At 48.7% G+C, this 71258-nt stretch overlaps 1 protein-coding gene and 1 pseudogene across 1 annotated transcript; one reads left to right on the top strand and one right to left on the bottom strand.

Moving 5' to 3' along the window:
• Positions 1-11076: 11076 nt before the first annotated feature.
• On the top strand, positions 11077-23941 carry LOC147349457 (POU domain, class 5, transcription factor 1 pseudogene; annotated as a pseudogene).
• A 9681-nt stretch (positions 23942-33622) lies between these two features.
• Positions 33623-40660, bottom strand: CRABP1 (cellular retinoic acid binding protein 1). The gene is made up of 4 exons (XM_086365321.1): positions 40456-40660; positions 39736-39914; positions 37583-37696; positions 33623-33909 (listed from the first exon to the last, which is right to left on the bottom strand). Exons 1-4 carry the CDS (start codon positions 40523-40525, stop codon positions 33859-33861), a joined length of 414 nt encoding a protein of 137 aa, XP_086221447.1. The 5' UTR covers positions 40526-40660; the 3' UTR covers positions 33623-33858.
• Between the last annotated feature and the right edge of the window lie 30598 nt (positions 40661-71258).

A 71258-nucleotide genomic window follows, 5' to 3' on the forward strand; every position in this document is an offset into this window, starting at 1 on the left:
AGCAGGTCCGCAATAAATAATTGTTGAATGAATGGACTATCTCTTCACCAACAAGTGAAAGAAAGTCAGAGTTCAGTCGCTTAGTCGCATCCAACACTTTGTGACCCCGGGCTCCTCTGTCCGTGGGATTTTCCAAGCAAGAATATTGGAATGGGTTGTCATTTCCTTCTCCGGGGAATCTTCCCAGCCCAAGGATCGAACGCAGGTCTCCTGCATTGCAGACAGATGCTTTACCATCTGAGACACCAGGGAAGCCCCTCACCAACAAGGAGAGATGCCAAAACACTGGCCACGTTTGTTAAAAGGAGCATGTATTACGCTTACCATCAGAAGATAATGGAGGGTTTTTTAAAACGGTGGGGGCCCTTGGCATTCTCAGTCCTCTATTCTCATTACAAGGTTCCCTTCCTGTGCTGAGCCCTTCGGACCTGGGTTTCCACTCGTACCTGCCTGCTATCAGCACCATGTAACTCAGCCAGGTCTCTGCTCTTGAAATCTCATGTTCCCAGGCTCCATGTTTGAAACATACCCATCATCTCCATCCCTTCCACCCCACCCCCACCTGCTCCTTTTCCTCTTCTCCGCCTCAGTGACTATTCTCACCCTCCACCCTGTGGTCGAACCTGGAATACTCCTGGACTCCTCCCAGCGCATCCAACACACCACCATGCCCTGACATCCACCTCACACCCGCCCTCCCCTCCCCACTGCCACCCTTGGTCTAGGGCACCCTCTCCTCCCCACCGTCTCATTCCTTCTCCTGGTGTCTGCCTCAGCTGCCTCTGCATATACTCCTGCCTTAGCCAACCCCTCCTCCACACTTCAGCCAGAGTGATAAGCCCAACGTGTAAATGTGGCCACCTGACACCCCTTCTTCAATTTCTCTGATCCTCACAGCCCACAGGATAAAGTCCAAATTTCACCCCAGGGCTATTCAGGGTTCTCCACCTCCATCTCCTCTCTAGTTCAGTCCAGTTCAGTCTCTCAGTCATGTCTGACTCTTTGCGACCCCTTGGACTACAGCATGCCAGTCTTCCCTGTCCATCACCAACTCCTGGAGCTTACTCAAACTCATGTCCATTAAGTTGGTGATGCCATCCAACCATCTCATCCTCTTTCGTCCCCTTCTCTTCCCACCTTTAATCTTTCCCAGCATCAGGGTCTTTTCCAATGAGTCAGTTCTTTGCATCAGATGGCCAAAGTATTGGAGTCTCAGCTTCAGCATCAGTCCTTCCAATGAATATTCAGGACTGACTTCCTTTAGGATAGACTGATTGTATTTCCTTGCAGTCCAAGGGACTCTCAAGAGTCTTCACCAACACCAAAGTTCAAAAGCATCAATTCTTTGGCACTCAGCCTTCTTTATAGTCCAACTCTCACATCCATACATGCTGCTGCTGCTGCTGCTGCTGCTAAGTCGCTTCAGTCGTGTCTGACTCTGTGCGACCCCATAGATGGCAGCCCACCAGGCTTCCCCGTCCCTGGGATTCTCCAGGCAAGAACACTGGAGTGGGTTGCCATTTCCTTCTCCAATGCATGAAAGTAAAAATTTAAAGTGAAGTCACTCAGTCATGTCCGACTTTAGCGACCCCATGGACTGCAGCCTACCAGGCTCCTCCGTCCATGGGATCCATACATGACTACTGGAAAAACCATAGCTTTGACTAGATGGACCTTTGTTGGCAAAGTAATGTCTCTGCTTTTTAATAGGCTGTCTAGATTGGTCATAACTTTTCTTTCAAGGAGCAATTTTAATTTCATGGCTACAGTCACCATCTGCTGAGATTTTATTTACCGCTCTCCAGATCCTCCCCTGTGAGGAACGCCTCCAAGCCTTTGTGTCCTGTCTGCCTGGAACTCCCTTTCCCTGTCCAACTGGGAAACCCCCAGCCTTCAGGGGCTCAGCTCTGTGAACCTTCCACAGCCCATTTGCATGGAAGCCCGATGCTCTCCTCTGGGTTCCCTATCACCGTGCAGCCTTGTATATGTGTCCCTACCCCAGCCTCAGCTGTGAGCCATCTCAAGGACAGGGGCCCTGCCTCCTACCTGAGCAGCCTAAACACCTGGTACTGGGCCTGGCCCAGACCTGAATCCCGACTTCCTGGGAACCTGCGTTAGCTGCCCACAGCCAGGCTGCCCAGTGACTCTGGGAAGAAGAGAGTATTAGCACCTTGGAGGGGGCCTCGGGTCTGCACCCTATAGGTAGATCACACCCGCCTTGTTGTCTGCCACATCCCATTGCCCAGTACAGGGCCTGACCATAGCTGTTGTTCAGTCACTAAGTCACGTCCTGCTCTTTGCAACCCCATGGACTGCAGCACGCCAGGCTCCTCTGTCCTTCACTACCTCCCAGAGTCTGCTCAAATTCATGTCCATTGAGTCACTGATGCTATCTAATCATCTCAGCCTCTGCCACCCCCTTCTCCTTTTGCCTTCAATCTTTCCCAGCGTCAGGATCTTTTCCAATGAGTCAGCTCTTCACATCTGGTAGCCAAAGTATTAAACTTCAGCTTCAGCAACAATCCTTCCAGTGAATTAGGGTTGATCTTCTTTAGGATAGACTGGTTTGATCTCCTTGCTGTCCAAGGGACTCTCAAGAGTCTTCTCCAGCACCATAATTTGAAAGCATCAATTCTTCGGCGCTCAGTCTTCTTTACGCACCAGCTCTTACATCCATACATGACCATTGGAAAAACCATGACTCTGACTGTACAGACCATCATCAGCAAAGTGATGTATGTTTTTTAATACACTGTCTAGGTTTGTCATGGGCTTTCCAGGTGGCTCAGTGGTAAAGAATCCATCTGCCAATGCAGGAGCCACAGGAGATGTGAGTTTGATCCCTGGGTCAGGAAGATCCTTGGGAGGAAGCAATGGCAACCCACTTTAGTATTCTTGCCTAGAGAATCCCATGGACAGAAGAGCCTGGCAGTCTACAGTCCATAGACTGTAGAGAGTTGGACATGACTGAGCATGCACACACATCTAGGTTTGTCATAGCTTTCTTTCCAAGGAGCAAGTGTCTTTTAATTTCATGGCTGCAGTCACCATCTGCAGTGATTTTGGAGCTCAGGGAAAGAAAATCTGTCACTGCTTCCACTTTTTCCCCTTCTATTTGCCATGAAGTGATGTGACCAGATGCCATGATCTTAGTGTTTTTTTATGTTGAATTTCAAGTCAGCTTTTTCACTCTCCTCTTTCACCTTCATCAAGAGGCTCTTTAGTCCCTCTTCACTTTCTGCCATTAGAGTGGTATCATCTATGTATCTGAGGTTATTGCTATTTCTCCTGGCAATCTTGATTCCAGCTTGTGATTCATCCAGCCTGGCATTTTGCATGATGTACTCTGCATAGAAGTTAAATAAGCAAGGTGACAATATACAGCCTTGTTGTACTCCTTTCCTAATTTTGAACTAGTCCATTGTTTCGTGTCCAGTTCTAATTGTTGCTTCTTGACCTGCATATAGGTTTCCCATGGTAAAGTGGCCTGATACGCCCATCTCTTTAAGAATTTTCCAGTTGGTTGTGATCCAAAACATTCAAAGGCTTTAGCATAGTCAATGAGGCAGAGGTAGATTTTTTTTCTGGAATTCTCTTGCTTTTTCCATGATCTGATGAATGTTGGCAATTTGATCTGTGGTTCCTCTGCCTCTTTGAAACCCAGCTTGTGCATCTGGAAATTCTCAGTTCATGTACTGCTGAACCACTTGTACTGCTCAATAACCACTTGTCAAAGGGACAGAGGTTTACAGGCATGAATGAAACAAACCCTCATGCCTGGAAAGACCCAGGGGTCATTTGGCCTGACCTGTACCACCCACATGTGTCCCAAACAAAGAAGCTGAAGTCCCCCATGGAGCAGAGGCTTGCTCAAGGAGAAGTAGTGGCCTCTCCCCACCAAAAGACTAAAACCCAGATATCCTTTCCTTCAAACGCAAGATGGTTTCCTCTCCAAACTCTATAAAGGAGAAGGCTTCAGGAGCAGGTGGGGTCTGCTACTAATGCTGCCCACCATGTCTGAGCACATGCTGCGTGCCAGCTTGGTGCTGGGTGTCTTCATATATCTACTCACATAATCCCACGTGAGCCCAGAGGGAGGCACTTTTGTTACCATTTTACAGCTGAGGAACTGGAGACTCAGACAACCGAAGCTGGTGAGAGAGAGCTAAAGAGAGAATTTGAATCCCTATTTATCTGCCCCGACGATTGATATTCTCAGAAACTAAGTCCTGCACCAGGATGGTTTGGAAAGGAGTGCATGAGGGGTGGAGTTGGCTGAGCAGTGTGTCCTATGTGAGGCAAAAAAGCCCAGCAGGGTGATGGCCCCTTGAGGACATGGCCCCTGGCCCCTGACCCCTGGCCCTTGGGGGCAGAGTTGGGAGGAGGTAACACTTAGAACCCAGGAGACAAGGCCTCCCTTTCTGAAATACTAACTGCACAGGTGCAGGCCTTTCTTCACTCTGGCCTCTGATGGTCTTAAAACTGGAGTGGATTTTTAGGGGGTTATCCTAAAGGACTTCATTTGGGTGCAGAAAAGATAGATTCTAAAGGAGAAGTCAGGTCATGGCCTGAGCTGACACCCCAAAACCATGACATTTGAGACCTTTGTCAGGGGCTATGGGGGCTCTTCTTCTATGCGCTTTGCTTCCATCCAATTCCTTCTTAACAAGCTAAACAGGCCCACTTCTGGCCCCAAACTAGCAATGGTTGTTGGCTGTCAACTAGCCCAGATATCTTACTCTGGCATTTACGGTGCTTTTTGGCCCCATCCTTGACTATCTGTCCTACCTCATTTCTCTCCCCAGTCTCTTAAACAAGCTCTTTGCAAAATTACACTGCTTACTATGCCTCTGAACCTTCCCGCTGCCTTCCTATCTTTGTCCACACTATTCCCTCTGCCTGGAATGCCCTCCATTCCCATCTTCTCCTATGGAAATCTTACCCTCTTTTCAAAGTCCAGTTTTATTGGCACCACCTCCTTTCATGGATTTTTCCTTCAGCTCTCAAACCTGTTGTTGTTATTGTTTAGTTGCTCGGTTTATCCGACTCTTTGTGACCCCATGGAGCCTGCCAGGCTCCTCTGTCCATGGGATTTTCCAGGCAAGAATGCTGGAGTGGGTTGCCATTTCCTTCTCCAGGGGATCTTGAAGGGCTATTTTTCTCTGACTTTCTTAGGACCCTTAACTCACTGCCTCAAGTGTAGATTATCTCTGTGTGTGGCCTTCTCTTTCTGGACAGTGTATGTGCAAGGGTCTTATCCATCTCCCTACCCTCGAGGGCCATGCACACAGCAAGTGCTCGATGAATGCATACTGGCCAAATAAAGGCATGAATGGTCTTCTAAAATCAGTCAGAAGTATTTCTGGTCCAGGGGTATTTGCATCTTAATAGAGATCACCACTTATCCTAAATTAGAGAAATTATCCAAAACCTAGAATTAAGACAAAAATGTGCCCTTTAAAAATCCTCCTAGATCTAGAAACAGAGAAGGCAATGGCACCCCACTCCAATACTCTTGCCTGGAAAATCCCATGGATGGAGGAGCCTGGTAGGCTGCAGTCCATGGGGTCGCTAAGAGTCGGACACGACTGAGCAACTTCACTTTCACTTTTCACTTTCATGCATTGGAGAAGGAAATGGCAACCCACTCTAGTGTTCTTGCCTGGAGAATCTCAGGGACGGGGGAGCCTGGTGGGCTGCCGTCTATGGGGTCGCACAGAGTGGGACACAACTGAAGCGACTTAGCTGCAGCAGCAGCAGGTCTAGAAAGATGGTACTGATGAACCCATTTGCAAAGCAGCGATGGAGACACAGACACAGAGAACAGACTTATGGACTTGGGGGGGGAGGGGGAGGGGGTAGGAAGGAGAGGGTGGGGTGAATGGAGAGGTTAGTATGGAAACATATACACTACCACATGTAAAGTAGACAGCCAGTGGGAATTTGCTGTATGACTCAGGGGACTCAAACTGGGCTCTGTGACAACCTACAGGGGTGGGATGGGGTGGGAGGTGGGAGGTAGGAGGGAAGCTCAAGAGGGAGGGGACATATATAGACCTATGGCCGATGCATGTTGATATAGGACAGAAACCAACACAATATTGTAATTGTCCTTCAATTAAAAAAAAATAAGGGAAAAAAGCATTTTCTAAGGATTGCCTAAGGGTTACTGACTCTAGGGATGTAACCTCATTTGAATTACTATTTATCATTAGTCAGGGCCCAGATTTTGTAAACATTGATGTTAACTATAGAAAATTGATAAGCTACAAAGGATTTCCAGACATTCAGAAAAAAAAAAAAAAAAACAGCCCTACAGGCTATGGTTTGACTGTCCTGTGGGACATGAAGTGGTTTTGTATCTAATTTAGCCATCTTATTGCAGCTTTCTTTCTTTCGATAACTATATATACCCTGTGCCTTCCTTTGAACCAGCTTTGCCATTCTGCTGGGTTCAATTCTTCCCCCATTGCCCTCTTTCATGAGTTCAACAAATCTTTGACATATGTCCATTACATGTTTGTATGAAAGCTCTGTGTTATAGATTTTTGTTATAAGTTTTGTGTACATTGACTCAACCTTTGGAGCATATTAGAATGATCTGTGGGGGCAATTAAAACTTTTAGATACCCAGGCTGCACCTCTGTATTCCGATTCAGAAAGTCTTGGGTGAGGTGCTCATGTCTATCTATTCTTTTGACACTGTAAGGGACTTCTAGTTAATATTCAGAGTTGAGGACCTCTCTGCCAAAGGGTGTTGACCAGATGGTCAACACCGAAATCAGATTGATTATATTCTGTGCAGCCAAAGATGGAGAACCTCTATACAGTCAGCAAAAACAAGACTGGGAGCAGACTGTGGCTCAGATCATGAACTCCTTATTGCCAAATTCAGACTTAAATTGAAGAAACTAGGGAAAACCACTAGACCATTCAGGTATGCTGCTGCTGCTGCTAAGTCACTTCAGTCGTGTCCAACTCTGTGCGACCCCATAGACGGCAGCCCACCGGGCTTCCCCGTCCCCAGGATTCTCCAGGCAAGAACACTGGAGTGGGTTGCCATTTCCTTCTCCAATGCATGAAAGTGAAAAGTGAAAGTGAAGTTGCTCAGTCGTGTCCGACTCTAGCGACCCCATGGACTACAGCCTACCAGGCTCCTCCGTCCATAGGATTTTCTAGGCAAAAGTACTGGAGTGGGGTGCCATTGCCTTCTCCCATTCAGGTATGACCTAAATCAAATCCCTTATGACTATACAGTGGAAGTAAGAAATAGATTTAAGGGACTAGATCTGATAGTGTGCCTGATGAACTATGGATGGAGGTTCATGACATTGTGCAGGAGACAGGGAGCAAGACCATCCACAAGAAAAATACATGCAAAAAAGCAAAATGGCTGTCTGAGGAGGCCTCAGCTATTTAACAAATAGCTATGAAAAGAAGAGAAGCGAAAAGCAAAGGAGAAAAGGAAAGATATACTCATTTGAATGCAGGGTTCCAAAGAATAGCAAGGAGAGATAAGAAAGCCTTCCTCAGCGATCAATGCAAAGAAATAGAGGAAAACAACAGAATGGGAAAGACTAGAGATCTCGTCAAGAAAATTAGAGATACCAAGGGAACATTTCATGCAAAGATGGGCTCAATAAAGGACAGAAATGGTATGGACCTAACAGAAGCAGAAGATATTAAGAAGAGGTGGCAAGAATACACAGAAGAACTGTACAAAAAAGATCTTCACAACCCAGATAATCATGAAGGTGTGATCACTCACACTCACCTAGAGCCGGACATCCTGGAATGTGAAGTCAGGTGGGCCTTAGGAAGCATCACTACAAACAAAGCTAGTGCAGGTGATGGAATTCCAGTTGAGCTATTTCAAATCCTGAAAGATGATGCTGTGAAAGTGCTGCACTCAATACACCAGCAAATTTGGAAAACTCAGCAGTGGCCACAGGACTGGAAAAGGTCAGTTTTCATTCCAATCCCAAAGAAAGGCAATGCCAAAGAATGCTCAAACTACTGCACAATTGCACTCATCTCACACACTAGTAAAGTAATGCTCAAAATTCTCCAAGCCAGGCTTCAGCAATATGTGAACTGTGAACTTCCAGAAGTTCAAGCTGGTTTTAGAAAAGGCAGAGGAACCAGAGATCAAATTGCCAACATCTGCTGGATCATCAAAAAAGCAAGAAAGTTCCAGAAACACATCTATTTCTGCTTTATTGACTATGCCAAAATCTTTGACTATGTGGATCACAATAAACTGTGGAAAATTCTGAAAGAGATGGGAATACCAGACCACCTGATCTGCCTCTTGAGAAACTTATATGCAGGTCAGGAAGCAACAGAACTGGACATGGAACAACAAACTGGTTCCAAATAGGAAAAGGAGTAAGTCAAGGCTGTATATTGTCACCCTGCTTACTTAACTTATATGCAGAGTACATCATGAGAAACGCTGGGCTGGAGGAAGCACAAGCTGGAATCAAGATTGCTGGGAGAAATATCAATAACCTCAGATATGCAGATGACACCACCCTTATGGCAGAAAGTGAAGAAGAACTAGAGCCTCTTGATGAAAATGAAAGAGGAGAGTGAAAAAGTCGGCTTAAAGCTCAACATTCAGAAAACTAAGATCATAGCATCTGGTCTCATCTCTTCATGACAAATAGATGGGGAAACAGTGGAAACAGTGGCTGACTTTATTTTTCTGGGCTCCAAAATCACTGTGGATGGGATTGCAGCCATGAAATTTAAAGACGCTTCCTCCTTGGAAGGAAAGTTATGACCAACCTAGACAGTATATTAAAAAGCAGAGACATTACTTTGCCAACAAAGGTCCATCTAGTCAAGGCTATGGTTTTTCCAGTGGTCATGTATGGATGGAGAGTTGGACTGTGAAGAAGGCTGAGCGCCGAAGAATTGATGCTTTTGAACTGTGGTGTTGGAGAAGACTCTTGAGAGTCCCTTGGACAGCAAGGAGATCCAACCAGTCCATCCTAAAGGAGACCAATCCCGGGTGTTCATTGGAGGGACTGATGTTGAAGCTTATACTCCAATACTTTGGCCATCTGATGTGGAGAGCTGACTCATTTGAAAAGACCCTGATGCTGGGAAAGATTGAGAGGAGGAGAAGAGGACGACAGAGGATGAGATGGCTGGATGACATCACCGACTCGATGGATGTGAGTTTGAGTGAACTCTGGGAGTTGATGATGGACAGGGAGGCCTGGCGTGCTGCAGTTCGTGGTGTCGCAAAGAGTCGGATGTGACTGAGCGACTGAACTGAACTGAACTACCAAAGGGAGACAGGCTTTAAATTAAAGCACTTAACCACAAGCCTGGCACATAGTAAGTGCTTATTAAAGTTAGCTATTATTTCTGGTAGCCTTAACAATAGACATTGAGAGTGAAGGTTTGCCATAGGGCCACCATCGGTGTTCCTGAAGTCATACTACCTCCGACCTCTTAGATTATGATGTGCAGCCAGGTTTATCACTGTGTTTTTGTTTCTTATTGCAGCTGTAACGAATTATCACAAACTTAGTGGCTTAAAACAGCACAGATGTATTCTCTTACAGTTCTGAAGTTAAGACGTCTAGAATGAGCCTTGTTCAGTTGCTAAGTCTTGAGTCCAAGTGTTTGCAACCCCATGGACTGCAGCACATCAGGCTTACTTGTCCTTCACCGTCTCCCAGAGTTTGTTCAAACTCATGTCCATAGAGTAGGAGATGCCATCTCATCCTCTGTCACCCCCTTCTCCTCCTGCCCTTAATCCTTCCCAGCATCAGGGTCTTTTCCAGTGAGTCAGCTTTTTGCATCTGGTCAAAGTATTGGAGCTTCAGCATCAGACCTTCCAATGAATATTCAGGATTGGTTTCCTTTAGGATTAACTGGTTTGATCTCCTTGCAGTCCAAGGGACTCTCAAGAGTTTTTTGCAGCACCACAATTCAAAACCATCAATTCTTTGGCAGTCAGCCTTCCTTATGGTCCAACTCTCACATCCGTACACGACTACTGGAAAATCTAAAGCTTGGACTATACGGATCTTTGTCGGCAAAGTGATGTCTTTGCTTTTAAACACATTGTCTAGGTTTGTCATAGCTTTCCTTCCAAGAAGCAAGCATCTTTTAATTCCATGGCTAAAATCACCAGGGCCATTTCTTCCTGCAGACCAGGGGAGAATACATTCCTTGTCTCTTCCCATTCCGGTGGCTTCCAGCACTACTTTGTTCAAGGCCTCATCCCTCCCATCTCTGCTTCCACGTTTATATGACCTTTTCCTTTTACCTACTCATTCTGATCTCCTGCCTCTTCCTCCTATAGGATTACATCAGGCCCATCTGAATAAACTGGATAATTTTCCCATCTTAAAATCCTTAATGTAATCACATCTTCCAATTCCTTTTGCCATAAAAGGTAACATTCACAGGTTCCAGGGATTAGGATATGGATATCTGGGGGGAACGTCATTCAATCTACTGTAGTTCCCAACCCCCTGAGCCCCTGGGACCCAAGGAATCACCACTTGCTGAGCACCAGCTGCTGTTTCCCCCAACCACCACAACCCCTATAACCATAGGGGACTGAGTCTGTTCTGTGTTGGGGGTCAGAGAAAGCAAGTGGAAGCTGTGCAAACCTCCCAAACTAGGATTTTTATACTGAAAACTGTAATATATTTGGGACTCAGGAAGTCAGGAGGGAGAAGTTAAGGCAGCTCTGATGCTCAAGTAGCCTGTGGGTTGTCCACAAAGCAAGTGTGACATCTCCCTGCCACACAGCCAGGTCAGGGCCACCTCTCTTCAGTACTGGACGCTCTGCTGCCTGGACTGCAGCTGCGTTTACTGTGTATTAAGCTGTTAAAACCTATCTACTGTTTTTTTTTTAAATTATCTCTGTAGATAATAATAGACACAAGTTGAGATTGTTGCTGTTATGTGTCCATTAAACAATTATAATCTAAGAGCCCCACAAAAGTCCATTAGAGAAAAGGTAGAGGAGGTTCATTTCCTTCCCTCTAGCTGGACATGGCCTAGGTTTGCAAGGGTAGGCAGGGACACTCTGCACCATGAAAAGGCATGCCCTTCACGGTCCTGTGCCAGGGTGAATGGCTTGGCAAGCAGAAGACGCTGGATGTCTGGTGAGACTCCCTTGAAGAGTCAACAACATGTAGATTCGGACATAGCAGCCCTGCTCACCCAGCTGCATCCATCTCCCCCTACGCCCACCATATGTGAATTTATTTCACAGAAGCTCAGTCTTTACAAACTCTCAAAGCTTTCCCCCACATCCTCTCACTCAGTCCTCACAACAACCCTGAGACATTGCCCATGTTGGTACTACCGTCCCATCCTAGAGATGAGGAAACTGAAGCTAAAAGACACGAATGACTTGCCAATGTCAGTGGATGAGTACGTGCTGCGGCTGGATGTAGAAGCGCCACCTGTGTGACATCACTCAGTGTAAGGGAGCCCTGGGGCAGGGAACGGGGCATGCATTTCAGCAGGCAAGGTTTCCATCTTGTCACCTGCTACCAGAGGCCCAGCCTTTAGGAGGTTCCTTTTTAGGAAGCTACCCACATTCTCCACCCCTCCCTGCCCTCCTCAGCATTCTCACTTTTTCCACTTCTGATGGATCACACCTCTAAGACACTCAGCAAACACTCCCTGCTGCCCCCAACCATCATTACATCAGTTTCCACACTACAGGCCTCAGGGCAGATAAATCACAATTACTTACTCAAAGGAGTAAGGGAATTAACATGCTCTGAATGGATTTTGCCTTTAGTTGAAGAAGCCAGTACATTTGCTGTGGGTCTAACTAAAGAGCCTCTTGATGAGGGTAAAAGGAGTGAAAAAGCAGACTTAAAACTCAACATTTAAAAAACTAAGATCGAGATATAAAAAAAAAAATAAATAAGTAACTAAGATCATGGCATCTGGTCTCATCATTGCAAATAGATGGGAAGAAAGTGGAAACACTGGCAAATTTTATTTTATTGGGCTCCAAAATGACTGTGGGTGGCGACTGCAGGCACAAAATTAAAAGACATTTGCTGCTTGGAAGAAAAACGATGACAAACCTAGACAGTGTATTAAAGAGCAGAGACATCACTTGGCCAAAAAATGTCTGTATAATCAAAGCTATGTTTTTCCCAGCTATGTTTTTCCTGCATATGTTTTTTTACATGCAGATGTGAGAGTTGGACCATAAAGAAGGCTGAGCACTGAAGAATTGATGGTTTCAACTGTGGCGCTGGAGAAGATTCCTGAAAGTCCCCTGGACTTCAAGGAGATCAAAGCAGTCAATCCTAAAGGAAATCAACCCTGAATATTCACTGGAAGGACTGATGCTGAAACTGAAGCTCCAATACTTTGGCCACCTGATGCAAAGAGATGACTCATTGGAAGAGACCCTGATGCTGGGAAAGATTGAGAGCAGGAGGAGAAGAGGGTGACAGAAAACAGAGGATGAGATGGTTGGATGCCATCACCGACATAAGTTTGGACATGAGTTTTCGCAAACTCCAGGAGATAGTGAAGGACAGGTAAGCCTGGCGTGCTGCAGCCCATGGGGTCACAAAGAGTCGGACACAACTGAGTGGCTGAACAATGAACAACAACTAGACTGAGGCCTGTCCCATCAGGGCAGCAGCTGGCTGGCCTTTCACGGGGCATCAGGGCCAAAAGCAGATGAAGCTCAACTGCACTGACAGGAGGAATAGGCAGCCAGGTTGGAGGACTTGGAAAACAACTTGGTCCTTTGTTTCAGCATAACTGGAAACTTCTCAAACTGGGAGGCCTGGGTGCCCCCGCTTTGCTGAGCAATGCTGATTTAATGATGCTTTCTCTACCTGCACTTCATGAAGGCAGAGATTAGAGAGGCATCCCACCCACCCTTTGCTTAAAAACCTTTTGCCCTCAGGTTGGCAGTAGATCCTACCTGGAGACTTGTAGTAAGAACAGACCAAGGAATCCTGTCCAGGGGTCCCCAATCTCCAGAATCTAATACCTGATGATCTGAGGTGCTAAGGGCTCAGTCACTTCAGTTGTGTCGGATCCTTGCGAACCAATGGACTGTAGCTTGCCAGGCTCCTCTGTCCATGGGAGTCTCCAGGCAAGAATACTGGTGTGGGTTGCCATGACCTCCTCCAGGGGATCTTCCAGACCCAGGGATCAAACCTCCGTGTCCTGCATTGGGAGGTGGATTCTTTACCACTGAGCCACCTGGGAAACCCAATGGTCTGAGGTAGAACTGATGTAATAATAATAGAAATGAAGTGCACAATAAATTTAATGTGCTTGAATTATCTCAAAACCATCCCTTCCTCCCCTGGTCCATGGAAAAACTGTCTTCCATAAAACCAGTCCCTGGTGCCAAAAAAGTTGGGAACCGCTGCAATGATTAGACAAGGGACCCACTGGAGCAGGTCGCTCACTGGACCACAGACTTGCAGATAGAATTCAGGGGGGTCTGTAGACTTAGACACACAAAAATGACACCTTTGTTTTTTCTAACCTCTAAATGTAATTCAGCATTTCGCCCTATGGTGAATGCAAGCAACAAGCCCCAATAATATTAGCAGCACTTGGAATTCTGTCCCCACAGAAATCACCCATATTTTCATATCATATTACAGTGGTCACAGGTATCTTAAGATACAGTTTGTGCTCTTCACTACTTCAAAATTAGGGTAGTTGTTGGATGCACTGCTAGGTCCTAGCGGATGGCTTAAAAAGAAACATGCATGACATCTCAGAATTCAAAAAATATTTTGATTTACCATATTCCAATATAATTGATTTTCATTTACAATCCTATGTATTTTATTTTAGGTATTTAAAGACATTACGCTGAGAAGGGGTCTATGGCACCAAGAAAATAAAAGCATTAAGACCTCATACGTCCAAAGTAACCTTCACAGTGGACAGAAGTTGCAGATCACATCACCAAGGTGGAGGGGTTAGAATACAGATTCACAAGATGAGTTCTCTGGAAATCTTACTCTGAGAAGGGGTTTAGAGTTCAGAGTTCAAAAGGAAGTACCTTTGGGATCCATACCTGAGGAAGGGAGAGCGAGGAAGAGGGACTGGGCAGAGGGAGAAAATGTAGTCTCCATGGAGGTCTCGGCTCGCCCCTTGTGCAGTTCTGGGCCTGGGACGACTCTGCAGATTTGTTGGGGTGTCGGGGCCAAGCCAACTGTTGACTACTTATTAGAAGCAATCATTCCTGGAAAGGGATAAGATCTTGGGCAAGGCTGCTCTTGCAGCCAAGACATTTTCCAAAGGGAGCCTGCAGCTGAGGGCTCCCTGCCAGCAGAAGCCACCCATCCTTGAGGGCACCTAGTGATGGCTCACAATCCACCAGGGCCTCTACCTCAGGCCCACGGCAGCTGGATCCCCGCATGGAGTCCAGGACCTGTCATTTTTAAAGCTCTTCCAGTGATTCTGATGCTCTACACAGTTTGGAAGTCCTTGATCCCAGAACTGGAAGGGTGGTGGCGGGGGGAGGGAGGGTTGGATTCTGAGATCCTGGCATCCAAGGGACTTGTTCAAGGCCAGGAGGCTGCTGATCTGGCCTAGTCTATTGGCAAATTTCCATTTACTAGTTGTACTACGCTGGGCCCTGGGGGTCCATCAGTGAGCAAAAGAGACACAGTCTGCCCTCAGGACGCTTATAGTCCAGGGTCTCACAAACCTCTCAGTACAGGAGGCTGTATGGGGAACTGACTTGGCACAACTTCTCTGCAGGGCAAGTTGGCAATATTATCAAAATTATAAAGGAACCTACTCAGCATATCTACTTCTAGGTATTTATCCTGCAGATAGATTTCCACATGGGTGAAGTGACAAATGTAAAGGATATTCACCAAGAAATTATTTATAGTAACAAACAACTGGAAAACCTCAGTGTTCAATAGAGGCTGGTTGAATAAATGTAGTGCACACAAAGGAATCCTATGTTGCTATTTTAAAGACAGGTAGCTCTGTATATGTATACATATGAAGAAAACCAACAACAACACTACAAGACATATTAGTAAACGAAAAATAATAATAAAAAGGAAGATGCAGAACCATATATAATGTCAAATTTGGGGTGGGAAAAAAGGGGAAATATTTATGTGGATCCATGAGTTCTCAGGCTTCCCTAGTGGCACAGTGGTAAAGAGTCCGCCTGCCAGTGCAGGAGAGGTGGGTTCAACCCCTGGGTCGGGAATATCCCCTGGAGGGGAGGAGGAAATGTCAACCCACTCCAGTATTCTTGCTTAGAAAATTCCATGGACAGAGTAGCCTGGTGGGCTACAGTCCTGGGGTTGCAAAGAGTCAGACGCAACTGAGCGGCTGAGCACGTATGCCTGAGATCTCAGTTGCCCAAGAGTTTTTCATTTTAATGAGGGAATCAGTCTGTCCAGTTAGAAAAACAAACCACCAAAGGTTTCTCAGACAGAGAGAATTTAAATCAGGGAATTGACTAGACAAGTGATGTAAGAGCTGAGAAGCCACACAGGGGAAGGCAAGGCAGCTCAGAAACTACCAACTCAAAGAAGCCGCTGCACCTGTCCCCTGGAAGGACCAAGGGATGAGGCTGTTCCTGGGCTGGAGGAGCTGGAGTCCCAGTGGGTCTGGAACCCTGGCAGATGCATCCCTCATCCACGGAAGAGACACAGCTGCTGCTGAGAATCCACATACAGCAGAGAAGGAGGGGAACAGAGGACCTTTTTTCTCCTCTGTCCGCCCTTTATTTCCTGCTGGGTGCCTGCCCTTGACTTGTGCTCCACCTGAAGACAGCCAACCCGGGATCTTAGAAACGGTAGCCTGTGAGGAACAGCGTCTTCCATTACAGAGAAGAGCAGGGGAGGCGGGATGTGGACTTGTGGGCTGGCGTAACAATGGATGAGCATAATGAAAATCAAAAGTGTTAGTCACTCAATCATGTCCAACTCTTTGTGACCCCATGGACTGTAGCCTGCCAAGCTCCTCTGTCCACGGGATTCTCCAGGCAAGAATACTGGAGTGCGTAGCCGTTCCCTTCTCCAGGGGTCAAACCCGGGTCTCCCGCATGGCAGGCGAATTCTTTACCATCTGAGCCACAGCAGTACGTGCTTATAAAATGCACATAAGAAGTAATAACAGCATGGCCTCTAGTTGCTGGGGATTGGGAGGGAAACTTTACATTAAGTTCCCCTGGTACTTTTCAATTTTGTACATGTGCTCGCATTGCCTTTTTGAAACAAGATGCCTGCCTGACATTCCCTGGAGGCACAGGGAATATTTTGTACATCAGAAAGGGCAAGGCTGTTAAATTTTTTCATTGAAAAACATCCAGGAAAAATAGTGCCAGCAAAATCTCCCCCCAAATCTCCTGTGATTACACCACCCACCCCCTGCCAAGAGAGCACAGCCTTTATTCTGTGGGTCTTTCTTACAAGTGTCCTCTTCCAATCCCTCCTTTCACGGCCCCATCCCTGAGAGGAAGAAGCATGGCCCTGAGCGGAGGCAGAGCGGTGGGGAGAGCGAAGAGATGTGGGGAATATCTTTGCCTCTCATCAGCAGCTGGCCGGCTGCATGATCTCACACCACAGCTGTAGCCACTTAGAAAACTGCCAGCCGGAAGACCTCAGCTCACGGCTTAGAGCTGCGCCTGCCTGCCAGAGCACCGGGCTTACCACCTCCTGGCAGTGGCGGCTGCTCCAGAGTGGGGCTCTCACCCTCCCCCGGGGAACAGCACACACTGGCTGCCGCCGCCAAAGCCCCAGATGCCTGCAGGGAGGATGGCACAGGTCCCTGTGCTCTTGGGCTCTGCCCTTGATGGATGTCACATTCTACATTCAATACTCCATAAAGAAGGGCAATGGAAGAAGGGAGGGGCCCCTTCTTCTCTGAAAATTTACCCTCGTTGAACTCTGTGACGGGAAAGCAGAAGCACACGAAGTGTAAGTGACTTGCCTGAGGTCACACTGCTTGAGTGTGGCAGAGACAGGATGCAACCCGATTCTGGGTGGGACGATGAGTCCAGCCCTCTCACTGAAGGACAGGAACTCCAAGGCCACCAGGGAACTCACAGAGATGTTGGCCCAGGGTCTGTGCCCTTCTCTGCTGCCTCCCTTGACCCTTTTGTTGTTCAGTCGCTCAGTTGTGTCCAACTCTTTGCAGACCCCATGGACTGTTACATGCCAGGCTTCCCTGACTTTCACTGTCTCCTGGAGTTTGCCCAAGTTCATGTCCATTGAGTTGGTGATGCCATCCAACCATCTCATCCTCTGCTGCCCTCTTCTCCTTTCTCCTTCAATCTCTTCCAGCATCAGGGTCTTTTCTAATGAGTTGGCTCTTCACATCAGATGGAACTTCAGCATCAGTCCTTCTAATGAGTATTCAGGGTTTGATCTCCTTGTAGTCCAAGGGACTCTCAAAAGTCTTCTCCAGCACCACAGTAGCAATTTCTCACTAAACTCTCTGAATCTTAGTTTTCTTGGCTATAAGATGGGACCACTAATACACACCTAAAAGGTTTTGATGAGGATTGTTTGCCGAAGACAGTAATGCTTCAGGCACATATGTCTCAACAAATATGAGTGCCCTTCTTTCTTCTCTTTAGCTTGTCCTGAAACCTCACAGATGGCTTGAGGCTCAGACAAGAACACTGCCCTCCCTCCAGAAGCCTCGGATTTTGCCAAAATCCCTGGGCAGGCCTGGGAGCTAGGCTCTGCATCCTGCATGCTTCTGCCCTGAAACCCAGATCCAAATTCGCTTGGCTTGCCATCCTAACTCAAGGCAGCGAGTGCAAAAGTTGGGTTAACTTTCCCTGTTATTAACATTTCCAGGACTGTGTTCCCAAGTAAATTCTGAAAAATTTTCCAAAAAAAAGAAAAAGAGATGAAATGCTCTGTAATCTTGAGCCTCCGACTCCTCAAAGGCAGGGCTAAGTGGGTTCTCTGGCAGATGGACTTGCATTAGCACATCTGGGACTCTGCTCAGCTCCCCCATATCTGCCCCTCTTCCCCAACCCCCACCCCCCATCATGATGATCTAAATAAGCAACCGGATCTATTACTGAATGGAATGGCTTATACCTGTGCTTCTAAGACAAGTCTCTCTGGCGAATGTCCCAGGCCTGGCTCCTGGCCCCAGAGTTCTCCTTTCTTTTTTTTTTTTTCTTCTTAAGTATTTTTATTATTATTATCTATTTTCTGACATTTTTTAAAATATAAATTTATTTATTTTAATTGGAGGCTAATTACTTTACAATATTGTATTGGTTTTGCCATACATCAACATGAATCCACCACGGGTATACACGTGTTCTCCAACCTGAACCCCCCTCCCACCTCCCTCCCTGTACCATCCCTCTGGGTCTCCTTTCTTTATGACGGAGCCTGCTCTCATCGTGGACTCCACCCCCTCCAGCCTCTGAGACTGAGGTTGTCAATGGTTGGTACCAATGGAAGGAGCCCGAGGCTGCTACTTACCTGGGTGGCTTAATTTCAGATCTTCCTTGCTACGGGCCTCACTGTGACCTCCCACCTGGAGTGCTACCTCTACTGTGTCAGCTCCCATAGCATCCTGCAGCTGCTCACTCGGCTAGACTTCCCTTGTTGCCTGTAACAGATGGGCCGGCTGTCAGCTTCCCTGAGCCATCCTCATTCTCTCTTTCTCTCATCTGCTAATGTCTGCTCTGTGCAGCTCCTGGGCATGGAGATTTGGAAATGAAGGAGATACAGCCCCTGGTCCCCTAAGTCCCCAGGACTAGCAGAAGAGACAGGCATTAATGAGACAGCTACAGCCCAGGGTGGCCAGTGCTCTGTTGGAGCAATGCACGAGGAACTCTGGAAAAAAAACAAAACAAATAAGGGAAGAAGCATTGAAGTCTCTCAGAGGAGTCAAAGGTGGTGTTCCAGTTATTTCTTGCTCCAAAACAAACCACTCTAAAACTTAGTGGCACAAAAATCCATGCACAATTACAGATTATAGAGGTCAGGAATTTGGACAGGGTGCTGTGAGGCTAGCACTTCCCTGTTCTATGATAGCATATTCAAAAGCAGAGACATTACTTTGCCAACAAAGGTCCATCTAGTCAAGGCTATGGTTTTTCCTGTGGTCATGTATGGCTGTGAGAGTTGGACTGTGAAGAAGGCTGAGCACCGAAGAATTGATGCTTTTGAACTGTGGTGTTGGAGAAGACTCTTGAGAGTCCCTTGGACTGCAAGGAGATCCAACCAGTCCATCCTGAAGGAGATCAGCCCTGGGATTTCTTTGGAAGGAATGATGCTAAAGCTGAAACTCCAGTACTTTGGCCACCTCATGCGAAGAGTTGACTCGTTGGAAAAGACTCTGATGCTGGGAGGGATTGGGGGCAGGAGGAGAAGGGGACGACAGAGGATGAGATGGCTGGATGGCATCACTGACTCGATGGACGTTAAGTGAACTCCGGGAGTTGGTGATGGACAGGGAGGCCTGGTGTGCTGCGATTCATGGGGTCGCAAAGAGTCGGACACGACTGAGCGACTGAACTGAACTGATGATACATTGGGCTTCAGCTGGGGTGACTCTGAAGGCTGGACGTGACCTGAAGATTGGGTGTCTGGGCTGGGCTGGCTGAAGAATGGGCTCAGCTGGGACTGTTGGCCAGAGCACCTACTTGCGGCTTCTCCAGCTTGGTGGTCTCAGGGAAGTTGGGTTTTTTACATGGTGTCTCCGGGATTCCAGAGTGAGTGTTCTCAGTGAACAAGGTGGAAGCTTCATAGACTTTTTGACCTAGCCTCAAAAGGAATGTAGTATTACTCCCGACTTTTCTATGGGTCAAGCAGTCATAAGATGGGTCATAGAATCCATTTCTTCATGGGAGGAGAAGCAAAAAAAAAAAAAATTGCAGCTGTGTTTCAAACTGCTACAGAAGGTCTTCTGAAAAAAAAAAAAAAAAAAAAGAAGGTCTTCTGGAAGAGACACTCTTTGAGCTAAATTTTAAAGGCAGAGTAGAAATTCGCCAGACAGACAAAGTGGAGAGGGTGTCCCAGACTGAGATATCAGCATATGCAAAGGCCCAGGGACACAAGAGTGGGTTGTATTGCATGAAGTAAATCAGATTTCCTAGGGGCTCAGCAACATATCCTGCCTGTCTCTCACCAAGCGGTTATTCTCTGCTGGTCCTCCCCAGACTGCCAGGGCCCACTGTGCCCCAGAGTTCAGACACCAGCTCATCTCAGTTAGGGATTTAAATGGCATATCTACATCCCAGTGATCCCACCTGGCTCCCCAGGCCATTGTGAGCACGCAGGGAGTTGCCACCTGGAAGAGGCTGGAATACAGTCTAGCCATTCCCCACATGCATGTTCTCATCTTCAGCTCTTGATTTAGAAGCCCTTGCAGCTCAGCCAAAACTTTCTTGGTTTGGTTTCTTAAAGCACTGAAGGCTCTGTGTCTGTTGGCTTGAATCCCAGCAATTCTTTCCATAATGGTTATTCCTTTTGATTGTGGGCATAAAAACTCCGACTAGATTAAACAAAAAGGGGAAAATATTGGTTCTTGTAACTAAAATGTTCTAGAAGTGAACTGTGGAGTTTAAACAGTATCAGCATTCTCTCTCTTCCTCTAAGCTTCTTAACTGTACATTTTCTGTATTGACCATTTTCAGGCAGCATCTCCACAAAAGTAATGACCATTGGCTTGAAAGCTCTAGGCTTAATAAATTCTGAGAGCCAGAAAACCCAGCCAAAAGAGGGTTCCTCTTCCCTGGGGCCCCTTCCTTCCCAAAGAGGGTTCTGATTGGCCCAGCTCTGATCACATGCCCTGTCCCAGAACCAATCACTGGGGCCAAGAACATGTCATCTTCTGACTAGCTATGACTGAATCAAGCTAAGTAGGGGTTAAGGGTTACCCCTGCAGTAACCACATAGAATCATTTCATTTCAAAAAATAAGGTTTCTTTAACTAGAATGGAAAAGGAAAATGTGAAGGGCAGGCAAAATTTAGCTGCGATGGTCCCAGGGCCACTAGAACAGTTGCCCAGTTTGTGCACTGTGCAAGGGAGGATGGGGTGCCTTCTGTATTTGCTCAGAGAGCATTTCTTTCTCTAATTCACACAAAAGTGGACATGTGGACTACTGCCAGGCTTTGCAAAGTCGATCACACACTCCGCATTTCCCAGTGTTTCAATACTGCCTGGAAAATCCCTCCTTCTTCTTCATGTCCTTGTTCAAATGCCTTCTCCCCGCTGAACTGACTGTGATGAATCATGAGGTTTCCATTTGTGCTAAGCTGCTTCAGTCATGTCCAACTCTTTGCAACCCCATGGACTGTAACCCATCAGGCTCCTTTGTCCATGGGATTCCATAGGCAAGAATACTGGAGTGGGCTGCCATTTCCTACTCCAGGGGATCTTCCCAACCTGAATTCCCCACAGGCTCTCAGAATTATGGCTTCTGCCTCAGTTCAGGGTCATACAGTTGAACAGTTTTTTCCTCACCTGTATCTCCTCACCTGGCCAAAGACGGGCTCCAGGAAAACAGGGAGTGGGTGTGAGCTCCCCTCTCTGGCAGGCAGGAGGGCTGCAAAGGTGGGATCTGTTCAGTGGATGGGAAGAGACCAGAACAATCCTCCTTGCTGCCTAGTCTCTCTCCTAGCTGTGGCTGCAGCAGCCAATTACAGGGGAATGCAAGTCTGGCACTTTGGTTATAAAATGACTGTTGGCCTAATCCGTGCATCTTCCATCTCCCCTCTCCTAGCCCCTGGAAACCTTGCCCAAAGGAAGGGGCCTTGAATGGTGCGTCCAAAGGGCCACCACCCAAAGCAGGGGCTCCAGAAATCTAGTACCTTTCTCCAGGAGGCCTCTGAGGAAGAGAAGGTGGCTGGGCTCCATCGGGGCCTCACTGAGGACTGCCAGGCCACTGCTCCAGGGTTCAGCTCTAGCTCCTGATTAAAACCAGATCCAGGAGCTTGGAACCTTTGGTGAAACTAGATACCTATCGATGGAGGCAAAGGAAATATACTGTGGGAGGGAGGGAATCTGGCCAGCAGCCCAGCAGCCCCGGGCTGGGCAGCAGGTTGAGCTTTCCTTCGGAAAGGTCCCCAGGAGCCCTTGCTATGTGAGGTGATGACAGCTCTAAGAAACTGGAGACAAGAGGAACACACCCACTGCTCTGTCACTTGCTTACCGCTTCTTCTCTTTGTCTGCTTTTCTTCTTTAGACAGAAGGCCTGGGCTCAAACCCACTACCAACATTTGGGGTAGAGTTATTTAACCTCTCTGAGGTTAAATAAACCCACTACCATCCATTTGGGGTAGAGTTATTTAACCTCTCTGAGATTAAATAAACCCACTACCATCCATTTGGGGTAGAGTTATTTAACCTCTCTGAGCCTCAGTTTTATCATCTGTAAAATGGGGATGAAAATTGTACCAACTTGATTAGTTTATTGTAGGATTAAAAGTGATACTGCTTGAAAAGTGCTTAGCACAGAACTTGGGACAACGTGTGTCCTGTCAGTCGCTCAGTCGTGTCCGACTCTTTGTGACCCCATGGACTGTAGCCCACCAGGCTCCTCTGTCCATGGGATTCGCCAGGCAAGAACACTGGAGTAGGTTGCCATTTCCTTCTCCACGGGATCTTCCAGACTCAGGATCCAACCCGAGTCTCAAGTCTCCTGCATTGGCGGGAGGATCCTTTACCACTAGGACCACCTGGGATGCCTTGGGACAGAGTAAACCCTTATTAAATGCCAATTATTGTTATACTGTCTTTTTTTTTTCCCCTATGAGAAGCCATTTGGTATCATTAAACTACAAACACTATTTTGTAGTCCCTTGAAGAGCTCTCATTTTCCTAGGCCCTGGGCTTGGGGCACATTCCTCCCCCACAGCGGGACACCTGGCTTCTGACTTTGCCTTCTCACCCCGGCACATGGTGGCAGGCGACAGGCTGAGAAGGCTGAAGCCAGGCTAGGAACCTGGATGAGCTTCCAGGGGCTTCCTTGGGTGGGAGATGGGGCTGGGGGTTGGGCCTGGTGCTCAGGTGTTGGGGCTTACCCTGTGCTCTTGCCCTATGACCTCTGTGGAGGAACCGCCTGTGCCCCTCAGGTTAGAGTGGAGCGGGTGCCCCAAGGTAGCCCAGAGACCCCTCAGCCTGAGGGCGAGACAGAAGCTGAGATGGAGAGCAACCCCAGCTCCAAGGGAGCCTCTCCGGAACCCTGCGCCACCCCCGCTGGCGCCGTGAAGCTGCACAAGAAGCTGGAGCTGAACCCCAAGGAGTCCCAGGACATCAAAGCTCTTCAGAAAAACCTCGAACAATCTGCCAAGCTCGTAAAGCAGAAGAGGATCACCCTGGAATCTACTCAGGCTGCTGTGGGGCTCACCCTAGGGGTTCTCTTTGGGAAGGTGTTCAGCTAAATTACAATCTGCTGTTTTGAGGTTTTGAGGCTCAGTTTCAAGGACATGTATAAGCTGTGGCCCCTGCTGCAGAGGTGGGTAGAGGAAACTGACAAGAATGAGAAGCTGCAGGAGATACGCAAGGCAAAACCCCCCATGCAGGCCTGGAAGAGAAAGCAAGCGAGTATGGAGAACTGAGTGAGAGGCAACCTGGGGGGCAGAACAGAGGCTTCCTGCACTGCCCAAAGCCCACCCTGCAGCAGCCTAGTGGCCCAGCATTTGGGGCTTGAGAAGGATGTGGTTCTGCAACCATCGCCAGAAGGGCTATCAAGCAATGGCTGCTCATTCCCAAGGAGAGGATTTTGAGGTTGCTGCAAAATCCTTGAGGTCTCTTTTCTCAGGGAGACCAATACCTTTTCCTGTGGTGCGGGGCCCCATTTTGGTACCCCAGGCTATGGGGGCCCTCACTTCACTAGGCTGTACTCCTTGGTCCCATTCCCTGAAGGTGAGGCCTTTCCCCCAGGAGTCTGCCACTGCTCTGGGCTCTCCTGTGCATTCAAACTGCAAAGCCTGCCCTTCCTAGGAATGGGGGGCAGAGGAACAGGAGAGCTAGGGAGAGAACCCTGTGGGTTTGTACTGGGGGGTGGGGGATTAAGTTCTTCATTCATTAAGAGAGGAACTGGGAACACAAAGGGCTTGGGGGCAGGGAGTTTGGGGGAACTGGTTGAAGGGAAGGTGAAGTTCAGTGATGCTCTTGATTTTAATCCCCACATCAGTCATCACTATGTTCTTCCATAAAGAAGTCTGGGACCTAAAAAAATGAACATGATCTCTGGTGATAACAGTAAGGGGAACATCTCGTGTCACCAGTGATAGAAAAAGCATTGGCTCTGGGGTCAGACAGCCCAGGACTGTAATCCCAGCTCTGCCATTTACAAACTGGGTAACTCACTCCAAGGACTTAACCTTTCTAAACCTCAGTGCTCCCACCTATAAAATGGGACACTGGTATTACCTGACTTGCCTACGTCCCAGGATTGCTGTGCATGTCACAAAGGATACATGTGTGAAGCGGTACTGGACACTGGACACAGCCATACACCTTGGTCATTGTTATCTCTGCTTCCGATATTGTGGCTTTTTGCTGTCTTCTTTTCTCTTCTTTGGTCCTTCTCTTCCTTTCCCCAAAGTCTTGAGTCAAAAAACTTCATGGGATCATAGTGTTAGGAGCCAGGAGATCTTTGTGATCATGGGTTCAGTTTTTCTATTAAAAATCACTTGGGGAAACACAAAGAAATTCAGATTCCTAGGCTCTATCCCAAACCTTGACAAGAATCAGTATTTCTTACTCTTATTTCTTACTGATTCTTGACAAGAATCAGTATTTCTTACTTGTAATTTAAAATGAAAATGTTTTAAATTACAAAAGTAATACATACTCTTTCTAAATGAATTCCAGCAATACAGAAATAATGAGAGTTAAAAACAGCCAATTCTCAGAGGGAACTGCTATTTAGCAGTTTGGTGTGTGTCCTCGAGGGTTTTGTATTTGTCCTGAAAAGAGCTGACCATGTAGCTTTTATTTTTCCCATTAAACAAGATCATCACTCATTTTTAAAAACGATATAGCTTGGACATCTTTTCACATCAGTACACATGCACATGCCTCATTCTCCTTGACAGCTGCAGAGAATTCCATGCTGTGGTTTATTGTAATTGGTTTAACCATTTCTCTGTTGGTGGACATTTTGGATTCCCCCTGGTGATTCATATGCAGCCAGTCCTCCCTCTGTTCACATTTGGCAACCTCTGGTTTGCACAGATGGGGAGTGAGAGCCTCAGGGAGGGGATGTCAAGAACAAGAGCAACTTACAAAGCAAATTAGTGGCAAAGCCAGGCTTACAATTATGATCCTCTCATGTGGAGAAGGCAATGGCAACCCACTCCAATACTCTTGCCTGGAAAAACCCATGGGCGGAGAAGCCTGGTAGGCTGCAGTCCATGGGGTCGCTTAGAGTCGGATATGACTGAGCGACTTCACTTTCACTTTTCACTTTCATGCGTTGGAGAAGGAAATGGCAACCCACTCCAGTGTTCTTGCCTGGAGAATCCCAAGGACGGGGGAGCCTGGTGGGCTGCCGTCTATGGGGTCTCACAGAGTCAGACACGACTGAAGCGACTTAGCAGCAGCAGCAGCAGCAGCATGTGCTCTTTGCATTGAACTATATCATTACAGTTTTTTTTTTTTTAATGACCAAGGGAACTTAATATTTTTCTGAACCTATTCCTGATAGGAAGAGAAAAAAGAAAAAACAAACTCAGTGTTAATTTTGTTGTGTGTATGAATTGGGTTTACCCCCAAACTTTCTCAGTTTTCACATTTCATTATGTTCTCTGTAAAAGTCCATGATTCAATGATTTTTTTCTTGCACATTGTTTGCAAAGCCAACTTTTTTAAATGCTACAATCCCCAAATCTCACTTCCCCTGAGTATGACTATTCTTGGAGACCCTGATAAAATTCCACTTTAGGGACCCCTAGGCCCTCCCCTTCACTCACCATAATTGATGAGTTTTCCTCTCCTGGAAACAAATGGAATTATACAATTGTGACTGTCATCTATTTTCTTATTAAGTAAATTTCTCCAAGTCCTGTAGGTAACTTTCCCAGAAAGATAAATTACCCAGTTGTAACAAATATGATGCATAATATTTGCAGAACCCTTGTGAGAATTTGCCCTTTGCCCAGAAATTATGCTTAATTTTCAGACAAAAGGATGGAACATTAATCCTGCCTCCCATGGAGTAAAGAGAGGTTTGATTGGGAGTGACCACTGCAGATCAAGTCACATGCTGTTTAAAGCAGATGCCCTCAGAGCTTGGTGCTGAATTGCATACAGATGTTTCCCAATCTACTGCCTCTACTACAAAGGGGTTGGTCAGAAACTACTCAGATTTCTGAGTAAAAAGGAAGAGATGTCCTTCTCAGAAAACTGACCACAGACAGCGTTGGTAACATCTGAATGTTGTTTAGCACTGTCTTGGGCAAAAGATAAAGGAACACAGGACTACAGAGTAACTCTTTTGTCTAGTACTTGCCTCTTGGGTCCTAGAACTCTGGCTTCCAAATTAGACCCCTCCCCTGGCTCCTAAACTGTGGCTTCTATTGATAAATCCCATTGCCTTCCAGAAGGACTGGAGTTCTTGAAGAAATGGGTTATTCCAGGTCTGGAGCAGGAAACACACCGAATGAGCCTGGAACGTCATGTCATACCAAACAGCAAGGAATTTACCAAAGATGACCAGGGCCCTCCTGAAGGCCTCAAGAGTCAATTTGAAAAGGCTCTCACTGGCCAAAGATAGGCCACTTTCAGCATCTATAAGGATAGCAACTGCAATGAATTAAAACACATCAACTATGTTTAGATCTACAAATTCACAGTGACTTTCCAAAAGAAAGCAAAAACAGGGACTTCCCTGGTGGTCCAGGGGGCACTTTGAATGCTTTGAATGCAGGGGGCGCCGGTATGATCCCTGGTTAGGAACTGAGATTCCACATGTTGCATGGTGTGGCAAAAAAAAAAAAAAAAAAAAAAATCCAAACCAACCAAACAACAGACAAACAAACAAATAAAAAACTCATCAAAAATACATTGCTCTCTTTTAAAGGATGTCAAGAGAACCAATACATTGCTTTGAAAACTAGTAAATACAGGGAAAGAATCAAACATTGATTCTGCCTTTCCTATATAAGGGCTTCCCTGGTGGCTCAGACAGTAAAGAATCCGCCTGCAACGTGGTAGACCTTCAATCCCTGACTTGGGAAGATTCCCCTGGAGGAGGGAATGGGTACTCACTCCAGTATTCTGGCCTGGAGAGTTCCATTGACAGAGGAGCCTGGCTTGCTACAGTACATGGGTTCACAAACAGTCAGACTTGACTGACTGACTTTCACTTTCTATATAAACTGTACCTCATGATAACCACATAGTGGATGAGAGGAATCATCTTTCAATGGAATATTCCAGCTCAAAAGTGAAGAAACAATGATAGAAGTAGAATAGCCCTAGGTTTCAACCTCTAGTGAAACCATGACCCTAGGCAATGGTCACTAGTGGCTGCCAATATCACAGAGAGGGAAACAGACGTCACGAGTCCACTGAGGGATGGACAGCAGACCCATGACCTCTGCAGTATTCTTGCCAAGAAAATCAAACCAGAATCTAAATGAGCTTGTGGCTCTAACTACCACTTCTCAAGAAATATAGGAGAAACAAAACATGTTAAACAACACCATGGAAATTTAGACTATAGGAAAATTTCAAGACAAACAACCTGTTTCTCCCACAATACACTGTAAAAAAAATAATAATAAGATGAGGTAGAGGGGAACTTACAGATTCAAAGAGACTTAAGAGAGGTATCAATCAGTCACAAAGTATGGCTATTTCAATCCTGATTTGAACAAGTAGGAAGAAAAAAATTATGAGACAGGAAACTCTGAACACTGACAAGATATTTGATGATATTAGGAATTATTTTTAATTTCCAAAATGTGAGGATGATATTGTTACTTTTAAGGTAATTAATAACATCTAGAGACAATATACTGAAACGCTTGTAAGTAGAATCTTAAAATGTCTGGAATCTGCTTCAAAATAATCCAGGAGAGGAGAGCATAGATGAAACAAGATGGAACACAGTGGTTGTTGAAGCTGGGTGGTGGGTATATGGGGAATCATTATACAATTCTATTTTTGTGTATGCTAGAGATTTTCAGTAATAAAGAGTTAAAAAAAAAAAAAAACCTCACAATCCAGAGAAAGAAGTCTTCCTGATCTTGACAAGCACCTACAATGATGACCCTGGGCAAATCATTTCTCCTGTCTGAGTTTCATCTCTTCACGGTTGAGAGCGCTTACAAGCAAAGCGGCCCTGATGAGTTGGGATAAGCACAACTGTCCAACCAATTTAAGGGTTTTCAGTCAGAGAAGACTTCAAATCTACTCTGACCCACGTTTATCTGACCATCGGGGACTTTGTAAAGATTAATTTTTCACCCAGTGACATACTGCTTTTCTTTTATCTTAGAGGAGATGGTTTGCTGGACACTGGGGAGGGCAGATATAGGTGTAAGAGACATTTTTGAGAAGATCCAAGGACTTTACAGACACAAATGAGCTTTAAAGTAAAGGAGGGAAGAGCCCTGGAGTATACTGCCAGACAACAGATGGCTCTGAAAGCAGTGGGTGGGGTTAGACTGGTGGTTCAAAAGGTTGCATTGGCAGGCTGGTGGCCCTACATTTTCTTGATAACATCCGCTGTTCACTTGGAAATGTTGGCTGCCATGATGAGGAGAAGAAGATGAAGTAAAAGGGAATTTGAGGGACTTCCTGGTGGTCCAGTGGCTAAGACTCCAGTGGTCCCAGTGCAGAGGGCCTGGGTTCAATCCCTGGTCAGGGAACCAGATCCCATATACCACAACTAAGAGTTCACATGCCCCAAGGAGGATCGAAGATCCCACCTATTGCAACTAAGACCAGTGCAGCCAGATAAATAAATAAAATTTAAAATTTTTAAAAGTAAAAAAGGGAATTAAGAACAATGTTACAATATGCACAGAATCTTAACTGCCACAGAATATTTTGACATTAGTTTTTCCTTTGAGCAAGATGGCACATTGTCCAGTTCCATAGCACTGGTAGTCATCATCAAGACAAGACTTCCTAGAAATCTGCAATCCAGACAGGCCCCCGTCCTTTCCATCACCTCAGTGTATCAGTTTGAAATGCTTTTACTTGCAAGTATGGAAACCACTGAATTAACAGGCTTAAACACACAAGGGCTTTTTTCTCTTTTTTAGATCACATGGCAATACATCCAAAAAGAGGTAGGGGTTGCACTATCTCAATGAGTCTGAGCTGACATCTCTTTTCCTCATGGTTATAAGATGGTTGCACCAGCTCCAGGCATCACAATCACATACCATAATGAGAGGCAGTAAGATGTTACCTTCTCAGGCTCTCCTCTCTTGTCAGGAGGGAAAAGTCTTTCCCGTAAGACTTCTGGAAGACTTACCTTTATGTTTCATTAGCCAGAATTGGGTCACATGCTCAATGCTAGTTACAATGCAGGCTGGGGAAAAAAGCATTGATTTTCCCAGCCTCTACTGTGGGAGGTGGATGGAAGGGGTGCTGGGACAAGCAATCAGTAAGTTTGCTTCTTCCAAGTTTTCCTGCTCCTGAACAGGGTTTCCTGCACTATTCACACTTTTATTTCAAATGAGTCTTGCAATCGCTATCCCCCTGCCTCTGAGATATAATATGCTATGTGTATTATATATCCTACCTACCTAAGGGATTTCTCTTATTGTTGGATGGTGTTTGAGTTGAGAACTGCTGTTTGTGCCCATATGTCTGCTTTTCCTTGCAGACATCCATTTAGGAAGGTTTGGATCTTATAAAAAATGTTGGCCCTTCATCAGTCAGATAATCAGCACATGTTTACAGAGTTATCCCCATTTGCCAAGCCCTGAGGTGGGGTAGTCGGGGGTGGTGGGGGGAGGAGGCAGAGATGGTTAAGCAGCCATTCCTGGCCTCAGGGACCACACAGGCTGGTTGGCGGAAAATGTCAGAAACCTAGGAGATGTGGAATGACAACACAGGACCACAATAGAAGCCCTTCAAGCACAAGGCAGCCTGTAATTGTGAGCCTGATGTTGGCACAAGAGACGTAGAGAGAAGATGCCCTAGAGGAGGTGAATGTGGGCCTTGAAAATATAAAAGATCTGAGAGACTCAGAGGACTGGGAATCAGGGTCTGGACCCATGTGGCTACAGGGCAGGATTGTGTAGAAATCTCAAAAGCTCTTTTGTTGTTCAGTCGCTAAGTTGTGTCTGACATTGCGACCCCATGGACTGTAGCCCACCAGGCTTCTCTGTCCATGGGGTTTTTCAGGCAAGAATACTGGAGAGGGTTGCCATTTCCTTTTCCAGGGGATTGTCCCCACCCAGGGATGGAACCTGTGTCTCCCATGTCTCCTGTATTATTAGGCAGATACTCTACCAGAAGCCACCAGGGAAGATAAATATAAAGCTTTTAGTACTTTACAAATCTTACTTCCACTAATCTCCACACCAGGCCAAATGGATTTTATTGCCCTCATTTTACATAGCAAGGGACTAAATAATTTGTCCAAGGTTTGCTAGCCAGCATGGAGGATGGCTTAATCAGTTCCTTCCTGCTGCTGCTGCTAAGTCGCTTCAGTCGAGCCCATCAGGCTCCCCCATCCCTGGGATTCTCCAGGCAAGAACACTGGAGTGGGTTGCCGTTTCCTTCTCCAATGCATGAAAGTGAAAAGTGAAAGTGAAGTCGCTCAGTCGTCTGACTCTTAGCGACCCCATGGACTGCAGCCCACCAGGCTCCTCTATCCACGGGATTCTCCAGGCAAGAGTATCAGAGTGGGGTGCCATTGCCTTCTCCAGTTCCTTTCTACCCAGTTCTTTTCCCCCTATTCTTCCTTTTCTAAAAGGTTCTGCCCACTAGCCCAGGAGAGGTCACACGTCTTAGGCCTGGCCAATCATTGTACTGTGTTTCCCTCAATTGTGATTGGTCCAGGGGTGGTCATATGACCTGAATCAATTCTATTAGGAAGTCAAAATGGAGTCAGAGATGGAGGGGTAGAGCTCTATCTAAGGCACAGCTCCTGAGGCTTTTGCTTGAATCCTGAGAGTTTCCCCAGCATTCTTCACAAATTCAGTGGTTTTTTGTATGTTTGTAGAGTTGTGCAACTACCACCACATCAATTTTAGAACATTTTCATTACCATAGGCCCCCCCACCCCAAAGAAACTTTTTACTCCCATTTCCTCTCTTTATGTCCAGCCTTAGGCAACCACCAATCCATCCTGTGTCTTGGATTTATCATTCTGGACATTTCATAGAAATGGAACCATTCACTATGAGGTCCTTCGTTACTGGCTTCTTGTACTTAGCATAACGTTTTCAAGGTTCAGCTGTGTTGTCGCAGAGTATGTTCCTTTATGCTGGGGCTGGTTGGGGTTGGGTTTCTTGTATTTGCAAACCAAAGGTGTGGCCAGGAGTTGAAGCCAGGTGTGACAGACGCCAAAGCCCTCATTCTTTGTTTCGCCTGGTGAGACCAAGACATGGAGGGCGCCGGAGAGTTTGACCTTTCTGTCGCAGACCGTGGGTTTGCTGAGCAGATGAGTGACATGTTTAGAATAGTGTCATAGTGAGGTTATTCTGATGACAGTGGTATTTTGTGTAGGTGTTCATCCTACATGTATGTGTAAATTATATATCATATGTAATGTGTCTGTGAGTTGCTCAGTCGTGTCCGACTCTCTGCAACCCCATGGACTGTAGCCCACCAGGCTCCTCTGTCTGTGGACTTCTCCAGGGAAGAATACTGGAGTGGGTTGCCATGCCCTCCTCCAAGGGATCTTCCCGACCCAGGGATGGCAGCTGGTTTCCCACGTTGTAGGCAGATTCTTTACTATCTGAGCCACCAACGTGCGTACACATATTTAAAGGTTGAAAATTACAGCAGCAACTCCCATATTGGGTCCCATGCTAATGTCCTGTGAGCAGTGTTCCAAGAGAGGTGAGCAACACTGTGCCTTTTTCTCCGGAAAATGAAGAAGAAAAGGATTCAAAAGAAACAGGCTACAGCCTCTGTTCTGAGTAAAGTGGTGCTCCAGACAGTCCTGGTGCTCCCCTTCCTTAGAGGTGCCACTCCAGCCCCTTTCCTCCAAGAAAACATTAGGCCACTCCTTCTACATGTAAGTAGTAGAATCTTTGAGAAAGAGCCAAAGTTCCCATCAGCAAAGTAGGGTTCTGGACTGCGGAGGTGTGATGAGTCAGGTAAAGGTGTCCTCGTTTACATACAGGTGGTGGCACCTGGGCCTTAGGTGTCTGCCCGTCAGGGTGTGAACTCTTTGAAGGTGAAAGTATTAAGTCGTTCAGTCATGTCCGACTCTTTGCAATCCCATGGACTGTAACCTATCAGACTCCTCTTTCCATGGAATTCTCCAGGCAAGAATACTGGAGTGGGTTGTCATTTCCTTCTCCAGGGCATCTTCCCCACCCAGGGATCAAACCCAGGGTCTCCTGCATTGCAGGCAGATTCTTTCCCATCTGAGCCACCCAGGGTGAGCTCTTTAGGGTCACCTTAAACCAGTCATCTAAATTGGGCCTCACCCATGCCCACCCAGCCAACTCTGTCCTGGCTTTGCCAAGAATCCCTGTGCCTAGGACGTCAGGAAGAGATGCCCAAGAAGCCAGGCAAGCAATGCAAATGAGGGCAGAGGCAATGGTGGAGCCCATGGGAAGGCAGAGACTGTAAGTTCCACTTAAGGGGGAAAGTTGCTAAGCCAAATGTTGCCCTGTAAGAGATGCCAGATTTTTCCCATTTTTCTAAGGAAATAGAAATGCAGATTTGCATATGAATTCTCCTGATTTTTCGAATGTTAGAGTTGGTGACTGTGGATTATTGTCCTTTTGCATGTTGGGATCCATTCTCCTCTTGGCTATGTCCTAGGAGGGTAACTCTTGTGGGCAGTACCCTCCTCCCCCCCCCTACCTGCCCACTTTTTTGCCCTCTAGATTCCAGATGGGTTTGGCCAGTGGACAGAATAAGTAGATCAGATTGAAAGTTGGGTAGTCAGTATATTTAACCCCCTTGTTCCAAGCCAGAGACTCTCCCCCACCCTCTGAAGCCCCCTCTGCCCACATCCTGGGGCTTTGGCAGCGACCACAATCTTCTGTGTACTCCACAACTCTCGTACGTAGTGGTCTCTCTTCCAGGCTCTTGTGGTCTGATGACCCCTCTGTCCGTCTCTCTAGGGGAGTATACCAGCTCCCTACTGCTGGTCTCTGAGTACCTTACCATCCTTCTTGGTTTTCTTCACCCCGCCCATGTCAAGGCCTGTGTAAAGAGTCCCTTCATTCTGAGCTCTCCTCAATTAACCCTTTCAAATGTGCCCTCCCTTTTCTGCTGGGAACCACCAATATATCAACTAATTCAATCAAAACACCAGCATAGTGAGGTCTAAGCACACCTGGATCTTCAGTGTGAATCCTTTCAGAGGAAGCCCAGCTTGCCACCCTTGCTGTATGCTCCAAGCTCTGCACCAGGGCAGCAGGTGGAAGCTGAAAGCCCCTACACAGACCAGTGCAGAGCTTGGGTCAGCAGGATCACTAAGACCTTTGTGGAAACTGAAGAGGCAGTCCAAAGAAGGAGAAAGCCTTGAGGTGTGTACACCCAGTTTAATGACTGATGAAACCATACAGATGCCAGACTATGGAGCGCCAGGGAGACAGAGGCACAAAGCCTTGGGGAAAACACTACAGCATTACTGGGGGGACATCGGGATCACCTAACGTTAATACCGGGGAAGAGGAGGTCCACTGGCGGCTCAGAGCTATGACATTCCTTGGGGGAACATGCATCCCACCCCCAAAGCTGGAGCAAGCTGGCCGCCTTCATTCCCGAACATAAATCCTCGTGCAGACCACGTCATCGGCGCCGAACGTCTGCAGGGAAGGAAAACCAATCAGTGCAGATGCCTGTGCAAAAATGTTTAAAGCATATCGCTAATAAGGCCACTTACTGCCCTGTTAAAAACTCTTTGTAACAGACATTCAATTTCCTGTGCTGTGTGTTCATGCTCAGCGCTAAGGATTTTTTTTCCCCTCCCTTGAGCTCTGCACTGGCAGAGAGGCAGCTAAGGTATAGAATTATATTGTGCGCAGTTTTCCTTTGCTTCTGGAACCTGGGAGTGCTGACATAAAAAATGCAAGTTTCCTGGCTTTGGTTTTTTAAATTAAACTGGAGTGGGGGTGGTGGTATGTCATACTGAACATTTCTGAAGTGGTTCTGTCTCTTTTCAAGTGATTTCAAGAGAGCAATGGGCCCCGGCCACTGAGCCCTGGGATCCAATAATGAGCAGTCAGGTGGGATATCCTTGGAAAGGGTATAGAAGTGCCTTCTAGGAAGTGGCTGTCCATCCTGAGAGACACCTGAGATACTCAGGTGTCACTGATACTCAAGGAACCTGTGAGCTAGAAACGTGGTCTTGGCTGCAAGAGCATGGCATAGGCCTCCAAAGCTAGGCCTGCAATTCACAGCCAGGTGAGCTGGGGCACTGCTCTGGTCTTTTGGACAATTCAGAGATGGAGCGGCAGGGAGTTGAGGGCAGGAGAGCAATTGAACAAGATGACCCCAATTCTTTCAGCTACAATTTTATGACCCTTTGTTTGTTTGTTTGCTGTGGAGAGGGCACAAATCATTCCACAAATGCAGGACTATTTTCTTCTGGCCTCTGAAAAGATACCCCTGTAAGTAAGCTGTCTCCACTCTTCCAAAAACGGGCAATTACACACAGGCCTGCTCTCCTGGGTCTCTCACAGATAACTGGGACAGAAAAAGCAATATGTATATTAAAAAAAAAATTTAAGACGAACAGGATGTCCCCAGTCTGTCGACTGACATAGATATGTTTGTTTGCAGACATACATTTTTCTGTGGGAGAGTCCCTATCTTTCAAAATGTCAAAAGGGCCTTAGGTTAAAAACCCTGAACTAAGAGCGTGAATGGGCTTCCCTGGTGGCTCAGTGGTAAAAAAAAATCCTCCTGCATTGCAGGATCCACTGGAGACATAGGTTCCATCCCTGGGTTGGGAAGATCCCCTGAAGGAGGGCATGGCAACCCACTCCAGTATTCTTGCCTGGAGAATCCCATCAACAGAGGAGCCTGGCAGGCTACATAGTCCAAGGGGTCACAAATGGTTGGACATGACTGAAGCAACTTAGCACACATGCACGCAAGAGCCTGAACATACTTGTAGCTTCCCCTGGGTCACTCAGTTGGTCATGAGATGCTCTCAGAGAACATGAGCTGGGACATTATTCTAATGTGTGTTTCAGGGAAATACTAGTCATTAGTGATTATGAAGGAATCAAATGCTCATCTCCAGCCTAAATAGGGAACTGCTGATCATACCGGCACAGCTGTGCCTGCTCTGGACACTTTCTTGGTCTTCCTCCCTCTCCTTATTAGTGAGGGATTAGCAGATGATGCTGGGTGCTGGGGGAGGGTGAGGCAGGGGTTCTCATAGAAATTCCCCTCTCAAATGTCCAGACCTCTCAGAACCATGTCAGTTTTCCAAAACGCTTCCAGCTTTCTGGCCATGGAGTATCCCATGGCAGGCCAAAGTTTGGGGATTGGACTCTTTATCTGTGCTAGATTGATTGACACCTCACCCAGGCCATCAAATGGCTTCACGAAACAAGAAGAAATGGCTACATTTCCAACCACATTCAAAATGTCCTTCTCAGCCCGCAAACTATTATGAGAGGTTCCTGAAAGAAACTCTCCGTAGTGTTCCAGAGTGGTTTAAGGGACTTCGCTCAGTTTTCAAAAGAAGGCAAGTTACAGCCCAGGGTTGCTGGGAAAGCTTATTTCAAGTTAACCAGAATAAATTGCCTCTTGTTTATAGAGACAGCATCTCCCTACATTTGGATTTATTAATGATAATAACCCTTGGAACAAAAGCCCATATTTTAGATCCCAAAAGCCAAGAATTAATGTTCCCTTTGAGGCTCGTATGTATGTATGTATATGTCTGCTGAGCCAGGGAGAGAAGCACGGGTGGACATGTAGTGGGGGAGTTGGAAGTGGGAGAAATCTCCTAACAGAATCAAGCCAGTGTGCGGGCTGCTCAGATACTACAGAGATTAATAAAATCACACTTTCTCACCAAGCACACTGAGCCTACTTAACCCTCAGCTACCCTCAAGAACTCTAAAAATCATCTCCCTCTTTGCTTCCCTGGTCCCAAGGAATATGTCCCTTTTTCTCTTAAATTTCCATCTCTCGGCCTCAAATTGCTCCCTCAACCCCATCAATGTATTCCTGCCCTGGAAACAACATTAACCAGGTTGCAAATGAAGCCAGTCCTTTCTGTGTGAAAGGAGGAAGTCTGGGAAATCATCTCAGGGAAGAACAAGAAGGCAAGAGTGAGATCAAGCAGCCTCCGCTGAAGTAACAGAAACAGCTCAATTGAGGGTCTTCCTACAGAATAAACATGTAATTTCAGGGCTAAGAGGGACCTGGGTGGGGGGTGGGGACCAGGCTTCAGTCCAAACCCTCATTTTACAGCTTGGGGAGGGAAGGGCCAGGCCTGGGTCACAGTGAGTCCTGTCCTAGCGTTCCTTGCCACCTCCTTTCCCGACTTTTCAGGGTGACGCTCATTAAGACAGGGCAAGCAGGCAGTCTTAGAGGGAAGATGTTAACAGCAGGCCTGATGGAGAACAAAGGATATCATTTCCTGGTTACCCACAACAGCTTTCCCCTTTTCTAGTGTGGGCATGGGGGTGGGGTGGGGGTGATTGGGGGGAGTGAAGAGGCGGGCAGGGAAGGCTGTTGTCAGGAAAGCTTGGTCTGTTCTGAAACACAAAGGGAGCATAACAGGGAGCTGTCCTTCACTCCTGCCCCCCTCCACTTCCTTTGCTCCCCTAAGTAAAGGGGAAGGAGGTGTGTGATTTAACTACAGAGGTTTCTAACTTGGCCTCAGCAGGTATATTTTGCATGGTCAGAGATGTTTAAAATACTTCAATCTGATTCCCTGATTACCCTCTCCAGTTAACCCTCAGACTGTCTTAAATTAGCATTTCTTGTCTGTCTCCCGGAAAGCCATTGGAGTCTGTAAGTCCGGGGGCGGGGGTGGGGAGGTGGAGGGGTGGCGATAAAAAGACTTCCAGTGCAGGCGTACTGAAATTTCTGAAATCTTTCCTAGGCAGCAAAGTGGAGAATGGTGAGGTGAGGAAAACCCCTTCTGCAGAGTGAACTCTGGGACCTCGCAGAGCCCACGCACGCTGAACCCAGCTGGAGGGAGGTTGGCTTAAGCAAGGCAGCTAGTCACCGCGGGATGTGTGGGTTTGGATAGTGGCCGGCAGCGCAGCATGTCTCTAGCCCCTACTCTGCCCTCTGAGCCACTCCGCTCTCCTGCCAACCTTCGAACAGTGATTTCCTTTGGCCTAAACTATCATCCCGAGCTTTTCTACTTACATTTTAAGCCAGGGCATAGAGTGTCTCTCCCTGAATGGGCGAGTGAGGACGACGTTGGTGGGGCCCCGCTGTGAGCAGCAGCTGGAAACCTTCGAGCTCCTTTCAGGGTTGGGGGGTGGGGGTGGGGGTCTCACTCACCAGGATGAGTTCGTCGTTGGCCAGCTCGCGGGTCCAGTAGGTTTTGGGGCCGTCCCCCTCCAGAAGAGTTTGTGTGCAGTGGATCTTGTTCTCATTCTCCCAAGTGGGTAAGCTCTGCGGGCAGGAAAACCATTAGTGACATTAATTACAGTCTTGGCAGCGGGGAGCAGAGACAACAATGAGCACGGGAGAATAATTGCTGTGCAGAGAAGCAACACATGGTCCCTGTCAGCAGCGCATAGAACCTTCTCTGCTGTGCCTTATCAAGCCCAAATTCAGAGGGCTGACCACAGATTTTATGGGAGTATAAATATACCTTATATTACACACACACACACACACACACAGACACACAGAAGCAGCAAAGCCTCAGGCATGCCTTACATCTTCAGGAATAAAATTGAGAGCATAAAATGATTCATTTATGTCAAAATGGGCTCCCCCTTCAAGCAATTTGGCTGTTGAGGGCAAAAAGCTTCACAACAGAAATACAAAATTTTAGAACGGTTAAGACACCATATTTGTGACCACATCTAGTCAGCAAATCAGGACCTGTTCCTTGCACGGATTTGGGGATAATGCCTCGCTTTCTGTTTGCACTCAGCAGATGCAGTACACAGCCTGCTCTGATAATCCTGAGTTTCTCTGACTCTGAGAATAAAAACACTGCCACTTCCCAGGTTACATGTCTCTAGAAAAAAAAAAAAATTTTTTTTTAAGATCTGAAGGGTCTTCATGCTGTCGGAGGTAGGAGGCAAAGAAGGGATTCCCCTGTAGTTTTCCCTGGCTTCTGCATGAAGCAAAATGCTATACAGTTGGGCGAGGCGGCTGTACTGAATGCGCACATACTGGGTTTTTAACTAACACACGGGACACGTTCACTAGGCAGGGTGGGGATGGATAAAGCCCCGCTCCCCAGGCTGTCCTGTGAACCTTTGATTTCTGATCAGAATTACTGTCTCCAGCAGTACTCACTGTTGGATGTACCCAAACTGAGTTCTGCCTATTGCCAGGCCTTTTACCTTAGACTCCCAGACCTTCCCTCTACGCTGAAGAGATGTCCTGCTCTTTTGTTTTTGCAAACAGAGCAGTGGCTGAGGGCTTGGATCTTGCCAGCTCCAAGCCCAGATATCATTTTCAGGCTGTGTCAACTCTGGGGGTCAAATATTGCTTCGTGGGCCAGGATGCTTCTGGGGGGCTGTGTCTCTATGTCCTCCCAAACCCAGTGCCCAGAGAGTCTCACTCTAGATCAGACAGGCACGGCTCCGGAAAGGTGAAAAACAATTTCTCACTCTCTGGAATGCTATGAGTTTTTCTTTTTTCAAACCTTGGGGGAGAGGAGGGAGACATTTTGTCACTTTTTAAATAAGTGGTAGCATCAGCGATTGTTTTTCCATCTGTCCTCAAAATACATGGGTAGCCAACCTTCCATTCTATTCCAGAGACCAACCGAATGCGACTTTGCCCATCTAAAAAAGGGATTTACAACCTCTTGCTTCAGTCCACCGATTCATCCCTGGGACCGATAAACGGAGAGAAACAGAATTCTTGCCCCTGAGGACTAAAAGAGGGCACTCAGTCCATTTTCCGGGCAGAATCTGCCTTGCTTTTGGAAAGGTTTCGTCTTTTCCTTTAAGGAACCTAACTGAGGGAGGGCAGGAGAGGTACCGGGGCCATCAAGACTGCTGAAACTGGATCCAGAGCATTCCCAAGGGCCCAGGGACCTGGAAGGGCGGGACGCAAGAGCTGCGGCTCCACCTGCGACAGGAAACGTGGCAGCCGCACGGCCGGGCAACGCGGCCCAGCCACCTCCTCCTCCTCCCCAGCCGCCTGCGCTCGCGCGAGGATCGCTGCAAAATGCCGCAGAAACGCCTGCAGGGAACGCGGTGTAACCCAAAGCCCGCGCTTTAAGCGCGGCGGTTAGCACCCCGGGAGGCAGTTTAGGGAGGAGGTTGGGAGGGGCTGGGGTGGGACTTTCTCCTGAGCCCAGGGCAACGAGTTGCACAGATCCTCTGAGCAAACAGCCGGTGCACACGCCCTGCAAGGAAGGCGCGCCACAGGCTGCAAAAGGAGACGGGGGTCTCATCTGGCTGCAACGGTTCCTGAGTAGGGAGCAGGGATCTGGGAAGGCTGCCCAGACTCTGGGACCTCACCCTGCACTTGCGTCCGTCCACGGTCTCCTCCTCAAAGCCTTCTCCGACCTTGAAGTTGATCTCGGTCGTGCGCACCGTGGTGGACGTCTTGATGTAGAACTGGTCCCCGTCCTGGCGGATCTCCACGTGCGGCTTGGACGCAGCCGCCACGGCCACTTTCCTCAGCATGGCGTTCACACCTGCCCCGGGAAGAACGGGGAAGACCCGGGTTCGGGTCACGGGGTCTCGTCACCCGCCCATTGTCCCAGAACTGGCCCGACATTTCCCAAACCCTCTGACTATAGAAGGGGGACTTACAAATGAACCATTCCTCCCCCGGCTCTCGCCCTGATTTTCAAGATGAGAAACTGAGGCTCAGAGAGGGTAAATGGCTTTCCTTCGGTAGCACGTGGTAGGGCCTGGTCTCAAAATGAGTCCCCAAATTTAAAGTCCCTGACCCTCCCAGGATTTCAGTAATAATCTCTCCTCGCGATGATCTAGCGCGAGATAAAGACCGAGCCGTCGGGGAAAGCGCCAAGGATCCAGCAAACCTTCGCTGGATGAGTGGATCCCGGGCTCTCCTCGCCACTTCTAGATGAGATGCTCCTTGGAATTCGCCCCGATCTAAGGCACCCAGGACTCCCTCCTGCCTGGTGTTGGTCCCTAAAGCCGACTCCCCGCGGGCCCCTGGGCGCCTTCGGCCGCTACTCTCGTCGGGGCGCGCTGCCCGGGCCAGCTTACCCAGCGCCTTGAGCAGCTCGTCGAAATTCTCGCTGCTGCGCATCTTCCAGGTGCCAGCGAAGTTGGGCATGGTGGCAGCGGTGGCGGCGGCGGGAAGGCGGCGGCAGGCACGGACAGCTGCGGCACAGCGGGCACACTCCAAGCTGCAAAGGCGGAGACTGCAGCTCTGCGCTCAGCCCCACGCGCCTTGAGTCACCGGGAGAGCGCCCCCAACCCCCTCGCCGCTCCAAGCCCCGCCCCGCTAGCCCCGCCCCCACCTCCCGCGGCCCCTACCCAGCGTGAGCCCCTCTCCCAGCCCTACAGTGTCCGCTCTCTGCCTCTTGGCGGTCCATTCGCCAGGGGTGCAAGCTTGGTACCAGCTCTCCTACAGCTCTGGGTGGGGGGAGTCTCTGCCACCCCCAGGCCACCCACATTCTTCTTTAAAGTGGATGGTGGGAGAGGGTTAGATGTAACAAAATTGGCCAAGAGGAGAAAATCGTTGAAGCTCGGCGGTTGGGCTTGGCGAAAGCATTATACCACTCTCTCTACTTTCGTATATGTTTGAGAATATACATAATAGAAAGTTAAAATAAGTGGGTAGTAGGTCCACCAGGCGGAGAAGGCAATGGCACCCCACTCCCGCACTCTTGCTTGGAAAATCCCATGGACGGAGGAGCCTGGTGGGCTGCAGTCCATGGGGTCGCGAAGAGTCGGACACAACTGAGCGACTTCCCTTTCACTTTTCACTTTCCTGCATTGGAGAAGGAAATGGTAACCCACTCCAGTGTTCTTGCCTGGAGAATCCCAGGGACGGTGTAGCCTGATGGGCTGCCGTCTATGGGGTCGCTCAGAGTCGGACACGACTGAAGCGACTTAGCAGCAGCAGCAGCAGGTCCACCAGGGGATGACAGCCACCCTGTCCCCACTCCCAGGCATGCCTTCTAGATGCGCCCAGTAGGTCGCCTCCACTCCCAGTCCTGGATCCTATTCCGCAACCATCACCAACCCACCTAACTTCCGCACCACCACCAGCACCATGAGCAGGACCACGGAAGGAAGTGGCAGAAAAGCCTCAAACCACTCCAACAACCGCCCCGCACTGCTGCGCGGAACCCAGAATCGCGCGAGATTGTGGGTCCCCCGCGTTGGTGTGGCGGGAGGGAGCCCAGGCCGCTGCACCCTTGTGGGTAGCTCAGAGAAGGGTGGAGTGAATAAACTCCAGAACCCTGGATATCAGCGGCCTGTCTTGCAGAAAAGTGAGACTTTGCACTTGCCGGCAGGCTGGGAGGGCCAAGTGGAGGAAATCGCCTCTTTTCTCCCTTTAATCCGAAATATGGCCCAAACCTAACGCCCCCTCAGTGCCTCCGCTACGAAAGTACAAACATTTCACCACAGCTCTTAGAGCTTTGCACGCAGACCCTATAATTCCCTTCCAGTCTCTTCCCACTCTTCTGCCCTCAGTATGCCTCGGCAAACTGCACAACCCAGGATTCTGGGACCTGCCAGGCATCTTCCCACCTCTAACATGCCTGCTGTGCAACCGTAGGGGAAAGCCCTTTTCCTCCTCGGGTAAATAAAATCTTGCTCACTCACGGAAGTCCACCTTTATGCCATCTCTCTTGAAATTCAGCTTCCTAATCAAATATGATGATTTTTCTCTGAACCCACTGAGTTCTGTGTTTGGTCCTGCTCTTGTTTAAGGTTTAATCCTGCTATTAAACTGAACTCCTGGAGGGCAGTGATTGAGCCTTTGTCAACTTGTCCTCTCTTCCACAGGCTTAGCCAGGTGGGGCTCAGTCAATAAGCATTGATCTGAGGAGGGTGTATGTACCCTGCAGCCCAGAGGTAGTGTGGGGGTGAAGATCCCCAGAGGGACTGCAGGAATTGAGTGCCTGCTGAACAGGGCTCTGGACCTCTGCGGGTACCTGGGTCTGGGGTCCTGCTCTCAGGCCCTGAGGAGCTGATCTAGAAAGCAGCTGAGGACAGGAGAGGGGAGAGGGGCTGTCCCCAGCTGGGAAAGGGTGTGGGAAGGGCCTCTGTGTAGTCCACAGAGCCATGCATTTAGGAGGGCCTGGCGTTTGGTTCAGTGCTCTCCTACTGCCATCTTGAAGTTATTAACCACTTTTGGGCAAGGGGTCCTGTATTTTCATGTTGCACCGGATCCACAAATTATGTACCTGATCCTGAGTGTGGGAGGCAAAGGCTAGGGTTGCCACAGAATCAAGCCCACTTTATGGAGGATCTGGTGTCTGCACAGTGAGGGGGCAAAGTGGAGGTGCCAGTCAACTAACGCAGACCTCTGCCCCCATCTAGCTCTCCTCCCCAACATGGCCTCCGCAATCTTCAGACCAGGCTGGGGAGGGGTTGAAGCAGGACAGTGGAGGGAAGTAAAGTTGGGAGTCAAAGCCAAGGGAAAGCCTTGAAGTGACTGGCAGGTATTGCAGCAAAGGCACTGAGTGGGCAAAGAGGGGGAAAGGAAAAGAGACAGGATGGGGAGTCGTGGTGCATTGCCCAGGCACTGAGCAAGGGTGGGAGAGGGTCCAGGAAGAGGAGGGGACCGCTAGTTCAGAGTGCAAGCTGGTCCCGGGGTCCTGTGAATCACTGTCCTTGTTAATGAAGTTCAGAGGTGGCCAGGGCAGACAGGAGGAGCTAAGACTTCTTAGATGCCCCAAACCTTATCAGAGGGCACATGGAGAGGGGGGAATGCAGCTCCCTCTCTGACCTGGCTACTAGGGGAATGTCAGAGCCTGGGGGGCAGCACAAACCCCACGAGGGTGGTATTTCTGAGAACCCAGTCTGAGAATCCAGAGCAGAGTCCCTGCTAAGGAGAGGTCAGTTGGTGGCCTGGGCCAAAGGACAGATAGGCAGAATCACCCCGACTTCTCTGGGCCTCTCTGCTCTCCTCCATTCCTTCTCTTATTTTACTCTTCCATCCACTAATCTTGCTGAGTTCAGCTCTGGGGATGGTGACCAATCAAAGTCCAGGCTCTGTCTTAAGGGCCCACCATTTACCTGGGGGGAAAATCCTAGGAAATCTGTTGTCCCGTGTGGGCTAACAGTGCCTAAGGGGCAGACTTTTAGCCCAGCGTGTGTTGAGCCTTTAGAGTCAATCCAGAGGGGCTGAGGGAGTGAGGAGGTCTGATTAGAAAGAGCAACGTGTGCAAAGCCAGGAGCTGTAGAACAGGGCTGTGGGTTTGAGGACTAATTATCCTTTGGGGCAGCTGGAGTGCATCATCTGAGGAGAGGGGAGTGAGGCTAGAGGTGATATAGGAGGTGAGCAGAAGTCACTCCACCAAATGTGCATGGCTATGAAGTGGGGTTCTTGGAGGGGGCATATAGAAGGATTTTAGGAGAGGTGAGCCGTAGTCCTGTAGCATTTTAGCTTCAGTATGGAAGATGGATCAGATGGGGCAAGCAGAGGTGCTTTTGGCAGTGGAGATTAGCAGGGGACAAATCAGAGAACAGTGGTTCCTAAATGCCAGTCTGGGACTTGACCCAGGCATCCCAGCAGGCTGGAGGGGCTTTCTAGGAACTCAGATTCCTAGGCCCAGCCTGGGAGCTTTGGATTCAGTAAGTCAGGGTAGGGCCGCTGGAACTGTGTTTGGCAAGTTTTCTCCTCTGTACGGTCAGGTTGGCTCTGCCATACTGTATGACTGGCTATGCCTGGGAGGGAAGGAGAAGTGGAAGGAAGGGACCAGGGTGACCCTAGTGTCTGGGTTGTGCATTGGATGGTCTCATTTGCTGCTGGGGGAGCAGCAGGAGATGAGTCCTCAGGATGTGTTGGCTGTGAGTTGTCTGGCGCATCTAGGACCCAGCAGACAGTGGGCAGTGTGGTACCAGAGTTCCAGAGAGAGGTCTGAGATAAGGACAGGGGTGTGGGTGGTCGCATGCTGGGGGGCAGTTGAAGACATGAGTGTGGATGAGATGCCCAGGGACAGGGCACACATAGAAAAGAGCAGACTACTAAGGTGGAGCTTGGAGACTCTCAGCGTGCAGGGGGCAGGTGAGCAGGGCAGAGTCAAGCGGGAGGAAAATCAGGGGCTCATGTCCTACCAGCTAGGACACAGCTGTGTACAAAAGAAGGCATGGCCCATCAGTGCCAGCTGCTCCAGGGAGGATCGTGAAGGCAAGGCAGTGAACGCATGAGTCAGGTAACTCTAGGCGACTGCGACCAGAGCAGTTTCAGAAGGTGGTGGAGTCTGAAAGGCTGCAGTGGGTTGAGTCTGGAATGGAAAGAGTGAAATGGAAGTGGAGAAGGTAGACTCTTCTCTAGAAAAGCAAGGCTATATGGGGGAGGGGAGAGAGGGCTTAGCAGTTACGAGAGGAGGCGGCATTCAAAGGACTACTGAGGGGGGTTCGTTTGCATGTTGGATGGAGGAGTTTGATATTTCTAGGCTGAAGGTAGAGACTAAAGCAAAGGTAGGAGATATAGGAGAAAGAAGATAGATACAGGTGGTAAAGGGGAGAGAGGACTAGATGCAGAATGTAGGTGGAGATGTCTGCCTTCAGGGGGAGGCAGGAGGAAAGGGAGCCAGACACGAAGGGAGTTCCTAAGTTCTCTCCTCGCCCCATAAGTAGGAGATGGTCTTCTGCAAACTTAGAAGAGCCCCTTCTGAAAATGGGAGAGGTGACTCAGGCTGCACAAAAGTGATGCTGGGCACGAGGCAGGGTTCCAGTGAGGTCTGACAGGACTGGGGCAGAGAGAAATGGAAGGGCTTGAGTTCTGGATGTCCTGTGAAGCTGAAGAACATGTGTACTGGGGGACAGCAAGAAAGTGGCCATGGTCAGAGAGCAAGATGCTGGAGTTTAGGATGATGAAGCCATCTTTTAAGTTTTTATTTATTTTTGGCTGTAGTGAGTGTTCGTTGCTGCTTGTGGGCTTTCTCTAGTTGTGGTGAGTGGGGGCTACTCTCTTATTGCGAAGCATGGGCTCTAGGGCATGAGGGCTTCAGTAGCTGTGGTGCACAGGCTTAGTTGCTCCATGGCGTGTGGAATCTTCCCAGAACAGGGATTGAACCTTTGTTCCCTGCATTGGCAGGTGGATTCTTAACCATGTGGGAAGTCCTGTAGCCATCCGTAAGATGCTAATGTACATTATGAATCTTAAAGAGGGGCATTGTGTACAGCATTTCCTGAATCTTATGTCTATGAAATATCCTGCAGGACTGGTGTGGTGCTAAACCCACTGTGATCAATTCCACTGAAAGCAATGGGAGCCATGGAAGATTTTTAAGGAAAAAGTGACTTGATCAGATTGCATTTTAAACAGATCCCACTGGTGACCTGTATGGAGGATGAGTCAACGGAGATTGAGAGCTAATGCGTGGAAGCCAATGAGGAGTTTACTATAACCGTCCAGGCAGGAGATAAAGAGGGCTCAAGCCTGAGAAGGGAGGAAATTGAGAAATATTTAGAAAGGTAAATCAGTAGGGTCAGGTGACTGAAGAAGGATACATCTGTGTGGGGTTTTTAGCTTAGAGGTGGCGTGGAAGGTGAGAGCCCCAACCCAGACTGTGGTCGATGATTTTCATGCGAAGGATGTTGACCTCCACCTTGGATGATATAAAAGCTTTGAGGTTCATGGGGATGCACAGATGGAACCGTTAGGAAGTGGAATTCCATAAAGCAACAAGAGGGAGCATTTGGGAAGGCCTCTAGGATGAAGAATTCAGTTTGCCATAGTGTGAGGGCTCTGGGGTAGAGAGACAGCCTGGCAAGAGATGAAGGTCTGGGTTAAGATGGATCACAATATTTGAATTTCAGGCATCTCTGCTGGGGATAGTGGGAGGCCAGGGGACAGGGGCCTGGAATTCCGGATGGAATTCTGGTGACAGATGGTCTAGGAAGAGGGCAGTGCCCTGCCTGGGTGGCCGAGAAAGGGGGTCAAACTCTGGCTCCCTACTCTTAGTTGAAGGAGATTCAACTGGCACTGGCAGGTAGACAACGGTGGCTTCTTGGCTGAGCACAGCTACATCCTGCTGGTCAATTCTTCATTTATGCGATTCTAACAAATTCCCAGGGTGCCCTGTGTAAATGTTGCATGCTCACACACACATGTTTACAGTCAGGGGCCTCTTTTTGTTTTGATCTTCGAATCTCTAGAGCAAAAAGACTCTTTTGGAACATAAGACCCATTGGTAGATTCATTCACTCAGCCTTTCTGGAGAGAGTACTGTGGACCAGGCACAGGGTTCAGAGGTGAAGAGACATGGTTCCAGAACTCACAGCCTGGTAGGGAAGATAAAAGCACCCAAGAAAGTTTGAGACAATGTGGGAAGTGCTCTGAAGCAGGGAGGGGAGGCACTTTGGGAGCCCAGGTGAGGACATCTCACTTCTAGGGCATCTGAACTTCCCTGAGAAGGTGGCATTAAGCTGAAGCAGGGCTCTGAAGGGTGAAGGGGGTTTGGACAGGCAGACAAGGGGGAAAGACAGCAGAAACAGCAGAGGCAAAGGGCTGGAGCCAAGCAGCGCTCTGAGCCCCTTACAGCTCCAACAGGAAACAAGTCTCTCTCCCTCAGAGGCAGATGGCCTCACTTTAGAATCCAGGGATCCCAGGGTCCAAGTTAAAAGTAGGCATCAGCAGCAGCCTGAAGTTTCTTATGCTCTATGGCCAATTCCTGGCCTTTCCTCTCTGGTGTAGATTTCTCAGGGGCCGGGGCTGGAGCCTGGGCCTTCTCTCCAAGACCCTTTTGTTCTCTGTCTGGCAGCCCTTGCCTTTGCAGACCCCTTATTGCCAGCTCCTCCCAGGCCACTGACCTGCATCCCTGTCGGGATATTTCTGCTGAGCTTTGCTACTTTTGCCTGGAGTCATGCCAGAGCCTTAGCCTCCCAGGGGCCCTGCTGGCCCAGCCCCATGGCCTTAGGCAGGCTGAATTCATGCTGGAAGAATGGAGGTCAGAGTTCAGTCCCCCAAAGCCGGGGACTCTGACAGGGTCCCAGTGGGGGTCTTCAGGACAGCGTTCTTAGTGGGGGCTGGGGCTGCTCAGCCAGGACAATCTGGGAGTCAGCAGAACAGGACAAAGAAGAGCTGGATTCTTGGGGAAGACTGGGGGTGGGGCTGCCCTTGCCCTGCTGGGTGGGTTTCTTCTAGGTTAATGGAGTGGAAGAAGCAGTGGACTGGGAGTCAGAGAGCAGGCAGGGCCAGGGCTGAAGGGGTGCTGGGGATCGTGGAGACCCACAATAGAATAAAGACAAGTAGCTAACATTTACTGAGCGTTTACTATGGGCCAGGCACTGTAGTAAGTGCTTCATGGCCATTCATGTTTTTGCCACTGTCCTGTGAGAAGTTCTGATTTATAGATGAGAGAACTGAAGCACAGGAGATGAAGCACCATGTTCAAGGTCACTAAGCTAGCTAAGATAGATGTGAGAGGTGAACCCAGGTGGGCTAGCTGGTTTATTGCACAGATGGGGACCTAGAGGCCCAGAGAGGGGTGCCTGGGCCCAGGTCAAGCAGTGGAGCAGGCTGCAGCCCTTGTCCTGGCCCACCAGCCCCAGGGTTCTTGGGCTTGTGGCCCTCTCTGCAGCCTGGGATGTCTGACCACATGACTGCTGATGAGAACAACTCTGCCTAAAACCAGGACCAGGAGAAACAGGTGCAGTAGATCTGTATGTCTGTCGATCAGGGCTTTAGCCACTGAGGGGCTGTGCAACATGGAGTGACATAATGCTATGAACCTCAGTTTCCTCCTCCGTAAAATGGCAGTGAGAATACCAACCATGCCTGCTGAAAAATGGAAAATGAATTAATATGAAATTCAAAAGATGAAACCATGTGAAAACAAAAGATGAAACAGTTGTTGGCCGCTAGAATCTATACTCAACTCACTCCTAGCATTTCATCAGCCCCAGTGGGAGCTCTGCGGAGAAGGCAATGGCACCCCACTCCAGTACTTTTGCCTGGAAAATCTCATGGACGGAGGAGCCTGGGAGGCTGCAGTCCATGGGGTTGCTAAAAGTCGGATATGACTGAGTGTCTTCACTTTCACTTTTCACTTTCATGCATTGGAGAAGGAAATGGCAACCCACTCGAGTGTTCTTGCCTGGAGAATCCCAGGGATGGGGGAGCCTGGTGGGCTGCCATCTATGGGGTCGCCCAGAGTCGGACACGACTGAAGCGACTTAGCAGCAGCAGTGGGAGCTCTGAGGACTTCTCCTTAGAGTGATTGTTTCACTCATTTAACAAATATTTATTAAAGTACCTGTTATGTACCAGGTTCTGAAATTCTCAAAATAACGCTGTGGGTTTTGTTATATCCTTTTTATAGATTTTAAAACTGAGGGTGAGGGGTTGGGTGAGTTGTTCCAGGTCGCTGAAGCCAGGCAGAGCCAGAAATTGAATCTGTGATTGCCTGAACCTCCTAGGAGCTGATGAGTGAGGCTGGTTCCCAACTCCCATGGTGCCACAGAATAGAGGAGAAAGGGGAAGACAGAGCAGCAAGCAAGTCTAATAAGTACCCTGAAGCTGGCACAATGATAGTAGTGGGGCATGGGGGCAGTTCTAAGAGGTTCAGGAGCAGGAAGGAAGGATGGCGCCAGGGGCAGTCCAGGAAGGCTTCAGAGAAATGACCCCTGAGCTGAAGCTTAAAACTTCGTTTGCCGGGAGAGCATTTCAGACAGAGGGAACTGTAAGAGCACAAATCTGGTGGCTTGAAAGGCAGGGAAACATTAAGGGAGGGAAAAGAAGGGAGAGGAGGGTAAGAGGAGGGAATCTTGTAGCTGTGGCGGGGAAGCAGGGCAAGCTGAGAGCTGGGAGGCAGACCGCAAGGGCAGCAGGGAGGTGCTGGAGGGTGCTGCAGCCTGTTCTGGGGCACAGTTTCTACGGGAGGGAAGGTGAGCAGCCCAGGCATAGATGTAGAGCATGAGGTCCCCACAGTTTGCTCTAAAATCGAAGACATTGCTAACATTAAAAAAATCAGAAGATTTCACATGTAAGTCCAGACTTCTGGCTCCTCTTGAAAACTCAAATGATCTCATAAATTGGGGCTCACTTCTTATATAACAAGCTGTTGTGGGTTACATCATGTTCCCCTAAAATCATATGTTGAAGTCAAAATGAGGTCGTTAGGGGGGACCCTTATCCAGGATGACTGGTGTTCTTATAAAAGGGGAAAATTTGGACACAAACACCCACAGAGGGAAGATGATGTGATGAGACACAGGGAGGACGGCCATTTGCCAGCCCCAGAGAGAGACCTGGAGCAGATTTCTCCCTTCACAGTCTCCGGAAGGAACCAGCCCTGCTGAAACCTGATTTTGGGCTTCTCATCTGCAGAACTGTGCACAGCAAATTTCTATTGTTGAAGCGCATCAGTGGCAGTACATTATTACAGCAGCCTGAGAATGAATGCTGGCCGAGCCTCCCCTTGGCCCTGTCTGGTCCCTGCCCTGGCCTGGTCCCTGCCATGGGGGAGGTGGAGACTCGGCCTTTCAGCCCATGTCTGTCCCACTGTGATGCAGGGCCTCTGAGGACACGCTGGCATAACCTACTTCACTGGGGAGGTGCAGAGGGATGGAAAAACCTGGTGGGCCTGGTTGGTGGGCTGGTGGCCCATCATGAGAGTGAGGTTTCACAATCAGTCCTTGGAAGGAAGGGAATGAGCTCATTAGATCATCTGAGCCTGAAGGGACTTCCTAAAGGACTGAGCCCTGTGGTCTGAGAACAGGAAGCATCAGAAGCACCTGGGAGCTTTTTTGGAAAATGCAGATCCCAGGCCCCAGTGTAACCTGCTGAATCAGAGTCTGCATTTGAACAAGATTCCCAGACATCATTTTCAAGGTTGAGAAGCCCTGGTTCTTAATCTGGCTGTGCACTGAGATCTAGGACTCCAAGTGAATGCTAATGCCTGGGTGCCTCCATCAGAGGTGCTGATAAAATTGTTCTAGGATGTGGTTTGGACATCAGATTTTAATGTTTTTATTTATTTGTATCCATTTATTTTTTATGGATCATAGTCTTGTCGTGGTGAAGGGACTTGCATAACTCAATGAAGCTATGAGCCATGCTGTGCAGGGCCACCCAAGACGGACAGGTCATAGTGAAAAGTTCTGACAAAAAGTGGTCCCCTGGTGCAAGGAATGGAAAACCACCCAAGTATTCTTGCCATGAGAACCCTATGAACAGTATGAAAAGGCAAAGAGATATGACATCAGGAGATGAGCCCCCAGCATCAGAAGGTGTCCAATATGCTACTGGGAAAGCAGAAGGCATCTACGAATAGCTCCAGAAAGACTGAAGTGCTGGGCCAAATCGGAAATGACACTCAGTTATGGATGTGTTTGGTTGTTAAAGTAAAGTCCAATGCTGTAAAGAACAATATTGCATAGGAATCTGGAATGTTAGATCCATGAATCAAGGTAAACTGGAGATGGTCAAGCAGGAGATGGCAAGAGTGAACATTGGTATCTTAGGAATCAGTGAACTACAATGGATGAGAATGGGTGAATTTAATTCAGATGACTATTAACTATTAGTGGGGTGGCAATGGCACTCCACTCCAGTACTCTTGCCTGGAAAATTCCATGGACAGAGGAGGCTGGAAGGCTGCAGTCCGTGGGGTCGCTGAGGGTCAGACATGACTGAGTGACTTCACTTTCACTTTTCAGTTTCATACATTGGAGAAGGAAATGGCAACCCACTCCAGTGTTCTTGCCTGGAGAATTCCAAGGATGAGGGAGCCTGGTGGGCTGCTGTCTATGGGGCCGCACAGAGTCGGACACGACTGAAGTGACTTAGCAGCAGCTTAGCACTGTGGGCAAGAATCCCTTAGAAGAAATGGAGTAGATCTCACAGTCAACAAAAGAGTCCAAAATGCAGTATTTGGATGCAGACTCAAAAATGACAAAATGAACTCAGTTTGTTTCCAAGGTTAACCATTCAACATCACAGTAATCCAAGTCTATGCCCCAACCACTGATGCAGAAGAAGCTAAAACTGACCAGTTCTATGAAGATCTATAACACCTTGTAGAATTAACACCTATATGTATATATATATCTTTTTCATTATAGGGGATTTGAATGCAAAAGTAGGTAGTCAAGGGATACTCAGAGTAACAGGCAAGTTTGGCCTTAAAGGCTAACAGAGTTTTGTCAAGAGAACAAACTGGTTGTAGCAAATACCCTTTTCCAACAATCCAAGAGAAGACCTTATGCATGGACATCACCAAATGGTAAATACTGAAATCAAACTATGTTCTTTGCAGCTGAAGATTTAGAAACTCTATACAGTCAGCAAAATGAGACCTGGAGATGACTGTGACTCAGATCATGAGCTACTTATTGCAAAATTCAGTCTTAAATTGAAGAAAGTAGGGAAAGCCACTAGGCCATTTAGCTATGATCTAAATAAAATCCTTTATGATTATACAGTGGAAGTGACAAATAGATTCAAGGGATTCAGTCTGTTAGACAAAGTGCCTGAAGAACTATGGATCGAGGTTCCTAATATTGTACAAGAGGCAGTGACCAAAACCATCCCAAAGAAAAAGAAATTCAAGAAGGCAAAATGGTTGTCTGAGGAGGCCTTAAAAATAATAGAAAAGAAGAGAAGCAAAAAGCAAAGGAGAAGGGAAAGAAAGATATACTCAACTGAATGCAAAGTTACAGGGAATAGCAAGGAGAGATAAGAAGGCCTTCTCTTTTTTTTTAATTAATTTATTTTTTATTGAAGGGTAATTGCTTTACAGAATTTTGCTGTTTTCTGTCAAACTTCAACATGAATCAGCCATAGGTACACATATATCCCCTCCCTTTTGAAACTCCCTCCCATCTCCTTCCCCATCCCACCCCTCTAGGTTGATACAAAGCCCCTGTTTGAGTTTCCTGAGCCATACAGCAAATTCCTGTTGGCTATCTATTTTACATATGGTAATATAAGTTTCCATGTTACTCTTTCCATACATCTCACCCTCTCCTCCCCTCTTCCCATGTCCATAAGTCTATTCTCCATGTCTGTTTCTCCACTGTTGCCCTGTATATACATTCTTCAGTACCATTTTCTTGGATTCCGTATATATGTGTTAGAATCTTTCTCTTTCTGACTCACTTCACTCTGTATAATAGGTTCTAGGTTCATCCACCTCATTAGAACTGACTCAAATATATTCCTTTTTATGGATGAGTAATATTCCATTGTGTATATATACCACACCTTCCTTACCCATTCAAGAAGGTAAAGAAATAGAGGAAAACAATAGAATGGGAAAGACTAAAGATCTGTTCAATAAAACTGGAGATATCAAGGGAATATTTCATGCAAGGTTGGGCATGATAAAGGACAGAAACAATAGGGACCTAACAGAAGCAGAAGAGATTGAGAAAAAGTGGCAAGAATACACAGAACTATATAAAAAATGTCTTAATGGCCCAGATAATCATGATGATGTGCTCACTCACCTAGAGCCAGACATCCTGGAGTGTGACGTCAAGTGGGCCTTAGGAAGCATTACTACGAATGAAGCTAGTGGAGGTGATGGAATTCCAGCTGAGCTATTTAAAATCCTAAAAAGATGATGCTGTTAAAGTGCTGCACTCAGTATGTCAGCAAATTTGGAAAACTCAGCAGTAGTCACAGGACCGGAAAAGATCTGTTTGCATTCCAATCCCAAAGAAGGACAATGCCAAAGAATGTTCAAACTATCATATAATTGTGTTCACTTCACTTGCTAGCCGGGTTATGCTCAAATTCCTTCAAGCCAGGCTTCAGCAGTACCTGAATCAAGAACTTCCAGATGTACAAGCTAGATTTAGAAAGGGCAGACGAACCAGAGATCAAATTACCAACATTCACTGGATCATGGAGAAAGAAAGAGAATTTCAGGAAAACATCTACTTCTGCTTCACTGACTATGCTAAAGACTTTGACTGTGTTGATCACAGTAAACTGTGGAAAATTCTTCAAGAGATGAGACTACCGGACCACCTTACCTGTCTCCTGAGAAAACTATGTGGATCAAGAAGCAACAGTTAGAACTGGACATGAAAGAACTGACTGGTTGTAAATTGGGAAAGGAGCACAACAAGGCTGTGTATTGTCACCCTGCTTATTTAACTTCTATGCAGAGTGCATCATGCGAAATGGTGGGTTGGATGAATCACAAGCTGGAATCAAGATTGGGGGAGAAGTGTTGACAGCCTCAGATATGCAGATGATACCATTCTAATGGCAGAAAGTGAAGAGGAACTAAAGAGCCTCTTGATAAGGGTGAAAGAGGAGAGTAAAAAAGCTAGCTTGAAACTCAACATTCAAAATATTAAGATCATGGCATCTGGTCCCATCACTTCACAGCAAATACAAGGAGGGAAAGTGGAAGCAGTGACAGATTTTCTTTTCTTGGGCTCCAGAATCACTGCAGATGGTGCCTGCAGCCATGAAATTAAAAGATGCTTGCTCCTTGGAAGGAAAAGTATGACAAACCTAGACAGCATATTTAAAAGCAAAGACAGCACTTTGGCAACAATGGTCAGTATAGTCAAAGCTATGCTTTTTCCAGTAGTCATGCATGGATGTGAGAGTTAGACCATAAAGAAGGCCGAGTGCTGAAGAACTGATGCTTTTGAACTGTGATGCTGGAAAAGACTCTTGAGAGTCCCTTGGACTGCAAGGAGATCAAACCAGTCAACCCTAAAGGAAATCAACCATGAATGTTCATTGGAAGGACCAATGCTGAAGCTGAAGCTCCAATATTTTGGCCATCTGGTGTGAAGAGCCGACACATTAGAAAAGACCCTGATACTGGGAAAGATTGAAAGAGGAAAAGGGGAGGACAGAGGATGAGATGGTTGGATGGCATCACTGACTCAATGGACAAGAGTTTGAGCAAACTCTGGGAGGTAGTGTAGGACATGGAAGTCTGACGAGCCGCAGTTCATGTGGTCGCAAAGGGTCAGACATGACTTAGAGACTGAAAAACCACAGCAAATTTATTTATTTGTTTATTGCCTACAAATAAAGGCATGTAAAAATATTACTAGTGCATATAACTGAAGTTCTGAGAACCGAGTACAAATATTAAATTCTCACTGTTAGCTCTCAATTCACCAAAATCACTAGCATCAGAAATAAATTTCAGGAACTTCCACGATGATCCAGTAGTTAAGAATCCTTGATTCTACCTCAGACTGTGTGGGTTCAGTCCCTGGTTGGGGAATTAAGATCCCACATGCTGCACATGTGGCCAAAAAATAAAATAAATGGATTTCCCTGGAGGTTCAGCAGTTAAGACTCAGCCCTTCCAAAGCAGCAGGCACAAGTTTGACCCTTGGTTGGAGAACTAAGATCCCACATGCCTGTGGTGCCAGCCAAAATAAATAAATAAATAACAAAAAAAAATTTTTAATAAAATAAAAAATAATTAAACTTCCCCCATCCTCATTATTGTCTAACATCCAGAGGATGCTCTTCCTGATCTGGATGCCTTCCCCTCCACTGTCATAGCTGTCCTGGGATTCTATGTAAATATTACCTTTAGTGCCCTTCTGGACACATACTGGGGGATAACTTCATCATGTGTTTGTCTAGAGCCACTTTTAAAGTACAGTAAATAAACTAGCTTAGCTAGGGTGGAAAAGATTAAATAACAATAGAAAAGTTGCCTTTATAAGTCTCCTCCATTTTGGTGGAACACAATTTAAGTGTTTCTTTCACCTGTATCTCCCAGGCTTCAGTACTAACAAACCTTAAATAAATGCTTCTTTATTAAAAAATAAAGAAAAGAAAAGAAAATCAAAAGAAAAACAGTCGAGTAGAGGGCTTCTTACTCAAAGCAAATTGAAAAGGACCTGTAAAGGAAGAGAATGGAGAAGGAAATGGCAACCCACTCCAGTGTTCTTGCCTGGAGAACCCCGTGGACGGAGAAGCCTGGTAGGCTGCAGTCCATGGGGTTGCACAGAGTCAGACATGACTGAAGCGACTTAGCAGCAGCAGCAGCAGCAAAGGAAGAGAAATGGGGAAAGAATCAATTGAACCACAAAACAGTTTGTAAGAATTAAATGAAAATTTACTAAGTGAATGAATAAAACTTGACTATACATTGCAATTGCTGGGGACACCAAGTACTACAAATGCCTGAGTGCCTCCCCCAGAGGCTCTGATGTAATTACTCTAGGGTGTGGCTTGAACATTTGATTCTTAAAAGCCTCCCGGGTTTATTGTAATGTGCAGCCAAATATGGGAACTGCTGTTCTATTGTAGGTCTTTACACTAACTCCCTTTCCCATCAGAAAACTTTTACAGCAAACAACAAAACCAGAGCTGGGAAGTCCCGGTAGAGAACCCCCAAATGACCCTGGCCATCTGGGGTGGGGCCAATGCAGATGGTCCCTGACCAGTGAAGGCATGGTCGGGGTGCTGTTCAAGTGAGTTGAGAAGGCTCTTGGACTATGTGGCATTTAAGTCCTGGGAGGGACTTGGAAATATTGCCTAAAGCCCAACTATGTTAAGTAATTTACCCAAGAGCTCGTGACTATTCTTGGCCGGGCTGGGACCTGAGGGTGGGTGTTTGGGTCCTTGTAGGAATACTTTGCTGCTCAAATTCAAGGTTATAGTCTGTCCCCTGGGGCCCAGAAACCACTGTCCTGTGCACTGTCATAAGAGGTTCATGTCCTGAAGCACTGAGCCAACTCTGGGCTCCTGTTGTGAAACCCAAGCTATGTCCAACACTGAGAACTTCAGGAAAGGCAAACAGGCTGCTACTGACTCTGAGGACCAGATGGTTATAATGAAGGTAGAAGGGAAAAAAACATTTCTTCTCTGAAACCAGCAAGGGACCAGTAGAAGGAGTGGAGGCAGGACCCTGCTCCCAAATTTGCAGGGGTTCCCAGTCCAACCCCTGCACTCTGGACATTAGTCCATGTGACAGGCAGCTGGGGCCTTCAGCTCGTAAATGTTGAACTTGAGGTTGAAATTACTTTCCATTTGCTTCCGTTGATGCCCATGAATGTTTTTCACCAAGTAGCTGAGACAGTAGGGGGTAAGGGAGTGTAAGGGAAAGAATGTGGGCTCTGGAGTCCTGGGATCCAAGGTTTGAGACCCAGTTCCTCATTAACTAGCTGTGTGAACTTGGGCTAGTCACTCAGCCTCTCTGAGCCTTGGTTGTGGGTCTGTGAACTAGAGGTAACATTGATACTCGTAGACCTCCCTGGTTCTGGGAGGGTCACATGAGATAATGTATGTGAACATGTACTGTTAAGGGTGATGCCTGTTGGACAGACACCTATGCTTTGCATACTGTTAAGGGTGATGCCTGTGTCTGCATGCAAACACACACGTAACGATATACCATCTATCTGAATTCAAAGGTGAACAGTCCATGGTCCCTTATTTGAATCCTTTGGGACCAATATGTTTCAGATTCTGAACCGTGCGCATTTTCAAAACTAATATGGTTTCCCATAACCAAGCACCTTAACATTCTCACAGAGACACATGCAGAGTCACACGAAATGGGATAAACAACGTAATGTCAGTTTGGATAAGGTTGTGCCTCCTAACCAGTTAGGAAGAGATGTTCTGTTTTCAGTAAGTTTGGGGTTTCAGAAATTCAAAACAGGGACCAAGGATCTGTACCATAACAGTTGGGATATATTGAACATAACCCTCTGTGTGCCTGGCACTATTCCTGGTGCTTCACACACATTTGCTCACTTAATCCCGCCCACATTGTGAGGATGGAAGGTGGTGTCCAATTCATGGGGTGAAGCGCGTGCAGGACGCTCCGCTGTGGACTTGGCTAGCTGAGTCGGGTTGGAGAAGCTTCCCTTGCAAGGAGGATTCTGGTGTGGGCCCAGACCCAGGAGTGTTCTGCTCACTCCTATTCTTCCCTTCCCAGAAGCATTTCTTTACCATTAGAGCAAGGCCCACCTCCCATTAGTCTACTGATTCAATGGTTGATTTTGTTCTTTCTGAAATTTGCTTGGTCTTTGTTTTATTGGTTTTATTATTGTTCAGTTGTGTCTGACTCTTTGCTACCCCATGGACTGGAGCATGTCAGGCTTCCCTGTCCTTCACTATCTCCTGGAGTTTGCTCAAACTCATTTCCATTGAATTGGTGATGCCATCCAACCATCTCATCCTCTTTCACCCCCTTTTGCTCTTGCCCACAATCTTGCCCAGCATCAGGGTCTTTTCTAATGAGTTGGCTCTTTGCATCACATGGCCAAAGCATTGGAGCTTCAGCTTCAGCATCAGTCCTTCCAATGCATATTCAGTGGTTTAGGTTTTGGTATTTCTCTTGTTCAGTAGGTGTGTGTGTACATGCATGCGAGTCAGCCCTTGTGTGTCTGTGTCTGGGTGTGTGTTTGTGTGTACTTGGTCCCTGGGGTGGGCTGGGGCATGTCTGGGTGCCTTGCGTCCCTCTGCTCTGTGTGTGACTCCGTGTGTCCGCCCAGGTGTGTCTATGTCTCCATGTGTGCAGACACCTGTGCGTTGTGCATGTCTCCGTGTTATGGTGACCAACTCTCGTCCTAGTTTGCCTGGGACTGAGGGGGTTTCCAGGACATGGGGAACGTGGTGAAACGGTAAAATGGAGAAGTCCTGGGAAGACCGGGATGAGTTGATCACCCTAGTCTGACCATCTGGATATACATGCTCTGTAACTGTGCTTCATGTGCAAGCTTCCTCTGTGTGTGTGCAAACTGTGGCACATCTCTGCGTGCCCACGTGTCCCAGTCTCTGCTAGTTTGTATCTGCATGCTCTGCGGGGCGTTCTCTGTGTGGGTTGGTCTCTGCCTTGAGTCTGTGAACCTCCCTGCCTGGGAGCCCGTGTCTGGAGGGTATGTGTTCTCCAGAGTAGACATCGTGTCCCTGCTGTGGACTTGTTGCCAAGCTAGCCCCTCCTGTGGCTCAGTCGCCCTTTTCTCATCCCCACTCCCCAATGAAGCTCTTTCTCAGTCACCTTCTCTCCATCCTCAGGCCTGGGCCCAGCCCAGAACCATCTCAACAGACAATTCACTGTCCCAATCCATCCTTCGAGGTTCAAGGCGTAAATGTTGAACTTGAACATTTGCCAGTTCAGTGCAACCTCGGAGGCTCCTCTCTGACACTGCTGTGCTCTCAGGCACCCCTCAGTCTCCTGCCTACGTCCCACCTCCCCCTTCTCAGCACCCTCCATCCTGCATTAGCTATTTCCTCATATCTCTGTCTCTCCCCCATATTCCATGCCCCTAAACCCCCAATTTCCCCCAACCCCTCTTCTAGAAGTCTTACCTCGAGGTCCCCTGCTCTGTGACTCCTTCCCTGTCTAACCCCAGGCAGAGTTGAGCATTTCTTCCTCTGCCCTCCCACAGCCCCGGGGAGGGGAGGTTTCCTACAGGTGGAGGGAGTCAAGGAGAAAGGGAAGGAATTCACCCTTTACTGAGACCACCCCCAGGGGCCAGGCGCCAGGCTAGGCCGGTGCTGTATTGTCATTTTATTCATTTCATTCTTATGACCATCCTGTGAGGTAGGCGTTATCACAGCTGCTTTGCAGGTGAAGCCACCAAAGCTCAGAGAGGCTGAAGCACTGGCCCAAGGCCACACAGCTAGGAAAAACTGTTCCAAAGTACAGCCTCCTCCCACCAGGCCCCCTTTTTGCTGCCTTTGGTAATCTGCCTGCCCCACTGGCCCATGGGCCTTTTGTAGGCTGAGACTAAGTCCAGTATGTCTCCATGGCCCCAGGGCTCAGCACAGGCGCGGGCACCCAGCGGGCATGCCATAAGGTTTACGGAGTGAATGCCTGCTCTTGAAGATGACAACCTCGGCTTTCATTAGTCTGATTTATACAAGTGCTGGGATCCTCAGGACTGCAAGCCTGGGGAACGGTTGGCTATAATTTATCAGAAAACATGGCAACTGTTCCAGCTTCCCTTTCAGTGCAAAGAGAAGGTAAATTGATGGCCCACAGCCCTGCACTGGGAAGGGCCCCTGGCCCAGCCAACAGTGCACAGCACGTGATACAGAGCTGGCCCCCGACCGTCCCCCACTTGGGCCTGTCCACCTGCTGCCTGGAGGTGGCCACAGGGGGGTCAGCTGCCTCTCATCGATCGCCCTGCTCGGGATACCAAATGGTGCCTTTGAAAGTTCACAAAGGAAGAGACACCCGTTCATCCCTGATCAATTACCTCTTGCCGCCCCTTGCCCGGCACGTGCGGGCGCAGCACAAAGCCTGCTCGTCACGGGTGTTCGATCACTGTAGCAGGATTAATGGTTCTTCAGATGAGAGAAACGCCTGCCTCCTTCTCCCTCATCCCCAGACCAGGCGTCTCCAGGACAATGCTGCAATGGCCCCAGCAGCCCCCAGCTCCCTGCTGCCCTCCTTGATTGAGGTTGACGGATGTGGGGCGAGTGGGTCTATAGAAGCCCCCGGGCTCCTTCTGCGGGGCTGATGGGCAGGACAGCTGCCTCAGCCTTCCCAGATGTCCGGGAGAATCCATTCTCTCCTCCCCATCAACAAGGCAGCTGGGCCAGCCCTGGGAGCATCAAAAGGCAGCTGGGCGAGCCCTGGGAGCCCCACCTGAGGGGCCTTGGGCCTCGGGCCTTGGGGTCAGACCACATGGCCCTGCACAGGCAGGCCTTTGATCCTGAGAGCTGGGGGGCTGGTTTGCTTCTCTCTCGTCACCCCAGTGACAAGCTCAGTGCCCCCCTCTGCCTCCTGAGGCTGCCCCAGCCTGGGCTTTGAGTGATGAAGAGGGTTTTCCTGGCCTAGGAGGATGATTGCGTTACTGCTGATAACTTGAAAATTAATCATCATAATAAGACCTGCCGGCTGCTGAAGGAGACGGATGGCTGCCTGCATTCCGGCAGCACGGCGCTTCCCGCTGGGCTGCAATCACGTCCTCATCCTCACGGCTCCCCGAGGCCCTGCAGGATGTGAATATTTAATTAATGTCCTTCTCCTGCTCACTGGAGTGTTTGTAAATATGATTCATGGCCGCATTGTTACCTCAGCAGAGCTCTGCTCTGCCTGCAGCATCTCTCGGGCAGAGTTAGCCACCTGGCAGCTTAACACCCCCGTCCTCGTGGGTCCGTCCACACCCTGTGCCCCTGCAGGATTTGGGAGCAGTAGGGGCTCCAGGCCTGGACACAGCCCGCCTTCCCTTCCATGGAACCCAGGCTGGAGATCGGAGGCCACGCTTCATGTTGGGTTTGGACCACAGTTCATTAACGGGTCTTTGAGGAGGCCCACCCCCCGCCCCGAGAGCAGAGGCCTGACTCAGGCTAGTTATTCTAGGGAGCAGGGGACGACCCCATGGGAAGGCCTGTCTCCTCCCTAGCCCCACTCAGAAACAAACACATAGGAGAATAGTGGACCATAATTACCAAACATCTTCCCACCAGCGTGAGCAAGGCAGATGGCGTTGCTCTGAGGGAAGGGCGTCAGATGGAGGAGCAGGAGCCCGGGGTTCTTTTGTGGGCTCTGCTGCCATGTGCTTCCTGACTTTGGGTAGGTCATCGGGCCTCAATTTTAGCATCTACATCGTGCACACATTAATACCTATTCCATCAGTTTCATGGGATGCTGCAAGTGCTGGGGAAGCCGTAAAAAATTCTGTGCATTTTGAGGAATATAACACACAGTCAAGGCTGGAAGGGCTAACTCTCTCACCATACAGATGAGGAAATCGAGGCTCTGAGAGGAAAAGGGGCATGCCTAGAACACAGTCAAAACTGGGACTGACTGTGAATCGGCTTACTCTCAGCTAGAGGTTTTTTCTGGAACAGAGTTTGGAAATGGACCATTTCATTCTTTCAGCTCAGTTCCCAGATTGGCTCAGAGGTTCTCACCCCGGGGGACCAATGGTGGGCACTTCTCCCCGAGACACAGTGCAGGCCGGGAATGTCTGTGTGTTCGCCCAGGGTGGGGTGGGGTGCTGCAGCCTGGGGGCTGGTGGTCACATGCAGGGGACCAAAGGCAGCTGGATGTCTGGGCAGACCCTCAGTCTTGGGGTCTGGCGTGGAGGACTATCTCAAGCTACCCCTGCGGCTCTCTTAGAGTCCAGGCAGGGCTGACCTTGTGGGGTACCCACCCAGCAGATGAGGACAGGCCCTGGCGACACTACCATGGATGGCCATCTCTGTCCTCACACCTCCCTGTGTGCCCTCAGCCACTGCCCAGGCCAGGCCTTGTCCTGATTCTTAGGGGCAGCCTCCATGGGTCTCCCAGTTCTCAAATCAATCTTTACTCAGCAGCTCACAGATTTGACTGTGACCTCCACTGCCTGAAACCCTTCTAATGTGGCCCCCAGCTTCAGAATCGAGTCCTCGCCCCAGCTTCAAGGACCTTTGTGATCTGGGTCCCTCCACCCCACCTCCCCTCTTTCCCTGTATCCGTCCCACTTTTCACTTCTGTTTTACACTGCTCCCCCTTCTATCTGCTTGACAAGACTCCTTTCTTACAATCCAAAACCCAGCTCACCTGTCCCCAGTTCTGAAATCTTCCCAGACCCTTGCCTCTGGCACCCAGCAGCCCCCATCATACCACTCTCAGAGCATCACCATCCTGTATATTTATACCTCTGTGTTCTGCCTAGTCTAAGAGCAGCTCTGGTTGAGTGTCCAGCCCAGGGCACAGTACAGAGCAGACTTTGGTGATGTCCAATGAGTAGATAGGTCGGTGATTGAATAAGAGGACTTCTATAGGTGGGTTCTTGGCTGATTCCACAAGTATGCATGTCCATAGAGCAGCTGTTCTGGGGGCTGCACACGTCCCTGCCTTCCCAGGCCTTTGTCTGCTGTGCTCCTCAAGGCCAACACCCTGGAGATGGGGGTGGACAGGACAGAGGAGGAAAAGGCAGAGGGGGAGGCTGGAGCCCCTTGCATCTGGGGCCCGGTTCCAATCAATGCTGCTTCTCTGGAGTCCAGTGGGAGGCCCCAGGATCTGATGAGCTTATCAGGCTCCTAATCTGTTCCCCTCCCCTGGGGGTGGGGCAGGTGGTAATGGTGGTTAGGGGCTTTGTCTGAGGCCTTTCATCATTCTCTGTGTCCTATTTTCCCCACGGTAGAGAGAAGCAAAAATATGATCCAAGAAGTGGGGCAACACCTGTTTCACGAGGCGAGTGAGACCCTTGGGATGGAGTTCCTGCCTTCACCTGAGTTGGAGGCTCTTCTGGGCCCAGGTGACCTCACACCTTGGCTGGAAAGGCCTTTACCCACCTCCTGCCCTTTCCCTCTCCTTGAAATGCGGCCATTATTGATGCCGCCCTTGGCTTGTCCCTAACAAAGCTCAGATGCCTCTCTTCCTATTTGGCATGGGTGCTTCAGAGGTGGGGAGAGTGGATCTTACAAGGGGAGGTGGGGGTTCCCTGAAAAGTCATTTCGGGGGGGGGCATAAATGAAGAATGGTAGAGACTGGGCTGCTGGCCTTCAGGGAGGCTAGGCCCCGCAGTCATTAGAGCCATCCGCCCAGCCCACAAAGGGGGTATCAGACTCACTAACTCATTAATCATGGCCCATCCATCTTCTTTCTCTGCCTTGACACATCCATCGCCCCTGACAGCTAACATGACTGTACTGGAGGCATCACCCTCAGTGTGGGGATGGGGAGTGGGATTGTTGGGTGGGAGAATAAAATGTCTGCTTGGAAATTTGTTTTAACCGCTAGAAAACCACAGAATGCTGTGGGGTCACCAAGAAGCCTGTTGGTGCACTTGTGCGGCAGACCCAGGTTTGATGTGGGCTGTATCGCTCTCTTGCCATGGGGCTAGGGCCAAGTCAGTTCCCTTCTCAAGGAACTTCAGCATCCTCCTCTATAAACTATGGAGTCCAACCCCTCCTTGGATGGGGTGTGTGTAAAGTTAAAGTAAGACAATGGATGGGGATACTGGTGTTGCCCACTTTTTAGATGCCAGGATTGCTAACCTGGAAATGACAACCCTGTTTTGCTGTTCACACGCGCACTTTGAAAACCCTGACCTGACAGCTTCACATCCTGGGCATCAAGCCCGTATGCATAACTTATGAAGAGCCTTAGGAAATCTCATCTAGGCATTGCCAACTTTCTGGAGGACGATGGAAGAGATCAGTAAATGATGGGCTGTTTCACGTTGCCCAGCTGTCTGTGGTTCAGTCACCAAGATGGGGCTCTGTTGACCCTTGTGTAGATGTGGCTTTCGGCTGTCGAGCTGTTCTGAGTTGACTTGTGCTGGGCCTCTTCTCCCCAACCCACACCAGCCCTTAGCACTGCTCACCAGAGACCCTCCAAGAGGCAAGTCCACCGCCAGGCATCAAGTGGTGTGGGTGGGTGCAGAAGGGCTCCTCAGCCCATGTGTGGAGACGTCCAGATTCCCAGGCTGTACACCAGACCCTCTCCACCGTTTGTGCATTCTGCCTGCAATTCCTAGGCGTGCCCCCTCCCAGAAAGCCCAAGCTACTGAGCATCAGCGGCACAGCCTGTGAGATGCCCTGGCTCATCCACCTTTCCTCGCTCAGCTGGTTCTGCCTTTGTGGGCTCTGGCCTCAGCCACAGCAGCAATGCAGACATTTCAGCCAGAAGGTGTGACTGAACTGTGCCATCTCCTCCCCAAGATTCCTGTCCCCAGCACCCCTCCTAGTCTTTTCTGATGAAACACGTTTGAGTTTCTTCCTTACCCTGGGCTTCATTTTGGAGATACGTTCTCCTTTGTCAATGTCCTTCTTTTTAAAAATATGTGCACATATTTTAAAGATTAAATTATTTTACAGAAAAATTATAAAATCGAAAAAAATAATCCCTGTTTGTATTTTTACATTTCCTTCCAGTTTTCCCCTCAAATAGGAACTATATATATTTTCTTACTTTTATAGCATAAGCAGTTTCCATGTTGCAGTATGGTGTTCACTTTACTTTTTTTAAATTTTCAAAAATAATGCAATGGGATGACTCAATATTATATAGTTTTCTATCCCAAGATACTCTATAAATTCAAATCTAATCAAAATAGTAATAGGATTTTTTTATATTTGGAAGGCTGGCTCTAAAATTTATGTGGAAGAGTAAATATACAAAGATCACCAAAACAATTTTAAAAAGAAAAAGCAAAGAGGAGGAACTCATCTCACCAGACATAAAATGCTTTGGAAATCTTTAGTATTTTAAAATCTTGGGCATTGGCATAGGCATAAACAGATCAGTAGGACAAAATTGAGAATCTGGAAAATCATCATCAATGTGTAGGTAGAAAAGCAGTAGATCAAAAAGTGACACTTCAAGGACTCGTCTGGCAGTTCAGTAGTTAAGAATCCACCTTGCAATGCAGAGGATGTGGGTTCGATCCCTGGTCAGGGAACTAGGATCCCAGATGCCATGTGCTGCAGCTACTGAGTTGGTGCACCACAAGGAAAGATCCCACATGATGCATCAAAGACCCTGTGAGCCACCACAAAGACCTGAGGCAGCCAAATAAAATTTTCTTAAAAGGTGGCACTTCAGACGTAATGCACTCACATAATATTCAAATGTTCCAGAATTAAATACCCTCCTCCTCTTCCTTTTTCCTCCCAATGTCAGAATATCCAGCGTGGAGAATTCCATCATGTGGATGTACACTACTTTACTTAACAAGCAGTCCCCTTCTATTAGACATTTAGAAAAATGTCTTTAACACCATGAAGAGCATTGCAATGAGCATCTGTGTCTCTGTAGGTTTTTCCCCTTCTGTTTTCGGATTACTTCCTTAGAAACTGTTCCAGGAGTGGGATTGCTGAGACAGAGGGTAGGGCCATACCAGGGCTCTTGGCACATATGCCCGAAACACTTTCCTGAAGGGGTGGGCCTTTAGTCATGTTCTTCCTTCCTTCATTCATTGAGCTCCTCTGCTGGTGTTGGGACTGGGGAACCAGGTCAGGCACAGAGTGTATGTAATTCAGTCAAAGGAGAGGCATGGAAATGATGATCTTTACTGACATACTGCTTAAAACCAGGCAGTATGTCAGCCCTTGGAACAGTGCACTTTGAGAGTCTAGAGGAAGATTCCCCAGGGCCAGTGGCACTGAGACCAGCTGCCTTCCTGAGATGGGCACATGAAGTGGGCAGAAGGCCTCGGGCACCAGGTCAAGGAGCTAGGACTGTGCCCCAGCTCCATGAGAGGTAGGTGAGCTATAACAAGCTGACGGAGGCAGGCTGGAAGCAGCTGTCTTGGCTTCAGGTCCTCTGTTCCCATCTCTGCTGGGCTGCTGGCCCTGCCTCAACCTCTGAAACAAGGCAGCCTCCCACATCTAGAGGCCACCCCAGCCTCAGGCTCAACTCTTAAAGGCCCAGAAATGAGCAAAAGCCACATTCTGCCCTCTGCAGCCCTTGGGAACCTGAACTTCAGGGTCATTGGGGGGGTGTTGAGCTGGCTCTGCACCAAATGAAGCGGGGGTATCTATGGAAGTTCATCACAATAGTTCATGTCCTGGTTCTGCTGCTGATTCCTGAAGCCCCCTTGGGCAAGCCCCTGGCTTTCTCAGGCCTCAGTTTCCCCACCATATACTGAAGACTGTGAATCAGCTGGTCTGAGGATTTCGTCAGCCTGGACTTAACCCAATGCAAATGGAACCCAGTTCTATCAAGCGTCAGCTGTAATGGGAGAAGCACTGGCACAGGCCCAGCGGAAATGCCTCCAGTCAGCTTGTGTGGCTTTTCTGGTGTGCCTCTTCACTATTGCCTCCTCCCAGCTATCTCTGTTCAAGCCTCTTTCATCTGGTTCTGTCTGCAGAGGTGAGTGCAGGCCACTTCCCTCAGTATCCAGCCCAGGTCTGTCTCAGACCCCTGATTTCCCCCAGGCAGCAGAAGCCTAGCGACAGGCCTCATTCATCTTCGCCACCACCTCCAAGACAAAGGCCTAATGTGTGTGCAGATGGGCCTGCCCTCCATCATCCCTTACAACCAATGGCCGATAATGGGCCTCCAATGAGTCCCCTGTGGCCACCAGCTGACCAAGGGGTGGCCGGGCAATGGCGCATGCAAATACAGGGACCTGATGACAAAGCAAGCCTCTTGGGGGAGGGCATAGAGCTGGAGGCATGATTGTGGCCCCATGGCGAATCACATAACTCATTTCTGACACAGATACGTTATGCCTCTCAAAGACCACTTGCCCCTGGACACTGAGCTGCCAAATTAAGTAACAGGGGGTCTGCTGAGGCAGCCACTACAGAGCAGGAACCCCCACCCCCAGAGGCCTGGCCCCAGGAACCATCACTTTCTGTGAGGACAGAACCATCCCCTGCCAGGCCATCTGGGCTATTGAAGATCTTGGCCACCACAGAGTGCCTGTATTTGTGTGATTAAGAAAATGGGGTCTCAGGAAGAGCCACGATGTGCTCCAAGCACATGGCTGGTTGGGGGCAGAGCTGAGGCCAGAGCCCAGGTCTCCTAACTGCCCTCCCAAACCCATCAGAAGGGCTCTGATGCACAGTGGGGCCTCCTGTCCTCTGAAGGGCAAGGCCAGTGACTCCAGCCCATTCTCCCATAGAGCCAGCACAGAACCTAGGCCTTCCCTGGAGCCCAGGGCCTGGTCCCCCACCTTGGCAAAACCCCTGAAGGCCAGGCCCTTCTTAAAAGCAGATACAGAGCAGATGTGGAGGGTGGGAGATGGGATGGAGGAGGCGCCAGCAGTCCTGAAGTCATAGCTGGCCCCTCACTGAAGCCAAAAAGGGCTTTGGGTGGAGTGGGCTCCAAGAGCTCAGCTGTGCTGCTGGCGCGTCTCAGAGTCTCTGTCAGACTTGCCCTGTCTTTAGACCTCAGTTTGCCTTTCAGCAAAATGAAAGATGACGCAAAAACTAGTGACTCAACTCCTAACGGCTCCTATGTATGGAGCGCTTGCTGGGAGCCAAGGCCTGTGCCAAGTGTGGTGTAGTCATCGCATCAGCTGAATCTTCATAATAACCCCAAGAAGCTCTCGTCTCTTACAGATGAGAAAACTGAGACATAAATAGCTGAAGGCACTTCTAACAGTAATGGCCAAATCCAGGTTAGAACCCAGCCTGACAACGAAGTCGGTTTCAGGACATCAGGCTGCCTGTGGCACTCCTCTGGCTTGGGGACAAAGAGAGAGGAGGGCCAGGAAACAGGGAGGGACAGACTTCCAGAGGCCCAGCTCCCGCCAGGAGGGCAAGAAGCATGGTTCTAGAGTGGCGAGGCCCTGGGCGCCTGGGGAGAGGCGCAGGGTAGAGAGGACAGTGTGGCCTCTCCATTCTGAACTGCCCAGCCCACATCGCAGCAGGACTTGCTGAAAGCCCTCCGTTCTCCTCATGAACCTCTGCCTCAGCCCCCTTCCCACAATAGGGAAACCTAGACAGTATATTGAAAAACAGAGACATCACTTTGCCAACAAAGGTCCATATAGTCAAAGCTATGGTTTTTCTAGTAGTCATGTATAGATGTGAGAGTTGCACCATAAAGAAAGCTCAGCACCAAAGAATTGATACTTTCAAATTGTGCTGGAGAAGGCTCTTGAGAGTCCCTTGAACTACAAGGAGATCAAAGAAGTCACTTCTAAAGGAAATCAACCCTGAATATTCATTCATTGGAAGGACTGATGCTGAAGCTGGAGCTCCAATACTTGGGCCACCTGATGTGAAAAGTCGACTGTTGGGAAAGACCCTGGTGCTGGGAAAGATTGAAGACGGGAGGAAAAAGGATGACAGAGGATGAGACGGTTGGATGGCATCACCGATTCAAGGGACGTGAGTTTGAGCAGACTCCAGGAGGTGGTGAAGGACAGGGAGGCCTGGCGTGCTGCGATCCATAGAGTCGGAGAGTCGGATGTGACTGAGCGACTGAACTACAACAGGGTTAGCCACATCCTGGTAGCCTCAGCCTGGTTGTCATGGAGATTTCAACAGCCCCCACCCTTAGCCTTGCTTCCCCCACTCTATCTTTCTGGTTCCATGTCCTGAGGCTACGTCACGGAGTGAGGTCACCTTGTGGGGCACAGCCTCCAGCACCCAGACACCCCACTGGTCCGTCACCTGAGCACATCTAATCCTATCACTGCCCTCCCTCCACCTTCCCGTCACAGTGGCTTTGTCTCCTCTCCTGGACCTGAACAAAAAGAGCCCCTGAAGGGGCCTCAGAGAAGGATTCCTGCATGGCTTGAACAGGGCCTTGATGACCAGCTGGACTTGGAGACTGTGAGAGGAGAAGCCACAGTGAGGGGAGAGGAGTCTGCATGTAGGAAAAGCAACCACTGAGGCCAAAGAGGCAGGGCCACACCCCAGACTGAGGGTCCCACACGCAATAGGCGAGGACTCTAAGTGGACCCTACAGCTCTGCATAGCAGAAGTCCCCAAGGTCTGGGGGCTGTGAGTACAGGGTTGCCCAGGGGGAGATCCTGGTGTAGATTCAGTGGATTTGGGGGGATGGAGCAGCACTGGGCTGAGAGTTTGTCCTGAGTCTAAGCTCCCTTCAGCCTTTTGCAGCCCTGCCGTCAGCAGCTCAGTAACAGGAGCAAATCCAAAGTGACTACAGAGGAGGAGACAGTACCTACAGGGCAGGGAGAGCCCCAAGGCTACACTGTGGTGGTCCTGGGCTCTGCTCTGCCAGTCCCACATCAGGCTGTTAGGCTACACCTTGTACATCTTCCCCAGAACAAGAGGCTCACCCCTAGGAGGCAGTCCCTGCTCTGTGGACTGGTTGTGCTTGTGACAAAGAACCTTCTGGCTGGGAGTTCAGACACCCCTCTGTGGCCCCACCTTGAGGTCAGAGCCTGCATTCACTCCTCTGACCAGCACGCCTGGCAGAAGTCTGTGGAGGAGGCTTAGGCACCTCCACTCCCACTCCAAACCCCCAGGTCTCTGCAGGTCAAAGATGCTATTATCTTGTTTTTGTTTTTCAATTTTTACAATGTTGCGTGGGTTTCTGCCATACAACAATGTGAATCAGCTACCACCAGACATATATCCTGTCCCTCCCTAGCCTCCCCCTCCCCCATCCCAGCCCTCCAGGCCATCGCAGAGCGCCAGACTGGGCTCCCTGGGCTACACAGCTACTTCTCCCCAGCCAGCCACCTTACACCTGACAGTGCAGATAAAATGAGGCCTCTTTCTCCACTTGTCCCACTCTCTCCGCCCCCCCCCCCCCCCCCCCCCGACCAGGGCCACAGGTCCATTCTCCACATCTGCATCTCCATTCCTTCCTCGCAACGCTATTGTCTTACGGCTAGCTGTTCCAGGGAGTATAACCTCCTCCCCGCACCTGAATACTGCCTCTCCTCCAGGAAACCTTGGCAGGGCAGAATCTTCCGTCTCATGACTGAGTACCCACAGCTGGTATCTACTGCCTGGCACCCCCTACCCCAGCCTCATTCTCCCCGGTTCTGGAATTGAGGTCTACGGAGGACCTGGTCAGTTCCTCTTCATCAAGGCTTTTGTTCAGAGAAGAACTCAGCTCTGCATGCACAGGACACCTCAGTAGCAACGACCCACCCCTCTCCCCACCAATGTGATGAGGTTACATCGTTTCATCAACACTCCTACCCACCCAGCACAGGCTCCTCATTGATCTCCCCCGGCTCCAGACCTTCCTCTTATACCCCCTTCCCCAGGGCTGAGCAAGGCTCCTCAGAGATTCCCTGGTTCCATGGGCCTTCTTACTCCTCCAAAAGTCATCTGAATGCAGGGGAATGAGAACTTCACTAGGACACGGAGTCACCCCCACTTTGTCAAATGGTGGATTATCCTCAGCCATGGGTCCTTGGAAACTTAGCCTGGATTCCCCCTCAGAGCAGAGCCTGAGGCCAAGACTGCCAAACTGGGAGCTTATTAGAAAAGCGATCCCAAGAGCAGGATGGAGAGAGAGGGGTGAAACAGGGGAGAAGGGAAAGCCAAACCAAGGATGCATTACTGGGCTGGCCCCCAGAGCCGGCGGCTGGCGTTTGACCCCGTGGGGCCTTTGAAGGGTCATGCAACAGGTGACTCAGAACTGGGGGAACACTTATGCAGTGGCTTCCCCTCACATTGGTTAGGGCCACCCCACCAGCCGTGATTCCCCCACCCTTCCTGGCGAATGTGGAGCAGCTCCCCAGGCAGGAAGGTGGAGAGTCGCAGAGAGGGGAGATGCCATCGGCTTCCACTTGGGCTGAGCTGACAGAAACCTGTGCTGAGCAGGGCGTGGGGGTGTGGCTGGACTGAGAGGTGAGGCTGAGGGATACTCAGAGCTGTGCAGAAAGTACCCCTCATGTGCAACACAGGGAGCTCACAGCCGACATGGCCAATCAGCCGGCAGGACACCTCGGTCCAGAACAGCCAAGGTGGATCTGAAGGTCAAGACTGGAAGGTGCCTCAGAGCCGATGGGCTCCCTGGACAGACAGATGAGGAAATTAAGGCCCAGAGAGGGCTCTGGCAGAGGCCAGCCAGAGACCTTCCCTTCTAGATCCTCTAGTGGCTAAAGGAGACAATTTGGGTGAAGTGCCAGCTTCATGCGTGGCATACAATAAGTGCTAGGAAATAGGAATTTTATCAATAACAAGGGCAAGAATGATAACAGTTCCCAGTGTGAAGTTCCCTGTCCTGGCTGCCACACCACACAGCTTCCTGGGGCATCTTTGATATAACTGCCCAGCAGGTTCTCTACGTGCTTTCTTTCTTCTGCTCTTAACTCTGGCGCAGTGGCAGACAAGGAAAATGTTGATACTTTCAGCTGAACGGAGCATCCCAGGAATGCACTTGAAATTCCTGTCTGGTGTGCGGCTTGGACCTCAGCTCCCTCCCTGAGTCAGGGCTGTGGGAGGTGGGGAGCTTTGTGGCGAGGCTGTTTTAAAGCTCCTTTTGTTTTTTTGTTTTGTTTTGTTTTATTCCCTTTGTCCTTCAGAAGTGCATTCAATACAGAATACCTGGTGCTTTCCCAAGCTTTCCAGCTTGGTGCTGGCACCTGTTTGTCCTGGCAAG

The sequence above is a fragment of the Bos grunniens genome, chromosome 21 (genome assembly GCF_055505025.1).
Source record: "Bos grunniens cultivar Pamir isolate PY7600 chromosome 21, Bosgru_T2T1.0, whole genome shotgun sequence".
NCBI classification, from domain to species: domain Eukaryota; kingdom Metazoa; phylum Chordata; class Mammalia; order Artiodactyla; family Bovidae; genus Bos; species Bos grunniens.

Coding starts and splice junctions, on each gene's coding strand:
- CRABP1 (XM_086365321.1), bottom strand. CDS start 40,525: ATGCCCAACTTCGCTGGCACCTGGAAGATGCGCAGCAGCGAGAATTTC. Junction 39,915..40,455: donor CGAGCTGCTCAAGGCGCTGG/GTAAGCTGGCCC, acceptor TTCCCGGGGCAG/GTGTGAACGCCATGCTGAGG. Junction 33,910..37,582: donor CCAACGACGAACTCATCCTG/GTGAGTGAGACC, acceptor CCTTCCCTGCAG/ACGTTCGGCGCCGATGACGT.